The following is a 71,932-nucleotide window of genomic DNA, read 5'->3' as shown; positions in this document are numbered from 1 at the left end:
GGACATCTACATGATTTACTACAATTTATTAAAGTTCAGCTCAAACTAATATTGAATAAACATTCACGAATTTACTGGAAAATGAAAACTGATTTCTATCTCGTGGCCCACGCGAGCGACCCGGCCCAACCCGCGACGCCTGTGCGTACACTCGTGCAGTGCACCGGCGCGACCCAGCGTAGTACGGCCCACGCGCGCCAGCGGCCCACGGAGGGAAAACCCGCGTGCGTGCCTCATTAAGCAAAAGAGCCCTCGAATTCCAATCAAATGGAACCGCAGTCCATTCCACTATTCCCTTCTCTCACTAACTCTAGCACTTAACCCCCTGGTTTACCTTGAATTTACGTTATGACATCCCTGGCCGGACTTAATAAAGACCGTGACCCTCTCGGCCTAACGCCGGCGAGCACGCGCCTCCATGGCCTCGATTCTTACCACTACGACACTCCTCAACCCAAGAGCATCCGATAGAGGTACCAAACAACCCGGTTGGTGACACACAGAGGCACGACCACGCACCACGGTGGTGTTTGGCCACGGTGACGCCGATGTCGGTGAATAAACCTTGCCTAACGCCTCAACCGCTACTCCTTAACCATCTACAGACTACGTTAAACAATGTAGAAGTCCTATTTGAACTGCTACTACATTCAAGCATGTTGGCCATGGAAACGACATCTACCCACGTTCGCTGGGGATGGACACGCACTCTGGCGAACCTCGGCCCTAATTGAGTCAACCAGCTACTCTAGGAGCAAGAGGACCTCACCAGCGATGTGACGGACGGGCTGGGCAAAGTCACGAGGAACGGCAATGGGCTAGCCATGCGTGCGAGGTTGCTCTGGTTCACACTGGCTACGGAGAAGACATTCCTGACGACCTGTTGCACTGTCGGTGGGGCCACTGCACGGACGAGGCAAACGAGTCAAGGAGAGGCAACAGTCGTGCTTGATTGAATCAAAAGAGCAAGGAGCAGTGCCCTGAGCCAAGAACTCGTGTCGTCGGCCATGGTGGATCACCGAGGGGAAAATTCTCCCCATTACCTCACCATAGGAAAGAAACCCATCGAGATGACTCCAATCGGAAGCTAACTACTCTAGCTATTTGGGCGCATGGTGAATTGGAAAGGGATGGACTGCACCTGGCCAAATTAGTGGGTGATGGTGTTCGGCTAAATGGGTTCGACGGTGAGGAAAACTCCAACTGAGGCCCCGGCACCGTATGGCTGCAACAGCAACGGGCTTGGCACAACGCTGGACATCAATGCGACCTCCAGATGTGCGCACAAGTTCAGCACTCCAACGCGTGATCGCAGCTTCACGACACGCAACACGAGGGCAGCACGGCACTGCGCCATAGAGGTCGGCATGTCTGGGAACACTACAGAGTGGTGTGGCGTGAAGCGTGGACAGGACGGCGAAGTTAGGCGGGGCAAAGCCACGCGCATGCAACCGAAGTGTCAACGGCAACAGCGGTCGTGTAGGCTACGACGGATGGCGTGCAGCGCGACTAGGGTGCAGTGCGACGCAATGATGACAGAGCGGTCCATGTGCGGCACAGCAGTGCGGGAGCGTGTGCATGAGGTCGTGGCCAGCAGCGCAGGGACCATGTGCGCGAGCGTCCGTGCACAGGCACGGCAATGGTGACGTGGCTAGCGCGGCCGTGCACGCTGGGCGGCTAGAGCAGCGGTGCCAGGCCGAACGGAGGCGGTGACTACGCCTGGAAGTGGAAAACATGTCGTGCACGTTTTTTGAAGCTGCTACCATGACTAATTCGATGATCCGAAAGCCAAACCAGTCATTCTATCTTCAAGCGGGTACATAGGGCTATCGAACTAAGCCAAGACACCTCTCCACTTCTTAACCCAATCGCTCTACAAAAATTGCCAAACATGGCTTCGTCAACGCATTGTCCGACGTGGGAAATTTTGGCTGTCCTAATGGTTTCGCATCGAATGCGATTTTCAAGTTACCCAATATAGTAGCTAGCGAACCCAGTCCCTGACCGCACATATTTTATCGTTGCCTATGAAGTTCGTACTACAAACTTTATCAAGGTTCGCATAAATGTTCTATAGCATTTTTGTTCGATAAAAAATCACTTAGAACCCTAAACGATAATACGCGACACGAAATAGAACATTCATTTCTTGTTTCAAATGAACGTTTCAAGTTCCGAATATCTATGTATACCCTATATTACACACAAGTTAGATGCTTATGCAGTGTTTTAGCAAAAATCGTATAGTGTAACACCGAGGGTGTTATAATTGCTATGACCTACGTGTTGCCTGTAGTAAGCGGTCTCTACTTCATCTACGGCCTCTAAGGCCTGAGTGAAGAATGCGTTGTCATCCTCCTCCACCTGCAAGCCCGCCTCTGCTAGAGCGATGAGCTCGCTCAGTCTGTCAATGTCATCCTCAGCCTCCTCTGCCTGCAAGCCCGCCTCTACTAGAGCGATAAGCTCATTCAGTCTGTCAGTGTCGTCCTCATCCTCATCTCCCTCATCGGACAACACAATCGGTGATTGAATGGTGCGACCAGCTCGTGATCTGTGCTCATCTAACTTCTTTTTTTCATACCTTGCATGAGCCACCTCTGCGGCATGTTCCTCACTGCATCCAATCCCAGCATGTATAAAATGCAATCAGTTAGTAACGTGATTATATTACATTTAAAATTAGGCAATGAAAAAAAAGGCTTTCAAGCCCTCACTGGCACATAATGCAACAACATGCTCGTTCAAGACCTACATCTGTACTCTTGTCTCCTCCCTTGCCTAATTCCTTGCCCTCTCATCCTCTAACGTCATCCGTCTCTCCAATCCCCATTTGTTAAGCCCAACATCGATCGGGTTATAAATACAGCGTTGTCTAGCAAACTCACGTATCTTTTTTTTGTGATGTTTAACGAATAGGTTGACGTAGTCAGGTCCATATCCCCTCTTCCATGCAATTACTTGCATCTTCTTCAGGTCATCCAAGAACTTAGCTTGATCATCATAATATTTCCACCTGTATTTCCTAGTACTCTGTTCAAACAGAAAATTCTATCATATATGTCTTAGCAAAAGAAACAAAATACGATTTCATGTTTACCATAAAAATAACCAACCTCATCATACTCAACCATATGGCCGCAATAATGGCCTATTTCAAGCTCCGAAGGGACTAGGCCATAGTTGGATTTAACACCACATTCGCACATGACAGGAGGTGCTTTGTAAATTACCCTTTCTTTCTTCTTTTCCTTAGCCTTTCGCGGTTCTTCCGGCCATTGGTTCTTAGGACCATACAACCACTCCTTGAAACGACACTTCGCCATTGAAAACACCTAAATAAGGAGACATTAGTATATGAACACATATAACTCAACATTTCAACACACACACTTACTTCATGCTTGTTTGGACACACAAACTCCAACATATTCTCAGGGTTTATCATAGCTCGATCTCCACAATCGCATAGAGGAGGTTCCTCGAGTCGTCTAACTGCGCCTAGGTGCTTCTCCTTAGCCGTCATTGGTGGCGGGTTAGGGGGTGGAACCTACCGCTTGAAGTGCTCACGTGGATGTCTCTCTCTAAACCAATCGTCGAAAAGGAGGTACCTAGGATCAAACTTGTCTGTACCGTCGATCCACTGAAAGAAAAAGTGCCTCTCATGGCCCTATACAATGAGATTCCAACATAATATTAGTAGCATACTTACACAAATAAAGAAAAAGGATAGTGGAAACAATTTCTTATATTAAAACGACTGTATGTGTAGAAGCAACACACCATTGTGTCCGGATGTTTCGATTAAAAAACATGGGCCAGGATACCACAGTCACAGTTAGGGACAGGGAGGTCGAGAGAGACGGGGACATCTTTGCTAGAAGCGTCGGGGTATAATTCTCGAGGACGATCCTGTTTTCGCCAAAACTCCTCCCGATACATTTCTTACATCTAACAAAACGGATGTAATTTAACAAACAAAAATCAAAACATCACAAATTAATGCAAATGAGAACCATAACTATAATACAACCAATTCTGTTGTAAGAACCAAAACCAATTAACATTAAACCCTAAACCTAGGGTTTCCAATGTTATGCAAAACAATAAACCCATAAAACATAACAACATGCGCTGCGGTTACCTAGGTTTAATACAAATATTAAAAATTACATAAAACCCTAAGTAATGACGATTCTTAGGTTGAAAAATTCAACTAATATATACCGAATCGATGCGAAAAACTATAAGGAAAGCGAGGATACCTTACTCTCAAAGATCTACGGATCAAATCAAAGTTTCCAATGTCCAATATATCGATTCGTGAGGTAGGGCGAAGTGGGAAGAGAAAAAACCCGAGAGGGAGGAGAAAGAAGAGGAAGAAGGCTCGGGTAGGAAGGTTGGGGCCAGGGTTAAAATACAAGCTCGGCGCCAAGATCTACGGCGCCGAGCTCAGCGCCAGGGTGACTGGCACCGAGTTTCCTGACATGTCACCGCCACGTTGGTTTCGAGCCCAAGAGCTCGGCGCCAATGACGCTGGCGCCGAGATGTGTAAGCTCGGCGCCAGCAACGATGACGTCAAGGTAAGGGTCTAGATTTTAAAATCTTTCCTCCGAGGCATATTTATGATTTTTTTTAAAAAAAAAACTAAAGATGAAAAATTCGGACAGGTTGGCGCGGCCCTCGATCACTTGGTCCCGACAGGTCGTATACCAGCCATATCTACATGTTGGACGATTAGAGTAATATACCACTTTCTTGTTAAGAAAGTCCATTTTAGCTGCACAGGTTGGACCTGGACGTGTGTAGGCTAAGCATACACTAGTCATAGTCCGTCCCCGTAGCTTCTCCTGCAATATTTCCTGCAAAAACATTCTACATCCTGTTCATGTTCCAGTACCCGATCCATGAGCAAATGCGGGAGAGTTAGTTACTCGCTTTAACGTAACTTCTCTAATAATGTTAACTCTTAGCACATAGTTTTTATCGTAGATAGCCTCATATAACAATCTCACGTAATCTTGAAGGTGTGCAAGAGCTTCACTCTTAATTAATAGCAAGCTTGTCTCTCTCTTATTAAAATATAAAAAAATGCTTAGAGCCAGCTGAAAAACCAATTGTTGGAGTTGCCTTACTACGTTCCACTTCCACGTACAATACTGATTTTTCCTCACTCACATACGGAGCGTTGAAACCTTACCAGTACCAGCACCAGACAAACAAGTCGCTTTTGTACATAGGTGCGGCCGCGCAACACGCACCACGTATGTTCTCTGCCTATTACGGGGCTCCTTGACACGGATCCTACCGGCTCCAGCTCCCAACTGCAAATCTACTGTTGAGCACTGTTCGCTGAAGCTAAAATTTTTAGCTTTACCAACTCCTACAGGCTCTATGAGAGGAAGAGAAAGGAGAGAAAAATCTGGCTTCAGTGAACAGGGCTCGACGGTGATTTTAGTTACCAAGCTGTGAGAGCTGGAGCCAAAGAGAGCAGACAACATGCGTCCCGAGCCTAGGAGTATAGTATAGCGGGTCCACAAAGCAAGCTGAAACCTCAAAGTCATCGCTAAACCCTGATTGGCGGCAGCAGACACGATCCGACCAAACAATTGGTGGTTGATACCGGCTTGTTTCAGCCAATCCAACGTTTTAGTTACCAAGGCCTTGTTTAGATCCCATCAAAGTTCTAAGTTTTTTTACTCTCTCTTTATTATATCAATTTTTAGTCGCTTGCATGGAGTATTAAATGTAGGTAAAAAATAACTAATTACACAGTTTAGTTGAAAATCACGAGATGAATCTTTTGAGCCTAGTTGGTCCACGATTGGACAATATTTGCCAAATAAGACGAAAGTGGTACTATTCATCAGGTTGAAAAAAGTTTCAATCTAAACAAGGCCTAAGCTGTCATGCTTTAATCCTCTGTTTTATTTATTTATTTATATCGTTGGGTAGTTACTTTCATCGTCGTATCATCGTATGCCATCACGTCCCTCAACTTGAATGTACTCATGAGGTGTATGCATATCCATATTGCTTTTTTTTCAAGAACATGTATAGGCCTCGTTCGCTTCGTTGAAAAATAGTCGAAACACTGTTCCGATTGATTTGTTGTGAGAGAAAAATATTGTTCCGGCTGAAAAAACAAGCTGAAAAGTACGGATTATAAGACAAGCGAACATGGCCTCTCCCAATAGACCGTAACATACACATTTGTTAAATGTCATGTAGGATGTTTTGCTTAAGTGACAACGAAATAAATAGGAGAAAGAATGAAGTTATAAGGGCAACCCGAACCCAGAATTAAATCACGATAGTTTCTAAAATCATTTTAGAATTGATTCTCACCTACTCCCCACATGCTCCTCCACCAGAATTACTCCACCAGAGAATCAAGAAGTGGAGCTTAAGAATCAGCCAGAGAAACTCTACCAAATTTCTCCTTAATTTACCATGAAATCGGCTTGTTCAACATTTTAAATTGTTTGGATGTACTTTTATGGACATGTCATAATAATAATTAACTACTATGATATCATAGAATATAGTCACATGATTGAATATCATATCTTGTAGAGATTTTTTTCAACTTAGGTATTTAATATTTTCTTTGTGACGTAGCAGATGCATATGGGAATATGATACCAAGAACTAACCTAATTACTTTATCTTGTTGGGTTTGAAAGCTAGGTTATTTATGGACCTATTTGGATTACAACCAGGTTATTATAATCTAAATTATGAATTAAATTATTATATTTGTATTATGGATAATAGTTAGAGTGTTTGGATCCCTAGACTATTGTGGTGGTTGTCGTTGGTTAAAGTGAGGAATCACAAAAAGAATGTCTCACCTAGATTATAGAATTAGTGTAATTTGAGGCTTTGATTATAAAATTTCACCATATAATCCGACCAGTTTAGGTCATAATTAAATTATTTTAGTTGATTATTATAATTACAATGGATCTAAATAGGGTCTTATTAAGCTCGTCCAGAACCGTGAATGTAATCGCCATCCATAACTGTGGACGTCTGGGTTAGTACTAATTTGGTAATTTATTAAGCCACCATCCTGATAGGATTGTATAAGCTATATTTGGTGTAAATTGAGTGTTTATATCTGAATTTTTATTAAAAAAAGAACAGTATGTCTGAACTATCCAAATCTGGTCCAGCCAGATCAGTTATCCGGAAAACATGCCCGTGCACATGAACGCACAATTATCCAACATTATCCGATGCTACTGTATCCTTTTTTTTGAGGCAAGATGCTACTGTATCCTTAACTAAGAGTAATACAATAGCAAGGAGTATATATTATATATACGGTCGGCTAGGTCTGCTACCTACCGTATCTCCTTTAAAAGGCACTCCGAAAAATCTCCGTGTCACCTCCCAGCGCGTCCCCGTTCCACTACAACAAAAGATCGTGCTAGGAAGCAATACGCTCTATTTTAGGTCGACTTCTGGAGCATTCGAGTTCTTTTCCAGTAAAAATTTTCAGTTTTTAGCGCGGATTGAGGGCAGAACTGCTGGAGATTTGGAGCATTTGGGGTTCGGTTTTGCGCGCTTTGAGGATCGAATCGGGCTGGTACAGCCGCGCTCACGTGCATACAAGGCGAATTGGCGGTTTGTTGGCTACAATCGTTCGGTTCTTATCTTTCTTGAAGGGCGGTGCAGATTGGAGGATTCTTCCCGAATCAGGAAGGCGTAAGCCAAATTCGCAAGGAAGCTGCAGCTATCTGCGCGAGGAGGCTGCCTCGCACAAATCCGGTTGGTGCCATGCCATCCCGGCGGTGAACTGCTTTGGGGCTTCTTGGAAGGTTCGTATCTTTTGGCTCAGAGAGAAGTGATTCTGAAGGCCTCGGCCTTCTCATCCCCAATTCGATCCCTTTCCCGAGACGGTGATTGGGTCGTAGATGGGGGCGGCGGGGTCGAGCATCCTGGGCGCGGACGGAGAGTGGGGGGAGACGTCCCTCGGCGACATGCCGGAGAGCTGCGTGGCGGCGGTACTCCTCTACCTCGACCCGCCGGAGATCTGCCAGGTGGCCCGCCTCAACCGCGCCTTCCGCGGCGCCGCCTCCGCGGACTGCGTCTGGGCCGCCAAGCTCCCCGCCAACTACCGCTACCTTGCGGCCCTAGCCGCGGCCGCCGATGACGAGGGCCGTGGCGATGGAGATGCCAATGGCAAGCGCTTCTCCCTTGCGGCGACCAAGAAGGAGATTTACGCTCGCCTGTGCCAATCCACCCTCTTTGATGCCGGCGGAAAGGTAACTCATTTGATCATTCCTCCATTCCTCTGGAGGTATTTATGCTTGTTTGTTAGGGTTGATCTGCTATGGATGCGGTGCTGTTATTAGCCTCGTGTTTGCCTGAAATGGTCTATTCTGATCGATAGTCATTCATGCTGCCCATTTCAGGAATTCTGGATTCTAAAGAACAAGGGAGGTCTTTGCATCAGTATATCATCAAAGGCAATGACTATTACCGGGATAGATGATCGGAGGCACTGGAGCCACCTTGCCACAGATGAATCAAGGTACTTTTCTTTGAGGCTGTTGTTTTGTATAGCTTCTCGTTGATGTATGAATCCCATTCCATTATATTGTTAGTGCTGCAACCACTTCGAAGTTTCAATTTTAGTTCAGGTTTTTCAGCACTATTGTCAAGAGTTATTGAGTTTTTTTATTTTTTCATTTAGCTGCCCCAAAAAATCATATTAAAAATCTGTTGAACTCTTGTTACTTCCTTTCATTTGTTTTATGTTCCACTGTTCACAGATTTTGGCCCCTATGTTTATCAAATGTTGCAAATTTTGTTTGCCAATTGACTGAGCTAGTTGTTCTCAGGGATTAGCTTATCATGAACAGTTTTGTAGTTCTTCTGTGATGGTGCAAAACTTTTAACGCAAAAAAAAGGATGGTGCAAAACTTCTAATTGGTCAAAAATCATTCATCAGGCAGTAACTGGTGAAAATGAAAAAAAAAATTGTCACCTAAATTGTCACAAATATGCCTTTTGCAGAAGTCTTAAGCAAATGAACATTTCATTTGATCATTTCAGTGTATCATATTGTCATTCAGTTCTTCTATGCTCATCAATAATAAAAAGAAAGCCATGTTAGTTTTTATAGAAAATTGACTTGTTCTGCACCAATTGTTCTTTAACATGGTTTTGGATCCGTGCAATTTCCTTTTTATAGAGCATGGTATGCTCTAGGCCATTTGAGATGTAGTGAAACCATTCATTATGGTTCATGAATCGCGATCCTTAGTTAAGGATGTGGCAGAGCAGATAATTTCAGTGCCCTAAAAAGGTGTTTGTGCTTTCCTTATTTCTAAAAACTGGCAATTCTTATTTCAGCCTCATTCTTTCTACTATTGATTCCTACCTGATCTCCTACTAAGTACAGTATATTTTTGGTTGAGTGTGCCTGTGTTTTAGAGGATTACCAAGTACTCCCGTGGAAGATACTTTGTTGTTTCTTGTATTTAGGAATTCACATCGCTTTAGCATATGAGGTGGAGACTGGAGAACATGCTCTTAAGAATTGCCTATGAGGTTCTTGCATGTGATTGTTGCTGCATTTCTTATCCACTTATTGATATATCTATGAAAATGAAACACTTTGAATACTGTGTGTACATTCGTTTGTTGGATCATTTTTTGGCACAAACTGTGCATATGCTTTACAGGTTTCTGGTGAATGTCTGATTGATGAGTTGCTTCTTTATGATACCGCAGATTCCATAGTGTTGCCTATCTTCAGCAGATTTGGTGGCTTGAGGTCGATGGGGAGCTTGAGTTCTGCTTTCCTGCTGGTGCCTACAGCCTTTTTTTTCATCTTCACCTAGGCAGACCCTATAGGCGCATGGGTCGTCGGCTTTGTGGAACTGAGCATGTGCACGGGTGGGATGTCACGCCCACACAGTTCCAGCTCACAACCTCTGATGAGCAGCAGGCCACATCTGAATATTATCTGCATCTACACGAACAAGGGGGCTGGAAGCTTTACCATGTTGGTGATTTTGTCGTATCAAACTCTGATGAGCCCATCAACCTCAAGTTCTCGATGATGCAGATCGATTGCACACATACGAAAGGCGGCTTGTGCGTTGACTCAGTATTTATATATCCTAAAGGGTACAAGCCTGAGAAGGAAGGGCGGGCCTGGTGCAAGCGGTAGAGTCTTACCGCCTGTGACCGGAAAGTCCCGGGTTCGAGTCACGGTCTCCTCGCATTGCACAGGCGAGGGTAAGGCTTGCCACTAACACCCTTCCCCAGACCCCGCACAGAGCGGGAGCTCTCTGCACTGGGTACGCCCTTTTTTAAAGGGTACAAGCCTGAGAAGGCGAACATAGTCTGCACGTAGTTCGGCAAAGTTGGCCTTGCACCTCTCCTGCAAGATGAAACAAGAGGCAATTCAAATGTGGATGGCTAGCCTTTTTCCTGGCCATCCTTACCTGAAAGCCCATTGTATATTCTTTTTGTTTTTTCCCTTGCATTCTGATAGTTTTGCATGAATGTAAAGCCTTTCCTGTATTTTTGTAGTGTTAGTTAAACAGGTGGAGAATAGGGGACTTAGAAACAGGTCAAGACTCGAGTCATTGAGTGCAGTATTAGCTCAAAAGAGGCGGTAGATTTGGCATCTGCATCTGTAATTTTCATCACTATAATAATGATGTTCGGCATGCTGGATTGATATTTCTTTGCATTCTCTCATAGTCCTATGGCCATAAAACCTGTAGTATCTGTTAATCATCGGTGTCTTCATCAGGGGTTCAAAGTCCATTTTGTGCAGACTGACGCTTGTGTCCGGTTTCAATTCTGTTTTGAATACGGACCGACGCGCGTCCGGTTTCTATTCTGTTTTGAATACAGGTTTCTATTCTGTTTTGAATTCTTGAGTGTCATTGATACTGTTACAAGGCGATTCCTGCAGCGTGGGCATATGCACGTGGTGGTCTTTCGGTTCGCACTTTGACAGTTACAGCAACAGATTTTGACCTTATTTGATCTCCTAAAAGTCTTTGGCGTATTAACAGTGATTGACTGATTAGTGCTGGTTTTATGGTTTCTCTTCCTCATCCCATCAGGATTCAGGAGGCAGTGGCACCACACTACCACAGGTCTGGAAGTGGATGGATTAGCAGCTGTGCCTGATCAGACATTCAGACCGTGGAGTCTGAAGTCCGCGCTGACAGATCATCCCCTGCAGAACGGAGTCCGCAGCGGTGAACTGGGGATTAGGGCGTGTTTGTTTCTGCTTACAGTATTTTTTTTTTGATAGGTTCTGCTTACACTATTTCACAGCAGCGGCGATACGAATCTAAAAAATCATGCCTAACGTCTTGTGGTGACCGTACTTCTGCTGACCGCTCATGAAGAGAAAACTCCAGGATTGAACTGCACCGCATACCGATACCGTGGTTCTAATTTTCTAAATAGAGCCTAACATTGATTGCGGGGACGAAGATAGATGATCTGGCATCACCGGCAACCGGATCTGCGTCATGTAGAGTGCCGCCTCTCCTGATGCTGCATTGGAGACGGCCGGCGTAATAGGGCCTATTTGCTTAAAAACTGAAAAGCCCCATCCAGACAGTGAGGGCTTGTTTGCTTGAAGGGTTGAAAACCGGTCTAGACAAGATTTCCAGGCGTCAGATTTTGTTACCTAGGCAAGGATAAAGTTCACATTACTTTCTTCAACTTTTGAAGAAAGTCTGTTTTTCTTCCCTGAACTCTAAAACAGGGTAAACCACACCTCTGAACTTTTAAAACCGTTCGTTTTACCTCCCTGGCTAATTGTAAGCAGTTTTCAAATGCGGTTTTGTCTTTTTATTTTTTATTTATTTCGGTTGAATCTTTAAAAAATCATAGTAAATCATAGAAAAATCATAAAATAAAAAATCTAATTTTGTTGGAATTTACATGAGTAGATCTACACAGTGAACATATAATATGGTATGTTTTAGTATAATTTTTTTGCTATAGCTTTAGATCTATGCTTTTCTACAATTAATTCATAGCTGCAGTTTTTATGGTCCAATTGTGGTGAAATTCTTATGATGGGCTAATGATTGTACGCTTGAACTGTAGTAAAAATTTCAGACTCATTAGATCATTTATAACTTAGTTATAGATTTATTTAGATGTATGCTTGTTAAAATAAATCTATAACTAAGTTATACATGATTCAATGAGTATAATTTTTTTACTACAGTTCAAACATGCAATAATTAGGCCACCATAAAAATTTTACCACAATTGGACATAGAAACTGCATCTATGAATTAATTACAGAAAAGTATAGATCTAAAGCTACAGCAAAAAGTTGTATTAAAGCATACCATATTATACTATGTTCACTGCGTAGATCTTATCATGTGGTGTCTAACAAAATTAGATTTTTTATTTTATGATTTTTCTGTGATTTACTATGATTTTTCAAAAAATCAGCCAAAATAAAGAAAAAAGAAAAATATAAAACCGCCTTTGAAAACTGCTTATAACCGGTTAGGGAGGTAAAACGAACGATTTTAAAAGTTCAGGAGGTGGTTTATCCGATTTTAGAGTCGAGGGAGAAAAAACACACTTTCGTAGAAATTGAGGTAGGTAATGTGGACTTTTTGTCTAGGCAACCGGATCTGCGTTATGTGGAGTGCCGCCCCCTATGGGCCTGTTTGCTTCAAAGACTGAAAAGCCCGATCCAGACAGTGAGGGCCTGTTTGCTTGAAGGACTAAAAATTGGCCCAAACAAGATTTCCACGCGTTAGATTTTGTTGGGCTGAGGTTCAGACCTGTACTTGGCATGTTAGCAAGCAATTTGGTTGAGGAGCAGATTGGGATTTTTCTCAGGTACTGTGAGTTTTCTCAGACTCGGTTCAGATTGCCTGGATGGACAGCTGCCTGATCATACACGCCCTAATAACTGCGGAAGTAGGCAGAAGCAAGGAGGGGCTTGGTGCGTCGATCCGTCCACCACCAAAACAGTTTGGTGTATCGGTGGTGTGGGCTGCTGAAGTGCTGAATCTGCTGATGGACTGAGCCTTGGTGCGTCGAGCCGTCGACCACTGTTTTTTAAAAAAGAAATTAAAAAAATTAAGCTTGATTGTTAGTAGTTTAGGTTGTCGAACTACAAAGTATTTGGCTCATTTAGTTTGCGAGCTAGCTTGCGAGCCGGTTTGACCTAGCTTATTAACTTAACGAGCTAAAATACTAGCTCGACCCATTAAGAAAAGTAAATGAACCGAGTCAAATTGAGCCAAGCGAGCAATGAGTTTTTCGTCTAGCCCTAGTCAAAGGCACGCACACGAAAGTCAGGTGGATGAAGTTATTTAACATTATATATATATATATATATATATATATATATATGCTTTTTTATAATGAAGAGATATAAGTCCCGTTCGCTTGTCTTAAAAATGGTTTGTTCGGCTTCTTTTTTTAGTCGGAACAGTGTTTTTCTCTCACAACAATTCAGCGGGAACAGTGTTTTTCAGCCAGTTTCAGCCAAGTTTCAGACCAGCGAACGGGGCCATATACTTGATGTAATTAGTAAGTGATTTTCTTTTCAAAAAGCTTGTCTGCTTATACTCATGGATGATTCATCACAACTGAACATGAGTGCGGCACACTAACCAAGGTAACAAATTATTTTTCCTCATGTGCATCATCGTATACGTTCAGTATGTTTTTTTCTAAGACAAGTGCACGTCGTATATGTACGTACGTGGGCCCTCTGTCGCGCCGGTCGACATAAATGTACCAGCGCACGGAACTTGGCCAACTGGCGGCCTGGCCCATCTGCTGCTCCAACACACGTCTGTGTGGCGCTCCTTGCTCGGCCGGTCGGCCCCGCCGCCACAGTTGTTGGATCGCGCCCTGCCATCCGCCAATCATGATGCTCCGCGGACCTCTCCGCGGGGCCGCGGCACCCCGGGCCGTGCCCACCGCCGCGCGCGCTGCGCTCCGCGGCTCTGGCTCTGCGCGCAGGCGCGGCGCAGTTTTAGAGGTGTTTGGTTTTCTGGACTAAATTTTAGTCCATGTCACATCGGACGTTTAGATGCTATTTAGGAGAACTAAATATGAGTTAATTATAAAACTAATTACACAGATGGAGACTAATTTACGAGATGAATTTATTAAGCCTAATTAATCCGCCATTAGCACATATTTACTGTAGCACAACATTGTCAAATCATGGACTAATTAGGCTTAAAAAATTCGTCTCGCAAATCAGCCACAATCTGTGCAATTAGTTATTTTTTCGTCTATATTTAATACTTCATGCATGTGTCCAAACATCCGATGGGACAGGGACTAAAATTTTCCTGTAGTAACCAAACACCCCCTTAATTGAAGCGCGGCCACGACCGGCGACCGGCCGCGAGTCAAGCTGTTGTGGTTCCAGGTAGGCAGGCGACAGGCGGCCGGTCCGGCATTCAATCGCTCTGCCGCCGGATCCGATCATCCGATCCGCGACGCGAGGGACAAACAACTTGACAAGTGACGAGTCCAGTGTCCTCTCCTGGCGACGAGGCCTTCCATCTAAAGTTGAAAACGGACGGGATAAATCCCGTTTCGTCCGCAACTATGTACAGTATTTTCCTGTCCGTTTTTTTTTTGATAAACGGAAACGGAGCCAAAAACGGGACGGTGTAAAACGAGAGCGGGACCGAAAACGGTGGAACGTTTGTCCGTCTGTATTTACGGAATCCCGTTTTTGACCGGGATATCCCGTTTTTCATCAATCCGGGATAGGCAGCCCAGCAAGCCCAATGTGGTCCAAAATACGCAAATACTATCCTATCGCTATCCAGCTCCAGCCAGCTGCACCCACGCCGCACTCTGCGTCTCCGCCGCCCTCCCCCGTTCCACGCACCGCACCCGCAGAGCGCAGACTCACGAGAGTCGCGACTCGCCTCCCCTCGGCATCGGCGCGGCGACACCGACGCTGCCTCCCCCGTCCGGCCATCCCCACTTCCCCGTCCGCACTCCGCCGCGCCCTCTGACCCTCTGCTGTCCCTGATTCTTTGTCCTGCTGATGTCGCCGGCCGGAGGAGAAGACCGTGGTGGCTCCATGCCACCTGAAAAAGCACCTGGGCCTGTCGAGCTACCTTCGCCTTCCAGAACCGCTAGTGCCACCTCCCTCTATCAAAGGCAGCATGAGCGGATCTATTTCAGTTTCAGGTAAACCTCCTCTCGAACTCTAGGTTCTTGGATTTGTAGTCTTTACTCTAGGTTCTCGGTTGCAGACTTGCAGTAGAAATTAATACAAAGTTGCATTTTAAAAAATTGATAGGGTCCAAGAGGAAAGCAAGTGACGTTGCTAGTAAGGGGGCATTTGTTGTGTTAGGGTCTTCATCTTCAGCAGCAAAGAGTACTCATGAAATTCCACTTAGTGGTAGTGGCACTGGCACATCAGCAGAAACACAGGGACAGCAACCAGGTATTGATGGTAATGATGCGCAGAGACAGGGCCAAGGTGTCGAACGTGCCGCAGATATTGTTGCTGTTGATGATGATGATGATGGAGTGGCAGATGAAGTTACTCCTGGTAAAGGGAAGAGGCAGAAAAAGTGCACATCAGAGGTGTGGAGTTATTTTACCAAAAAAAAGGTGGTAGTCGAGGTGAATGGAAAGAAATATGAGCAGCTATGGGTTTTTTGCAACTTCCCAAATTGCAATACGAAGTGTAGAGCTGAGTGTAGCAATGGCACTATTGGATTCAGGAACCATCTAAAGTCATCACATAGCATTGTAAAGGAGCAGCTACAGCTCAAGGCAGAAAAGGATAATGGAAAAGATGTCACAGCAATACAACCCTACAGGTATGATCAAGAGGCCAGTGTGAAAAAATTATATTTGGCAATAATCATGCATGAGTATCCTTTCAATATTGTTGAGCATGACTATTTTGTTGAATTTGTCAAGTCTTTGTGGACTAGCTTTCCATTGAAGTATAGAGTCGCTGCTAGAAAGGAAATAATGGATATATATCTAGCTGAGAAGAAGAAGTTATATGCATATTTAAAAACAGTCATATGTCGTTTTAGTACTACCATGAACATATGGACATCATGTCAAAACAAGTCTTATATGAGTGTCACCTTAGATTGGATAGATGATAATTGGCATATTCAGAAGAGAATAGCAACTTTCTTTTAAGTAGAGGGACGATATACTGATCACAAGTTGGCTGAGGTTTTTACTGAAGTCATGGTTAAGTGGTTTGTTGAGAAGAAATTATTTGCCTTGACTTTGGACAATGCATCAAACAATTTGGTGGCTGTTACTGATTTAATTGATGACCTTACAGAGAATGGTAATGCGTCTTTGATTTGTGACGACGCGTTTTTTCATATTAGATGTGCATGTTACATTCTCAACTTAGTTGCTAGGGATGGGCTAGCTATTATTAACAAAGCTCTTGAGAAGATGAAATCATTGCAACTAACTATAAAGGGATCTCCCTTGCAATGAGAGGAACTCATAAAGTGTGCAAGAGAGCGTGGGTTGGATACTTCAAAGGGCATTCAGCATGATGTTACAACCAGGTGGAACTCAACATATTTGATGCTAATGGATGTCTTGCATTACAAGCCTACTTTCTTAAGGCTAAAGACAGCAAATCGCAGTAAGTATAAGCAAATTTCTCCTACTGATGATGAATGGAAGATGGCTGTAACAGTTTCTCAGTGATCTTACTGTACTGTTATTTGGTACTTCATATCCAACTGCAAATCTGTTATATAAAGGTTTTTGTGAGATAAAAGAGCTGCTAGATAAATTATAGTCCAGATTTGATTATTAGGGAAATGGCCAAATATATGAGTGAAAAAATTTGAGAAATATTGGACTTCTTCCGATACTGCTCTTGCTGTAGCATGCTTCCTTGATCCAAGATATAAGCACAAACTTGAAGAGTATTACATGAGAAAGTTCTATGGTGACTACTTTCAAATTAAATTTGATGAATTTATTAGTGTTCTCAAGAACTTGTATAAGTCTTATGCTACCTCTACACCTGAATCCTCAAAGGCAAAGGGTGCTACGAGTGCAAATGAATTGGTCAGCCCAACAGATCATGAGAGTCAAGATGCTGAACTTGAGAGTTTCTTATATGATGATTGTGGGCCTGATAGAAATGAAGTAAATGAGTTAGACAAATACATGGCAGAGCCACTGTTGAAGCAAAATCCATTTGAAATTTTAGCTTACTGGAAGAACAATACAGATAAATATTCAATCATTGCACAAATTGCTCGGGATATGATGGTAATACAAGTGTCAACGGTAGCTTATGAATCTGCATTTAGTGGGGCTAGGCGAGTTGTTGATCCCTATCGTAATCGTCTATATCCTGAGATGGTACAAGCACTGATTTGCGCCAAGGACCGGTACATGCAGCGTGCAAAGGTAATATTTTTCTTAGTTCTTCAATCTAATTGTCACATATTATTTTCATAGCTGATCAATCTGAAGTACAATATTGCGTGGTCTTTATTTTGATTTTTTAGATCCCAAATACATTCCTACAATTGTGGTTGAACTGTCACCTCCGGAGACGGAATTTGTTAGTATTAGTCCCCCACCGCTGATGATGATGAGGTATTTAGCTTGGCTTCTGAAACAGTTACGTAATAGCTAAAGACAATAGCATATACTTATATTTTCAATTAATCATGAATATATGTGCTGAAAATTATAGAGACAAGGGCAAAGTGCTCCGGGTGCAATGAATGAAGATGGTGAGCTGTGAAAAACTGATGTGCCGTGGTGCTGTGTGTGCTCTCTGCTGTTGGTGAACCATTAAATAAACATGTTGTATGGGTGCTGCTGGACTACTGCATATTTGATATTTGGTATTACACTTTGGTCTCTGTATTTGAGCTATCATATGCGGCATACATGTTCTGGCTTAAGTTTTCACTTACTGTTCGTTTTCGTCTATTTTCCGATCGTATTTATCTGTTTTTGTATTTCTATTTATCGCGCTACCATTTTGAATCCCGGCTGTCCGTCTCCCGCTCCTGTTTCCGTCTAAAAATATAAAAACAAAACGATAGAGCGATTCTCGGTTTGTTTCCGTCCGTTTTCAGCTTTACTTCCATCCAGCGCCGTGTTTCCTGCGCGCTCGGATCCTAGGCTAGGACGGCACGGCAGGCACTGTTCACGTGAGATTCTAGATACGCCCCTCCGAATCTCGCAAAATTCGCGCACTTCTTCCATCGGTTCTTCCCTGACGGAGAGGATCGGCGGAAGCGATCCTTTCTTCATGGACACGTCCGGATTTCAGATGTTGAAAGCAACTACTAGCTGATCGTTGCCCTACTTCGTTTGCTGTTGTTACACGGATAGCATTTGGCACTTGCGGGTTACAACGGTCGTGGCAGCGATACACGACCTACCGGATCGCGTCGATGTTCCCGATGACCCGTACGTTTCATTTATCCGTCGTGACGTCCCGAGCTATAAAAAACTAAACAGGCATGTCGTTGCTACTGTTCTTGATTGTGATGTGATCCACAAACCCCAACGATTTGGCAGATGAATGAACGCACATCACGTGACTCTGTCTTCGGACCACGTAGGCCCGGGGGACGGAGCTAAGGTTTGAATATCGTGAGGGCCAGTCCAGCAACACGTACGATAAACGTACACGATATATTTTTGTACATATATACTTATCTTTTTTTTAGAAAACACACTATATATAGAAACACTGACATATATACATACACACTCATTCTGATTAGGTATTACCTAATAAAGGGACGGAGTGGGGCACAACGGAACAACACTCCTGTTTTTTTTTAGCGATGTTTGGTTCTCAGAGAAGTGAGATGGTCATCACTCTAAAGGAGTATACCTGTTAGATGTAGGGTGAACTCATCCCCAGGGAAAAACACGAATGAGTTCCACGAAGGAAGGACAGAGACTCATGTGGTGCGTGCGACGCTGTGTTGGTGTTCGTAGCAATGGCCCACGTGGTTGGGCGGGGGCGGGGCCGGGGCCAGCAATGGCGTTCCTAGGGGCCGGGTAGCACAAAGTTAGCTGCGACCAAGAGGGGGTACATGGCAATGCAGATGAACGGGGCCGAACAAGGCACCACCGACTTGGTGGCGTGGCCGGGTAGGGCTAGGCGGAGCGTGCATGGTCGGATGAGGTCTATATGAAGTGGCAGCGACCTTTGGGTTTTACTTTTGCTGCATCTATGTGCCGCTCCGTGCGAACCACTAAGAAGATAGAAAAAAAGACTGACAGGTGGGGCATATACTGACAGTGGCTGATGAATAAAAATTGTCATCCATCTTGTCCCTTCTCGTCCCTCCTACCAAACATAAAATAAGGATATATGTGGAATCATCATATTTCAGAAAACTCGAAGAACCATAAAAAGAGGAAAAGTTACGTACATTAATTAAGACAAACCATAAAGGTCGTTAGAGCCTCTCCAATGTGGGCTCCTTGGTTGGTGTTGGGTTTTTGTGGAGGTGAATTCATAAAGGTGTAGCTCCCATTCTTGGAGGTTTCTTGGTTGGTACTATGTTTTTGTTGGGTGGGGAGGGGGGTTTGAGTTCATAAAGTTACAGCTCCCATCTATGGAGTCAGCTTCCATTCAATTGGAAAATGCACTACCAATGCATTATCTCACATACACGCAAATCTTTTGTTTCTTATGTATGGATCCGCCTATGGATGCAATCTACCGTTATATGTGTAGGAGATACAACATGTGACATCAAATTATTGACATTAAGGCCAGTGCCAGTATAAATTCTAGATTTACACTGATGGTGCACTTAAGACAAACGTCAACTTAAATTGAAGCTATATCGGTGGTTGGTGTTGTTTAATTTCTTAGGAGCATCTATGATTAACTATTCCCTCAATCCATGAATAAATTAATTTTTAGAATTGTCTTAAGTCAAGTTTTTTTTTATATTTGACATAATTTATAGAAGAGAGTACAAATATTTATAGCACTAAATAAATATATTGTAAACATATATTTTATGGTGTATCTGATGATACCAATTTGATTTCATAAATCTTGATACTTTTTTTTATAAAATTCAGTCATACTTTAAAAAGTTCGTTTTAAAACAACTCTATGAATTGATTCATTTAGAGACTGAAGGTAGTATTGTATATATGTTTTTATCTATGACAATGGGCGTAAGGATTGTGCACACTTTTCTAATCTTGGATACTGTGCCTAAGTTGTATCTATATACTACGTGACATATATATAATTAATAAGTATGCTATTGTCGATAAAAGATGCTCGGCAGTCCACCGAGGGGTATCCCACGATGGTAGATTTGTCGTAGAGGTGAGTGAGATCATGAGCGAGATAATAATACAAGCACCAAGACACAAGATTTAGACAGGTTCAGCCGTCAGTATGACGTAATACCTACATCATGTGTTCTGATGTATTGCATTGAGATGTATGGATCGTGTCCACTAGGGGACCCATGCCTCTCCTTATATACTCTAGATGGGTAGGGTTACAAGGAAAGTAGCCTATTTGGTACTATACAATATCTTACGGTGCACGTCGAGTAGCGCCGTGCACGCCTTGATCCTGTGGGCTAGGCCACCTTTGATGGTGCGGCCCATGTCTTATCTTGTGGATACCGGGGGCCATACCCCCACAGCTAGTCCCCGAGCCTGATAGTAGATGACATAGTCACGTGGTGCCAGAGTCAGAAAGTAGAAGACCAGCCGAGCAGGTAGCCAGTCCCCGGGCGTAGCCTCGAGATGAGAACAAGCACATTCACCGTAAGGTGAAGTGTGCCCACTTAGTCCCCGAGCCTGCTGGAAGATGAAGAATGAATCTTGTAGCAGGGTCAAAGAAAAAGAAGTCTGAAAGCTTTGCCGATGTCGTATGACATGCGCGTATCAAGACCCTAGACGTGCTGCCCAAGATCAGCACCCTGATCCGAACAGCATGGAGCAACTTGATAGCACACCGATGAGACGTAGCAAGATCCGACCACCAAGGGAGCATCGAGGAGTCCCTAGCGTCGCTGGCGATGTTTGAGCACCGAGGAGCGAGGAGTCCCTGGCGTCGCTGGCGATGTCCGAGCACCGAGGAGTCCCTGGCGTCGCTGGCGACGACCGAGCATCGAGGAGCGAGGATTTCCCGGTGTCGCTGGCGATGTCCGAGCACCGAGGAGCGATGAGTCCCGACGACGCTAGCGATTTCCTAGCACTGAGGAGCGAGGAGTCCTCGGCATCGCTGGCGATGACCGAGCACCGAGGAGTGAGGAGTCCCCGGCGTCGCTGGCGATATCCTAGCACCGAGCAGCGAGGAGTCCCCGACGTCGCTGACGATGACCGAGCGCCGAGGAGTGAACAGTCCCCGGTGTCGCCGACGATGACCGAGCACCGAGGAGCGAGGAGTGTCCGACGTCGCTTACGATGTCCGAACACCGAGGAGTGAGGAGTCCTGAGATCGCTGGCGATGTCCGAGCACCAAGGAGCGAGGAGTGCCCGGCGTCGCTTGCGATGTTCGAACACCAAGGAGCGAGGAGTCCCCGATGTCGCTGGCGATGACCGAGCACCAAGGAGCAAGGAGTCCTCGACGTTGCTGGCGATGTCCGAGCACCAAGGAGCGAGGAGTCTCCGGTGTTGCTGGCGATGACCGAGCACCTAGGAGCGAGGAGTCCCTGACATCCCTAGCAATAACCGAGCACCGAGGAGCGAGGAGTCCCTGGCATCGTTGGCGAAGACCAAGCACCTTGGAGTGAGGAGTCCCCAGCGTCGCTGGCGATGTCCGAGCACCTTGGAGCGAGGAGTCCCCGACGTCGCTGGCGATGTCCGAGCACCGAGGAGCGAGGAGTCCCCGATGTCGCTGGCGATGACCGAGCACCGAGGAGCAAGGAGTCCCCGACGTCACTGGCGATGTTCGAGCACCGAGGAGCGAGGAGTTCCAGCGTCGTAGGTGATGTTCGAGCACCGAGGACCGAGGAGTCCCGACGTGGCTGGCGATATCCGAGCACCGAGGAGCGAGGAGTCCCTAACATCACTGGCGATATCCGAACACCGAGGAGCGAGGAGTCCTCGGCGTCACTGGCGATGTTCGAGCACCGAGGAGCGAGGAGTCCTCGGCGTCGCTGGCGATGACCGAGCACCAAAGAGCGAGAAGTTCCTAGCGTCGCTGGCGATGTCCGAGCACCGAGCAGCGAGGAGTCCCGATGTCGCTGGCGATGTCCGAGCACCGAGGAGTCCGCGGCGTCGCTGGCGATGACCGAGCACCGAGGAGCGAGGAGTCCCCGGCGTCGCTGGTGATATCCGAGCACCGAGGAGCGAGGAGTCCCCGACGTCGCTGGCGATGACCAAGCACCGAGGAGCGAAGAGTCCCCGGCGTTGCTGGCGATGACCAAGCACCGAGGAGCGAGGAGTGCCTGGCGTCGCTTACGATGTCCGAGCACCGAGGAGCGAGGAGTCCCCGATGTTGCTGGCAATGAACAAGCACCGAGGAGCGAGGAGTCCCCGACATCACTGGCGATGTCTGAGCACCGAGGAGCGAGGAGTCCCCGACGTCGCTGGCGATGATCGAGCACCGAGGAGCGAGGAGTCCCTAGCGATAACCGAGCACTGAGGAGTCCTCGGCGTCGCCGGCGAAGACCGAGAACCTTGGAGCGAGGAGTCCCCAGCGTCGCTGGCGATGTCCAAGCACCGAGGAGTCCCCGACGTCGCTAGCGATGACCGAGCACCAAGGACCGAGGAGTCCCCGGCGTCGCTGGCGATGACCGAGCACCGAGGAGCGAGGAGTTCCTGGCGTCGTAGGCGATGTCCGAGCACCGAGGAGGGAGGAGTCCCGACGTCGCTGGCGATGTCCGAGTACCGAGGAGTCCCCGGCGTCGCTGGCGATATCCGAGCACCGAGGAGTCGCTGGCGATATCCGAGCACCGAGGAGCAAGAAGTCCCCGACATCGCTGGCGATATCTGAGCACCGAGGAGCGAGGAGTCACCGACGTCATTGGCGATGTCCGAGCATCGAGTAGCGAGGAGTCCCCGGCATCGCTGGCGATGACCGAGTACCGAGGAACGAGGAGTCCCCGTTGTTGCTGGCGATGACCGAGCACCGAGGAGCGAGGAGTCCTCGGCATCGCTGGCGATGTCCGAGCACCAAGGAGTAAGGAGTCCCCGACGTCGCTGGCAATGTTCGAGCACCGAGGAACGAGGAGTCTCCAGTGTCGCTGGCGACGACCGAGCACCGAGGAGCGAGGAGTCCCCGGCGTCGCTAGCGATGTCCGAGCACCGAGGAGCGAGGAGTCGCAACGTCGCTAGCGATGTCCGCAAGGTGAAGTGTGCCCACTTAGTCTTCGAGCACGAAGAATCCGAGCACCGAGGAGTACCCGGCGTAGCTGATGACGAAGCACGAGCGACGAACAGTCTAGTCAACTGGTCGGCGGCGAAGTGAGCATTGAGTAGGAGCGACAGGCGAACAGTCCGATCAACTAGTCGGTGATGAAGTCGATGAACCTAGCGGTTCGACCAGTTGATCGGTGAAGAAGTCCGCGCACCAGGTGATCCGATCACCTGGACGATGATCCTGCAATACAAATATGTAGAACGGGTAGTACATGATGTAAAAATATATGAACTCCGGAGAAAAAATAGCGTATATAGCTTGGCGATCAGTTGGAGCGAAGATGTATTTATATTTAATATAAACCACCTGACTAGTTAGTGTGTAGCTGAGTCTCCAGCCCTAACTAGCACATTAACCATAACATCGAGCGCGGAGCCCGTACATGTGTAGGAGGAACAGGCGTCGCTAAGGAGCCGCTGCCGACCACCCATAATGCAGAGGGCAGACGCTCGTGCACATGTAGGGAGGAGTCGGAGACAGGGCTGTCTCTGGAGGCGTTCGAGCATCAACATGACTGTTCGAGGGTTTGAAAAATCATTTGGAGACCAAATATGGAGAAAACAGCTCGAAGAAATATTATGTCGATTAACGAAGATTAGAGAATATTAAAGAGTGACTTAGTTTTAGACAGAATGTCTGGTCGACGACGTATGTCGTTATCTGGTCGGCGTTGATGGCGAGCACCTGGCGGGCGGTGAGTTGTTGGTGAAGACGACCTCGGAGGTGGTTCCGAGATCGGATCTAGTATCACGGGGGCTGATGTAGCCAGTGATAAATCATCATCGTGGACCGACATGGATCTCCACAAGATTGATGACGAGAACGCGCTGTTGATTTGAGGTCCATCTGGCTCGCCATGGATCAAGCGCACACCCCTACATAGCGTGCCAACTATCGACAAAAGATACTCGGCAGTCCACCGAAGGGTATCCCACGATGATAGATTTGTCGTAGAGGTGAGCGAGATCAGGAGCGAGATGGTAATACAAGCACCAAGACATAAGATTTAGACATGTTTGATCGTCAGTATGACGTAATACCTATATCCTGTGTTCTGATGTATTGCATTAAGATGTATGGATCGTGTCCACTAGGGGACCCCTGTCTTTCTTTATATACTCTGGAGGGGTAGGGTTACAAGGAAAGTAGCTTATTTGGTATTATACAATATCTTGCGGTGCACGCCGAGCAGCGCCGTACACATCTTAATCTTATGGGCTGGACCACCTCTGATGATGCGGTCTATGTCTTATCTTGTGGATATCGGGGACCATACCCCCACGGCTATTTTCCGCCGGAGGTCTTTTTCTTTACCCGGGGTATACTTTATTGCTGATGATGGCTAGGCATTATTATATTCTCTACGTTCTACGCACTCAACACATACTGTACATGCTAAGATTGACAACTAGATTTCGAATCTAGAAGTCTAGGAGCGTGGAATCGTGCAACTTAACTCCATCAAGATATCATGACATAGCTGCTAGTAATCTTGCTATACAAGTTAGACTGATGATCACGTATTACTCCCTCTATCCTAAATTATAGCCCAAATTAGAAGTCATTTTTACTTTTTTTAAAGTTAAAGTATATTAAATTTGACCAATTTTATATAACAAAATAATAACATTTATGATATCAAATATATATTATTAGATTTTTTTATTAATTATATTTTTATAGTATATCTATTTGATATCATAATTTTTTATAATTTTCTATATAATATTAGTTAAACTTAAAATGTTTTAATTTGACTCTCAAGAAATTACAATGACTTATAATTTAAAATAGAGGGTACCTATTACGCAACTCCACTACTCCACGGATCAAATGTCACTCGAGCACGGTGGTAAAACCAACACATAAAAAATCTTTTTTTTTCTATTTTTTTGGAAAGAATATGTCGAAAAACACTTGAGCCGTCGGAAAAGAGCCCACCGTACTACTTCTGTACGTAATGAAGGCACTCATTCCACCCCGTCAAAAGAAAGGCCGTGCATGGTAAATTCAAATTTCTTTTTTTTGTGACTTGCTCAATTCAAATTTCATGGGTGTAGAGCTGTACAGCCGTACAGGTGGTGTGGACACACCGGGATAAATCCAAAATTCAAAAGTAATGGGCTATTTTGACCATTTATTTTCCCTGCAGACAAAAAGCTATTCGCTAGTATTGTGCACCGTTATTGTTTTTTTCGCTAGCTCAGCGTAATTCAAGCAGAATATTCTTTTTAGTGCTAGCGTAAAACAATAAGTTAGAATAAACCCATGCATATATACCATGAGGTTCCCCTTCAATTTTTTCACGAGAGGGTCATTTAGCAAACGTATGAAGCAATGCTTGGGACTTGGGATACGCGGAAATTCACTTGTAACCAGCGAAAAGGACAAGATTGCCTCCAGGACTCCTGGTTGGACCAGCTTTTAAGTCAAGCATTCATCAAGGGCAAACTTGAGTGGGTTTCCCTATTTTTGCAAAATTTGATTAACCGAAAATAGAATGGGGTTTTCTACAAAACTGTCCCCAACATGTCTGCCGCTGCCGCACCGCATCCATAACACACACGCCGCTCGGAATCGGAGCTCGCATCCGACCGCGAGCAAGCGGACCAAATCCTCCTCTATATTCTATCGCGCGCACGCATCTGGCCGCCTCGACGGCTCGACCCCCGGCGGCGGCGGCGGCGGCGGCGATGGGACTGGAGATGGAGGCGATGGCGGCGTCGATCGGCGTATCGGTGCCCGTGCTCCGGTTCCTGCTCTGCTTCGCGGCCACCATCCCGACGGGCCTCCTGTGGCGCGCGGTGCCCGGCGCCACGGGGCGCCACCTCTACGCGGGGCTCACGGGTGCCGCGCTCTCCTACGTCTCCTTCGGGGCCACGTCCAACCTCCTCTTCGTCGTGCCCATGACGCTCGGTTACCTCGCCATGCTTCTTTTCCGTCGCCACGCCGGGCTCATCACTTTCCTCGGCGCCTTCGGCTTCCTCATCGCATGGTGAAACTCTCCCTTCCATCCTCTGTCTACAATCTCTAGCGGGCTAATACCAGGGCCTAGTTTCTGGCGATTAAGAACAGTGGACCCATACTTGTATGTTGAAATCTGAGTAGAACCGAACACGAAAATTACACTGACTGCAGTTTATTCGGATGAGAACTTAGTAATTGTGGACGAAGCACGGGCGCGTGGTGGCGCCAGCAGTGGTGCTCGAATTGATTGAGCGTTTTTGGCCTTTGTTCTGGGGTCTTGTGGTCCTGCTCGAAGTAAGATTCTGAAGGGGGCAAACTGTGGCCTTGCATTAACTCCACACCAATTCGCCTCTATGCCTGCAAACTTTTCGATAGTGGAACTCTTATTGTTCCCAGTGAATAGGTTCAAATAGTTTAGTCATTTTCCCTTGTGGTCTAGTTAACCACAAAATGTGGCAGTGGCTTAGAATAGAAGTTCATAATGTATGGATTGCATGGTCCAATTCAATCCTATCCTCCTAGACCCTGGGTTAAAAGATTTTTGGCAGTGGCCTACACTTGGAGTTCATAACTGCTGCATGGATTGTATCTTACGTTCGAAATTCGATTGCTTATTCGTAGCATCCCAAACCTGTTAAGATTTGACCTGTAACCCGTCATCTGTTGTTTTGTTTTATACACAGCCAAATGTTAGAATTCTAGGTCCTCTACTGTGGATTGTAGAACCCTATGTATCGCTGGTGGTACTGTATTGATTTTAACATTAAGGTGACTGTTTCGAGACTTTGAGTTGTAGTGTCCTACTCCTACCAGAAAATTGTGGAGCTCCTTTATTCATATCTTCTCTCTTTTTCTTTTACAGTTGTGTGTGATTTACGCTGTATATGACCGCTGGCAGTTCTTGAGCTATCCAACCAAACAATTGTCTTTTCATGTCTCACTTGTATGGTTTCCTTTGCAGCAAGTCTTGGTTAGTTGTCATTTGGGTCTGCGTCGCTCTAATCTATCAGTTGTTGTGAGTTATGCCCTGGGCATTAGGTCATGTATATGCCTCTGTATCCTTCGGTTTACTCAATGGAACGTGTGCGTGGATGACTGGAAGTAAAGTGGGACCTTATCAGCTACACTTTTTTTAACTATTTGTTCAAACCTTAAGTCACCAGGTCCAGTGTTTTGTTCTGTGTGTGAGGTTGATTTTGGTTTGTATGGTAAGTAAATAGTAATACCTGTATTTATGATTCATTGCAATGAGTAGTTGAGTTTCTACGAACTTTGTTTGGCTAACCATGGGAAATAGACTAAAGAGTAAAGCTCTCATCAAATTGTAAAGCTACATCTTCTGAGTGTTTCCTTTATTCTCAAATACACCCCACTCCAATGAATAAGCAAGCACACTGTGTATTTGAATGGTTCAATGCTGTAGTGCCTATTTGGGTGTAATAGCTAGAAATATTGTGAACACGCAAGCAACCTTGATAGGCACTGAGGTGATATTACTTTAACTTATTGTGTGCGTGCGTGTGTGTAAGATGAGATTGTGCATGGTAGCTGCAAGAAAATGCAACATTGCAAAAAGGTGAAGGTGCCATGACCATGAAAAATGAAGGAGCATGATGCATCAGCGTGAGAGAACCGCTACCCTACTGCTAGCCATATTTCAGTTTGAAGTAATTCAAAAATTTTAGATTATCATCCAAATATCCAGAAAAAAGAGTGGTCTTTTTTTTGGTATGCTTTAATGAGATTTTCATTTTTTTTATCTGCGTATAATCCAAAGACGCTGCCAAATTATTCTGTTTATTAGGATTGGACACATTAATTCAACACAAACTTTTTCATAACTAAAAACTATCTTAGAATTATACTGTTGCTGTTTTATACATTGAATGAATTACTTTTTGTAACCTGATTAATCCAAACCCACCTGTAGTATACTGTAGGTCTCTTCACCACCTACATCCAATGAAGCCAGAGTATGTGACCACAGGTGAATCCTAGTTCCATTCTCATCAATTGGCACTCCCTTGTCCTCTAATGTAACCTCTTGTGAAAATTGCTGTACACCAACATATTAGATTAACTTGGATCATCAATTTGATATTTAGGCTGATATCTGGTTAGAAATGTAAACCAGGAGAGGGTATAAAATCAGATCAAAACTGCTGACAGACCATTCTGAGAAATCAGGCATTTTTAGGTCCTTTTTATGGTAATATCGAAGGTTTCAACATATGTAATAATAGGTTGCATCTAATACAGACTTCTTTTTCTTTGGGTGATGTTATACTGGTTCAATTATTTTTCCACATGGTGGTGAATACTATGGTAGCCTATTAGTGGGCCAACTTTTGCAATAAGTTTCGTATTATCCTAGTACACTCCAAAACAATGGCAAGGCAATTTGGCAGGTCCGCATACCTCATGCATTCTAGCCACATTAACCTTTACGTAAATAAGACACAATTCCTGTTTATATGGCAACAACAGCTCTAATGGCTTAACTTGTGTCAAACTGGGACCATATAGTGATTATCTGTAACTGAAATTGGGACCTTTCATATGCCAATTGAACACTTTTATGCTTTCCCTGAAATGATGTAGCTGTCCTCTTTTTGATCTCTGTATAGGAATTAGGTCAACCCATCCTGAGTATCTGTCTCTAGAATTGAGAGCATGGGTATGAATATATTCTATTTGTTGTCCAACCTTTGCATTGACATGTTTTACTTGCATGGGTGTAGTACATAGTAATATTGTATAATATTGATTAGTCTAAGCTTTTTCCCATATTGTGTTTGCTACTGTGCCTTAAATTCCATGTGTCATGCGAAGTTTTGAAAAGCGAAGCAAATCATTCAGCTGTTGTTGGAGATATAAGAAAGTGTGACCTTGAGTTCAAAAGGGCTTCTTGTTTGGGCACATTTGGTTTAAAGCTTAGATCTTACTAAGTAATCTTGACCATGATATAGAATGTTGGGACTCTATTCTAATATAGATAGTGTTTGAAACAAAAGTGTTGACCATACTTTTTTTTTTCGATGGTCAGTATTGACCATATTGCATAATAATAATTAATTTAAAATATTCTAAGGCCTTACATCTTTTGCTCTTATTACTAGTCATGTGTACTACATGAGCGGGGATGCATGGAAGGAGGGAGGCATTGATGCAACTGGTATGTCTATTGCTGTTTGTACATCAAATAGTTAAGTTAGCGTTTGCTGTGCAGTTTTCTGGAGCATTGCTGATACACATATGAAATAATGCATAAAAAAAGTTTTCATGGTTTTCAAACCCCCATAGTTATATGAGAAAATTCCTTATTTAACACTGAAAGAAAATATTTCCTAAATGACACAGTTTATTTTTGGTGCCCAATTTGACACTCTGTTCACTTCTGTAGTGCTTGCTGTTAGATTAATCACAGAAGGACGAAAATGCCCTTGCCCAAAAACATGGATGGAACATATCCCAGTTCGGTTTCCTGAGGAAACACTCGTTTGACTTCTCCCTCGTTCTCTATCTCATCCCCTTCCATGTCTCTCAAGCTCCCCAAACCCTAGACCGGATCTAGTGCTTGAAGGCAGCTGGCAGGGACATCGGAGGGGCTTCGGCGGCGGCAGCCCTTGTGGCATGGCCGGCCAGGGCGGGGGGAGCCCCATGGCTGGCTGTGCCCATGGCGAGCTGCGCCCCATGGCCGGCGGCGAGTAGAGCGGCTCGGACAGGGATTTCTTGGCCAAACTGATAATCAGGGAAGGAAGCGTGCTGCGAAGCAACTATGCGAGTACTCTGGGAAATAAATTAAAGCCTGTACATGCTGGTATGTGTGTGTTGTTTAATTGTCCAACACATTTTGCTAATAAGGCACACACAAATGCAAGGATGTGAGAGTTAATTGATATATGGCGTGGCGTGGCGTGCCATTGAACAGTTCCGTTCCATGGTCAATTATGCAGGCGGCAGATGAGAAAATCGTCTCCTAGACTACAGGTAACAAGGACGAAAATTAGTGGGTAGTATCGTGTACTTTGGAACCACTTTATTCGAAGACATCACAAAATTAATTGATTACAAAAACGATGCTGCCCCAAAAAATCATCATAAAAAAATATAGAACACAACAAATCTACCGTAACCTGCTGCTGTGAAAGCTCATGATCTGCCGCTGTGAAATCTCAAGGTGCTGCACAACCACATCAAGGGCTAAATGGTAATTTCCGCTGTCTGTTAACAGTGTTAGAAGCCAAAACTAATGGCAGTGTCGAATTGGGCACCAAAAATAAAGTTAGTGTCATATAGGGTGTAGAGAATTAGGAAACACCTCACACCCTTTTTTTTTTGGGGGGGGGAGGGGGGTGGCTTTCATATGTGTAGTCAAGTACAACTTGGAATACAAGTAACATGATATACATGTGTTAGACTATGCATATCTCTAATACCCGTCCGCAGTCATAGCGGGAGGAAACTGGACACAGAGACTAGACCTAAAGTCATTGAACAACTGTACAGGCGGTCCCTCTAATGTCCGCGAACTGATGAGCTCAGGAACATGGAGTACTCTGAAGTCTGAACTCCCCCAAAGCCACCTTCGCACGAACAAAGCAAATGTCAATCTCAGTATGCTTTGTGCGACGATGATGAATCGGATTGGCAGTCACATAGAGTGCACCGACATTGTCGCAATAGACAATGGTCGCCGAAGGGATCGAGATATGAAGCTCCTCAAGCAACTGGCGCAGCCAGCAACAATCAGCAACTGCGTGGGCAACAGCTCGGTACTCTGCCTCCGCACTGGACCGAGACATCGTGGTCTGCCATTTTGGAGACCAGGAAACCAGGTTGTCCTCGAGGAAGAAGCAGTAGCTTGATGTAGAGCGCCGAGAGTCTAGACATCTAGCCCAATCGGCGTCGGAGTATGCTGTGATGGATGAGACACTGCCAATGCCGAGGTGCAGACCGGCGTTGAGGGCAGTGGCGGAGCCTCATAGAGGCGATACTGGGCTGCTGCCTCCCCTTGATTTTTGAACACCATGTTTACCAGCTGCTAATTTGTTTCAGTTACTGACTTACAGCTTTAAAAGAGACTTGCAGTTGCAGCATTCGCAGAGAAGTACTAATCACCCAATTCAAACGAAACAAGCTTCTTAGAGCAACTCCAAGAGAGTTGCTATTCCTAATATGGAGTTCGGTTTAACCTATTTGCAACATAAAATGGCCTCCAACAGATATTCTATTCAACAACAACAACAACATAGCCTTTCAGTCCCAAGCAAGTTGGGGTAGGCTAGAGTTGAAATCCACCAAGAGCCCCAAGTCACGGTTTAGGCACTTTAATAGCTGCTTTCCAAGTACTCCTATTCAAACATAGATCGCTAGGTATATCCCAAGCTTTCAAATCTCTTTTTATTGCCACCCCTCATGTCAATTTCGGTCTTCCTCTACCTCTCCTTATATTATTAGCTTGGCTTAGGACTCCACAATGCACTGGTGCCTCTAGAGGTCTCTTTTGGATATGGCCAAACCACCTCAACCGATGTTGGACAAGCTTTTCTTCAATTGGTGCTACCTCTAGGCGATCACGTATATTATCGTTCCGAACTCGGTCCATTCTTGTGTGACCGTAAATCCATCGCAACATACGTATTTCTACAACACTCAGTTGTTAAACATGTCGAATCTTTGTAGGCCAACATTCTGCTCCATACAACATAGCCGGTCTAATCGCCGTTCTATAGAACTTGCCTTTTAGCTTTTGTGGTATCCTCTTGTCACATAGAATGCCAGAAGCTTATCGCCACTTGATCCACCCTGCTTTGATTCTATGGCTAACGTCCGTATCAATATCTCCATCCCTTTGTAGCATCGATCCCAGATACCGAAAGGTATCCTTCTTAGCCACTACTTGACCTTCCAAACTCACATCTCCCTCCTCCTGTACAACTCCGCCAAAGTCGCATCTCATGTATTCGGTTTTAGTTCTGCTCAATCTAAAACCTTTAGACTCAAGGGTCTGCCGCCATAACTCTAGTTTCCTATTTACTCCCGCTTGGCTTTTGTCCATTAACACTACATCATCAGCGAACAACATACACCAAGGAATATCTCTTTGTATGTTCCTGGTAACCTCATTCATTACCAAGGCAAAGAGATACGGGCTTAAGGCTGACCCTTGACGAAGTCCAATTTTAATCGGGAAGTAATCTGTGTTACCATCGTTTGTTCGAACACTAGTCACAACATTGTTGTACATGTCCTTGATGAGGGTCACGTACTTTGATGAGACTTTATGTTTGTCCAAAGACCACCACATAACATTTCTTGGTATCTTGTCATAAGCCTTCTCCAAGTCAATGAAAACCAAGTGAAGGTCCTTCTTCTGCTCTCTAAACCGCTCCAAAACATGTCTTATTAAGAAGATTGCTTCTATGGTTGACCTTCCAGGCATGAAACCAAATTGGTTTGTTGATATCTGCGTCGTTCCTCGCAGGCGTTGCTCGATGACTCTCTCCCATAACTTCATAGTGTGGCTCATCAACTTAATTCCCCGATATTCTATTCGAGATTGTAAAATACCCAGCCATGTATCCCGGCTTTCTCGGTGGGTAAATAAATCTAGTTGGCGCCGCTTGCCATCACGCTCGCTAGCGCCGATTCCCGTGCGCTGATTGGCCAGGAGCCCATGATGAGCCTAGGTGCCGTGCATGGCCAGATGGGCCTCGGTGCCATGCAAGAGGTCAACCTGATATTGTGATGACGTGGCGATTACAAATATAGAAAAGGGCAAATTTTAGATAGGCTGTTGTAGTACTCTATTGTTTTGGCGAGTTTTCTATTTTAGATATTGGCTAAATCATAGAATCGACTCTTGGAGTTGCTCTTATATAACTGTAGCTAGCTAGTCATTATCCGCCCCTCCTTTATTTTACTTCATGCTCCGCCGCTGGTCGAGGGTGCCCTTCACATAGCGCAGAACGCGCTTGATCAGAGCAAGATGTGGCTCCTGCGGGTTGTGCATGAAGAGGCATACTTAGAGAATTATTAGGAAACACCTCACACCCATTTTTTTTTTTGGGGGGGGGGGGGGGGGGGGCGCTTTCATATATATATATATAGTCAGGTACAACTTGGAATACAAGTAACATGATATACATGTGTTAGACTCTACATATCTCTAATATAGGGGAAGATTTATATTTTAGGGTCAAATAAGGAACCAAGTCATCTTTCAGTGTCAAATAAGGAACCAGGTTAATCATGGATGGATTTCTATTCATTTCCTTGTATTATCCTGCTGATAGTTAACAATGTTGCATAAGGATTTTTGTTATCACCAGATAGTTGAGAGCAGTGCTCATTTTTGTAAGAGGCAAAGCCAAGGAATATTTCATACTGCTCATTTTCTAGAAGCGTAGGCATAGTGCTAAAATGATGGCTATATAGAGGCAAAGGCAAGGATAGTTGTAACAACATAACTGAATGGAAGCAAAGCACATGTTCCTTCATTTTGGCTTTAGTCAACTTGTTCTTTATGTTTGTATCTACAAAGTTTTCTTTCTTCCAAGGAAAAATAGCATACCCTGTTACATTATAGTGACCTTCCAGAATTTAATTTGTTTGTGCAATGCAGGCGCTTTAATGGTTTTAACGCTGAAAGTCATTTCGAGCGCAATAAACTACAGTGATGGTATCTTGAAGGAAGAGGGTTTACGCGATGCTCAGAAAAAATACCGACTGACTAAGCTTCCTTCTCTAATTGAATATTTTGGGTATTGTCTCTGTTGTGGGAGCCACTTTGCTGGACCGGTATATGAGATGAAAGATTATCTTGATTGGACTGAAAAGAAAGGAGTAAGTGTCCTTCAACTACTATGTGTGGGTTATGGTATCCTTTTCCTCTTTCTGATATTCGTTAATCTTTTGCAGATATGGGCTAGCCCAACTCCTTCGCCATTGTTACCTACTTTGCGTGCTCTAGTTCAGGCTGGTATATGCATGGGGTTATATTTATACCTGTCACCTAAATTTCCACTCACACGGTTTAGTGAGCCCCTATATTATGAATGGGGTTTCTGGCACCGACTCTTCTATCAGTACATGTCAGGCTTTACTGCTCGTTGGAAATATTACTTTATATGGTCAATTTCTGAAGCCTCAATTATCATATCTGGTCTGGGCTTTACTGGTTGGTGGGAATCTTCTCCAAAAGCCAAATGGGATCGTGCAAAAAATGTTGATGTATTAGGTGTTGAATTAGCTGGAAGTGCAGTTCAATTGCCCCTTGTGTGGAATATTCAAGTGAGCACATGGCTACGGTACTGTAAGTTCTGTCTCTTGATAAAGTACATTACATCACCGCTTTGTTGAATGATAGAATGATTAAACATGATAGAATGATCTTTTTAAACTGAATTAAATCTGTCTGTATGGAAGTGCTTTAATCCCTATCCCCCACCTAAGATTAAAAAGCATAATCTCAAAGGAATTGAGAGTTTGATTTGCATCAAACTGGTATACATGATTGCCTGTACTATCTATGAACAATGATTTGTGCAGCTTTGTTTGGGAGATAATATAAAAACTACTTGTTTATTGAAATTCTGTACACCTGGAAGAATTGTGCTACACGAGAGCCACTACTGAAACAGTGGATTTTCCTTAAATTTATTCAGACTACAGTTTATTATTCATTACATAAGACTGACTACTTCTATGGTTCCACGACTGTTTCAGATGTCTATGAGAGGCTAATTCAGAAAGGAAAGAAACCAGGTTTCCTTCAGTTGTTGGGTACACAGACAGTCAGTGCCATCTGGCATGTGAGTTATATAAAATATATTTCTAACTTCTGATTTATTTATTCTTGGTGATTGTAGCTTGTACTTTTTGTCATGTTCTAGAGCAACCTGATGTTAGTTGGACCCGTAGTTCCTAGTTAAGCTGGAAGATTACTCTAGGAAATTAGTACTGCTATTGTTCTGGTGCCTTAAGCAAGGTTATCAATTCGTCTGACTAATTGCGACTAGTCACTATTAGTCTGGCTTATCGGTGCCATGGCGATCAATTGTGCACTATGATTAGTCCCAATTAGTTGCAATTAGTCAGGCTAATCGGTGCCATGGTGTCTAGGGCAGATTAGACGATTTGAAAACATAGGCCTTAAGTGCCTTAGTATCCACCTTCCCAAGTAGAGTTCACATGTGAAAATTGTAAATTGCTCGTTACTCATTGGTCATGAACTTGTTTGACTCCTAGGGGGTGTTTGGTCTGAGGAACTACCCCCATTCCTGATGAGATGGTTCATCATGAGTTCATCCCATGAATTTTGGTGGAATGAGTATGACTCATGCTTAACTCCCTCTATTGTAGTTCATTTACTTTGTCCTAATAATGTCAGCTATTGTTGACTGGAGGGAGTACTAATTATATCGAGGGAGTACTAATTGTATCGTGTGAGGGATGAGGTGGTGCCGCGGTGGTGGATGTGGACCAACCCATTCCATTTCACAAACCAAACAGAAAAAATAAGGAGTGAGAAGATGATGGACCTCCCCATTCCTTTTACCAGACACCCCTTAGTGTATTAACATCCTCTCTTAATGGCATTCTTATTCCATCAGCTTGTCTTGTGATTGACACTTTGCATAAATTTACCCACACTGATTTGTCCTTTCATCTGATCTTTTCATTCTGCAGGGACTGTATCCTGGATATATCTTTTTCTTTGTTCAGTCAGCATTGATGATAAATGGTTCACGAGGTACCTCTATCGATCATGGTTTTCTTTTAATGAACTGCTACCCTCTTACTGTTAGGTTTGCTGCGTCCAGTGGCGGAGTGCGTTAAAGTGTATGTATGGTGGGGGGTGGGGTGGGGGTGCATTTCATGCTAATTAACAGCTACAAGTCTAGAGTGCTGCATTATCTAAGGCTAAATCTAACTGTATTGAACAAACAATCAGCGTGAGAAGCAGACTACCTTGCATACATGCTAGCAGTCCACCCAGCAACCATGGGCTGCTGAAGTGGTGAGCTACCATGCTGAGATGGTGAACAATTGAGATGGTGGACGTTCATGTCTGCTAGCCCTTGTAGCCATGCAAATTTCAGCAGCTTTTAGGTAGGCATGCAGTAGCAAGTGCCATGAGCTCTTACCTTTCTCACGATCAGGGGGGAGGGGCAGGTTGGCCTTAAGGCAGCTCTGCCAGTGGCTGCGGCTAAGCTATTTTTTCTGAGCTTGTTTGGATAAAATGGCTTTTTAACTTGTAATTTGTTTTTTTTCCTTTTCTTCCAATACAGTTATATACAGATGGCAGCAAGCAGTGAGCAGTTCATTCCTCCGTGGTATCCTGGCTTTTCTAAATTTTGCTTATACATTGCTGGTGCTTAACTACTCCTGCATCGGGTTCCAGGTCAGTGTCAAGCCTGTGTCAGGCTCTTCTTTATTTTGTATCATGTTGGAAGTCACGGAACGCGATGGTGCTTCTCTATATGAGTTTTGAGCAAAAGGTTCTTGCATAAAATTTGACCTGATGTCCTCAAGGTCCTTTTCTCTGAAACAATGAAGTTCCCAGAGCATCTATAGTTCCACGTATACTTTGCCTTTATAGATGATGGGATGGTCGTTACCACAGGGAGGGTCATGTTAAGAAATATGGATACCACTGTTAAATAATGCTGTGTTTAATGTAGTTTTAGTTTCACGTGTCTTAATGAAAAAACTTTACCTACTGCCTCCACTAGAATGAGGAATACATGTCTCAATTCCTTTCCATAACACTGTGATACTTAATATGAACTCATTTTTGTTCTCTGAAGGTACTGAGCTTCAAAGAAACCCTGGCATCCTACCAGAGCGTATATTATGTTGGCACAATTGTTCCCATTGTGTGTATCCTGCTGGGCAATGTTATCAAGCCAGCAAGGAAGGCGAAGGCTCGGAAGACCGAGTGAGGAAATATACACTCAAGTGACAATTACATAGAAGAAAGATGGAGAAGCTTCAACGAAGATAACGACATTCTAATTTTCAGTTTATTTATCTGTCTTTTCGTACCGTATCAAAGTTAGCATAAGGATAATGTGGTGACCCCAGTTCTCCTACCACGGAACTCAGATTGCGATTGACCAATCATTAAAACGTGGCATAACTACTGGGTTTTCCTTCTACTTAATGGCTACTCATACGTGTGTGCGAATGATTTTGTCCTAACGAGCCTTTTGCTATTGTGTTCCCATCTGCATGCTGAGTGTCTTCTGGACGCCTTCCCACCTGGAGCTTTATTCTTTTGACTGGCAAGATCTGTTCACAGTAAGGGCTCGTTCGGTTTAGCTCAAACCAGGCCAGGAATAATTCTGGTTGACAAAACTTATTCAAATTAGACAACGAATCCGAGCTGGAATATTTCCAGGGAGTCGTTCCCCTTCAACCGAACGTGGCCTAAGTGATATCCATGAACAAATGGATGCAGACAGGACTGAGGATATAAAATCATCGAATTGCTCAGGCACATCGCACATGCTGTGTTTTGTTTTTTCCTCTCCAAATTGAGCATGCTGAAAGTCAAATTTTGCTGGGAATCTCAGTTTCCACTCCAGGATTCACTTCATCACGCCAGCTTCTTATTCTTCTTATATGTGCTCCTTTTGCGGCGTGGTTTATGAGCATCAGAATTTGAACTCAGATTGCTGTTACGATCCACCAGGAACTCGACGGAGGTGTGAATGCCCATGATCCTCTACCACCTTCACTTTCCATCGTGGTAGTAGACTAGTAGTTTTTTTCGCAAGAAAGTAGACTAGTACAGTAGTTGTTAAACAGTTGAGCTCCCAGAACTGAGCATCCGTGTTCTGACTCCGACATCGCACCACAGCTCGCTTTGAATTTCAATGCAGTTTTGGTGCGGTGGTAGCTGAAGTTTGAAGTCGTGGGCATCGAGATGAAGATGATGCGCGCTTGGTCATAAGACTAGGAACCAACGAGCCCGACGTCCAGCGTTTATTTATGGGTCATAAAAATGGTGCTTCTGCTGGACTGCCGCTGCAGCGGTGTTACGCCTGTGTGGCCCGGTCCAACCCAACGTGCGGCACAGGCGGTGGCGTGGTGAGGTGCTGGACTGGTCGCTTCGTTCTGGGCCATGGCCTATACCAATGCAATACGTGGACGCTGACTCGTCTGAGATGCTCCGTCGGTGATCGGGCGCACCAGAACGACTTGTAAAAGGAACGTGGCATGGCCTACACAGTGTTATTATGGGTAAATGGCGACGCCACGCGACGGGTTGTGGCTTTGACCTTGTCACGACCGTGACAGGCTTCTCCACTGATGAATCACTGATCCATATATCATGCGCTAGCCGCTAGGTACCACTCGGCGAGACGGCGACAAGGACTCCAACAAAGATCACCAAAGAACGCCGAGCCTGAGCAGCAGCTACTCCAGTCAACCTTTTCTTTCCAGATAGAGAATGTGCGGGTCAAACAGCCCAGCCGACGACGCCTTTCTCCGCACGGCCGGGTTGGACTTGGAATGGCCACTTCCAACTCCCGAGACAACTCAACTCTAGTGCCACCGCTGTCTTTTCAGTTTTCACTGTTCCTGTCGGGCTGCGCTCACTAGCGCACGCCCGTGTGATTGTCAAGTGTCAACGTTTGCAGCCAGCCACGGGCATGGCCGGGCTCGGAAGAGAAGACCGGCCATACTGGTCGCTTTCGCTGGTCTCTGATTGCAACGCGGCTAGCTTGTTCGCACCATCGCCGCCCGCGCCCGCGCCCGGCCGTCCGTCTCGCGCTCCGTGCCGCGCACGCGCCTCCACCCCGGCGGCGGCGGTCTTTCCACTCCCCTCGGTGACCCGTCCAGGCCGCTGCACTGCACGGGGATGGGCGTGCCAGCGAACAGAGCGCGGCAGCCACATCCACATGAGAGGCGAGGCGGCCGTGGGGCCGTGTCCGCGCGCCCATGCCCTGGGCGCGACACGTGCAGCCTTGATCGCTGCAGGACTGGTGGCTCCGTTCGAAATCACACTATTGCTGGTCAGCGCAGAGAACAGTTTTATGGACGCACCAGCACCACTGAACGTCTGAACCAGCGAGACAGCGACCGGACAACCTGAACTTTTGCCACGACACGCGCCCAGCCGTCGATGATCAAGCGATCGACTTGCGCCCAGCCCTTCGGACACGACGATAAAACGGACAATAGGCAAAGGGACCAGGCACAGCCTTATCACTTATCAGCCTTTATCACTTACTCCTGCATGCAAACGCAATGCGGCGGCAGAGGTCCGCAGCTTTCCCAGGCTCATCAGGCGTCATCACTGGAGAGACTGTCTGGAGTACATCAGGGCAAGGGCAGAGAGTTTACCCAATTGCCCGCAGCCGCAGGCGGCCTCGTCTGCCCGTCTGACGCTACCGCCTGCTCCCCACAGACGCATCAACAGGCAACAGGGCTACTAGCGAGCGAGAGGCGCTGCAGGATGCTCCACTGTTCCACTCCCACGCCCACGGGAGCACAGGTGGTCCGTGCCTCCGTGGTCAGGCAAACGCTGCACGCGAGCAACCGAGAGGCGTCCGCGTGCGCTATTGTTACGATACGAACTAGAGAGGTCCCCCAGCTAGCTAGCACTGCAGGCCGCGCGCGTGGCGTAGCCCGGTTAGCCGTACACGGTACACGTTTGCAGCCTGCAGCAGGAGCAGGGGCGGCTTTCACGGCGGGCTTTTGCCTTTTGCGCCGTGTGCAATGCACCGCCGCGGCGCAAGCGTCCCACTGGCAGCTAGTGGCGCTGAATCGCTGATCGATCGAGAGCTGCTGCCTGCTGGTCCTTTGCGTGAGCACCTGGGAGACGCGCTCGACGATCGGAAAGTCCTCGTCGTCGCGCTTTTGATTCGGCCGGGTTCTTAGCTGGCCAGCCTGGCGGTGGCGGGCGGCCTGCAGACTGCAGCAGCTAGCCCGCTTGGGTCTCTCTCAAGCCACAGGCTCCAGCCAGTGATCTGGTTTCTACTTTCTACAGCCCACCGATCGATCTGTGAATATGGGTCCGTTTGGTTCAAGCTCCTACAACTGGTTTTAGGCAGCCATCTAAAAACTCATATTTTTTTTTATTTCATCTTCTAAAACTGACTAAAGGCAATAAATGCTATGGCAAAAGGACCATGATGCCCTCCCCCTTGCCTATGCTCCTTCTCTGCATGCCCCTGCTCCTTCTTCTCTGTATGGCGCCACTTCTCCCATGCGCAAGCTGGCGCCACACCGTGCGCCTAGGTACTTTCAGGCGCTAGATTTTTTTTTTGTTGCTGGCGTCAACACAATGAGCTACCTCTAGGCGCCAAATATATTTGTTTGCCACATGTTTATTCCATTCAATAAAAAAAGTCCATACAAATGTTTGTACACTCATACAATCGGAAAGAAGTGTCCATAAATTATCCATACAACAATTCAACACATCAATAAAATCACCATTACAAGTTGACATCTATGATCTACTAAACAAACCATCGGCTATCCAATCACGAAACTCGTTCATATTTCGATCTTCATCTCCATGACATACATTTGACACATTACCGTCTGAAGAGGATCCTTTGGCGAATGAAACATAGTTCTCATCATGGTCAACCAAATCAAAGTCCGCATCTCTCAAAAAACTCTCCCTAATAAAATTGTGTAGTGTCATGCACATAATAATTATATGGCTTTGCTTTTGCATTGGATAGCTAGGAAGGTCAAGCAATATCCTCCACTTCATCTTTAGAACTCCAAACAACCGTTCAATGACATTACGGAGTGAAGAATGTGAGTAATTAAACAGTTCTTTTTTACCTCTTGGCATTGTTCCTTGTCTAAACTCCGGCAGGTGGTACTTGATTCCTTTGTACGGTGCAAGATATCCCGGTCGGTTTGGGTAACCCGAGTCAACAAGGTAGAACTTGCCTGCACATTCATAAAACATGGATTATTTAAGTCATAGACCAAGTGTTGTAATAATGAGAAAATGCATACAAACAGTTGTCATTACCTTCAGGTGGATGCGGAAACTTGTCTCCAAACTTGTCAATTGCATCTTTGAACACCCTCATATCATGAACTGACCTAGGCCAACCAGCCACCACAAAAGTAAATCTCATATCGAAATCACATATGGCCATGACATTCTGACTCGTATATCCATGTCTTTCCATATGTTGTACTACCTTGGTAGTTGGCACTACTACAGGAATATGAGTACCGCTTATAGCTCCAATGCAATTGTCAAAGAATGGTGTGAACCGAGGGCTTTGCAACCTAGGATGCACATTCCTAAACTCAGGGTCCTTTGGCTTAATGATGTCAACTGCTAGCTTGTTCACACTCTCTAGAACTTTATCAAACTTTCTACATATTGTTTCTAGTGATCTTATGAAACGATCTTCAACTTGTCTAAGAGATTGAGGTGCACCACATATCCATAGAAACAGCCCTAAAGCCTCCATAGATGACATCCTCCTAGTTGATTTTAATCCATATGATTCAACTAGCAAACTATGCAGCCTCAGAAACAAATCTTGACTCATTCTAAACATATTGTAACAAGAACTGCTATTTCCTAGTGTCTTCATGACCCATTCAAATCCACTTTCTGTTGCTATTCTATATTCTACTTTGTTCATATAGGTGTCGAAGTGATACATACCCATCATGGCAACAACAATACTTAAGATTTTCCTCCTCTTCTTCCTACACTGCAATTTATAGGATTGTACTCTTTGATCAAATTCATCCCTATCATCGTCCTCTTCATCCCATTGCTCATCCTGAGACTCATCTTCTTCCTGTAATAAGCAAAAGAAACAAATCAGTACATTTCACTATCATAAAGCAACAAATCCACACTAGTATATCATAAAGCATGAGATAAATCAGCAATAAAAGGTCATAACATAATTACACACAACAGCTAATCCACACATTCATGAAACACCTCAATACATGTCTTCCTCAAATGAAATAACACAATTCGGTCATAATAAAAGGTCTTGACATAAGAAGACAACTAAAATTCTTAACATAATAAAAGGTCCTGACATAAGAAGACAACTAAAGTTCTTAACACAATATCAGATCGTGACGACAGGGACTACAGTCATTCCATGTCTTCCTCAACCAAATCAATTTCTCCTCATTATTGTCGATCATGTCGAAGACATCTCTATAGTACTCATGCTGAAATAATCTAGTTGCTATGCCAAATTCATCAGAAGTAGGTCCAGCTCTAGCCTGTTTTACCAATAACAGACACCTCTTTATGTCCTCCTTTTCCTTTTGCTTCTTCTCCAACTCCTTTTGTTTATGCATCTGTTTCTCCATCTCCCTCAAATGGTACCTCTTTTCTAACTCCATCTTCCTAAATTGGTGCCTCTTTTCCAACTCGTCTTCCCTTTGCTTTACCATTTCAGCTAGTGCTGCTTCTTCCTTACTCCTAGATACTTGCAACTCAACAAGCAGCCCCTGGAACACCTTGACCATTGGGCTCTTACTCTTCTTGCTTGGGCTTGTGGCTGTGCTTGCAATGCTATTTGTTCACTTGCGACTGCTACTGCTCAAAGGACTTGCTAGGAACTCCTCTCTTCCTCTTGTTCCTCACCCTCCTGATCACCCAAGTCTCCCTCCTCATCTCCCTTGTCTTGAGTTGATGATCCTAGTATGACAGCAGCTTGACCGTCCACTATAATTCCTTTAAACATCTCTTTAAGATATCCAACATATGTAGGCACACCAAGCATGAATTTCTTACATTCAGTTTTTTCTGTAAAACAACAAACAAATTATCAGGACCAACTACTGATGAATGTAGACATACCATGATGTGATAACATTACAAGCAAATTGCCTTTAACTCCCTTTTCCACCATGCGGCTGATGCTATGATAGTGCCATCAGGTCTTCGCCCTAGACCGCTATCATTTTGCAACTTATTCCAAAAAGTGTACAAAGCCTTGCACTATGGCCATCTGTTCTTCAATTGCTTGATAGAAAGATTGATTCCAGTCTTTAATTGAAATCCTTTTTGAATGTTATTCCAACCTCTACGTGCCATTGTTCCTTTAACACAATTCCCTGCCCTTATTTCCTCAACAGCAAGTTCACAGTAATAATGTGTGTTTTCCTCGGACCAATCAGCCCTGGCATGAGGATTCTATAGCAGAAAACAAATTATCACACTAAGCATTGCAATGTCAAACAGTTGGAAAATAAATGGCAAGCATACAATTCACAACTCACTAGCCATATCACAAGTCCCCTAGCATACATTTCACTACCATATCAGAGACAACATTTCATACATGGCAAGGCAACCATACATTTCACTACCATATCACAGACAACATTTCATACATGAGAAGGCAAGCATTGACCATGTATAGGCAATTACCTGAGACTGTGTTTCAGAGGGCACATCGTCTTCTTCGTCACCGGCATCAACATCCACTAGATTGTAAAAGCCATGGCCTGCAGAGGAAGTTGCACCACGTCCTCCTCCCAAATTTCCTACACCACGGCTGCCACTACTCCCTCCAAGCAAACCTTTGCCTCATCCACTTCCAAAACCAACTTTACCTCCAAGCAAACCTTTGCCTCTACCACGACCTCCGCCAGCGGGTGCTCGCACCCTCCCTCCAGGGCCCGAGGAGGTAGTGGCTGCTCCAAACCGACGTCACCACCTTGTAGAAACTCTTGGTAGGACTCAATATTGGGGAAGACATCCGCCTGTGAGTTGAGATCCAAATGCTCCATGTGGCGGCGGGGAGCGGACAGGGAGGGGGCCGGCTGCGAAACGAACGGCCCGAAGTCGTCTTCGTCCACATCTTCTGGGGATGTGCGGAAGCTACCTGCACCGGAGGAAGAGCCTTGAAATAGGAAGTCCCTATAATTGTACTTGTCCATGGGCGGGGTGATGTGCTTGGACGCGCGCGTGGCCGGGTTGGGGGAGGGCACGGGGAAGGAAGAAACTGCTAACAATCCACCTGCGCACAAAAATAGATCAGCACCTCGGATGCCGGCGAGGTGGGCGGATCTAGTGTCGGCGGGGATGGGGGCGGCGGGGTTGTTAGTGGAAGTGAACGGGGTAAGGCGCGGGGGCGACGCGTGCAGTCGGGACGGGGGTAGTGGCGGTCCATGATGGGCTTTAAGAGGTTTTAGGAGGGGATGAAGGTCCTAAAAGAATTGAAGCCTCCTAAAACTTTTTAGTCACTTTGTAGCTCCTAAAGATTTTAGGAGGCAGAACCAAGGGCCTATATATACTAGGAGTACTTTTATCCCCGTCAGCAATCACGTACTGAAAACGGCAGCCACAGGCTTGTGGCGTTGTCGATTTTCCTATGGTAGTATGATGCTGATGCTGTCGTCGGCTCGTCTTGTTCGGTTGTCATGTTGTGTTTAGCGTGAAGTAGTGTTAGTAGTAATAAGTTTGGATCAGAACGTAATGGCAGCATCGTTTCACCTTCACGATAGAAATCGCATAATTGCACGAGGAGGCCGGGAAGTGCTCAACTGCCCACTGTACCGCTGCCACTAGTGACAAATTAAAACAAAGCGTATTCTGTGTGACGGTTTATTTGAACCATTTTTTTTAGACGAGTTTTAGCTCAGCTTTTAAGAAAGCACAGTATACAGAGGGTTTTTTTTTCCACCCATGACCAGAGAAAAGTCGTAGGCAATGGAGCTAGCGCTACTAGTACAACACAATATAATAGAGTTAGAGCACGTAGCTCATATATATGCTTCCACGTGCCTCCATTTAATTTCATATATAGCTGCTCTTGATAAGTAAAATTAAACCAGGTTGAATTGTAGTAGTACGCATGTGAGACCAAGTGACTGACCGCGGCACTTGTTCCTAGTTTGTAGCCCTAGCTCAGCGTACGTGCGTGCAAATCTGTTGAAGCTATCGTTTTCGTTTCCCACTTTCCCTTGTCATTTGCCGACATGTAATCGTCGTCTGTCTCTACATGCAAAGACTTCCTACCACGTGGAGGAAAAACATGCATTGAACGGTTTTTTTATTTGACCGGCCGTGAGTCAATAATTTTCAGGCGCAATCTGCAGCTCTGGGGGCATCGCATTCGCATACATGGGACGCCAAGATTTTCTTGCATTGCGCGTGCATGCATGCATAAGCATAATAGCATATAACATAGGACGCACATTCACACATTTGTGCCCATTTTCTGTCTCTGTCCTCTAATAATCTGTATCGACGACGGCACGTAAAACAAAATGTAACTATCACACACACACACACACACACACACACACACACACACACACACACACACACACACATATCACACTAAAAGGGCTCAGATATTGCTTCGAGTGGACGTCCATCGACTCCGTTGCCACATGTAATCTTGAAAGGCCAGCCGGCCGAAACGAACCTAGCTGACACTGCAAAATCTTACTTGGCCGGCTGTAAGCTCTATCAAACTACTCCTAAGTCCTCATGCCGCCATGCCGGTTGCCGGCCCGGCCAGTCCAGATAACAAAAGCGACATGGATGCAGTGCATATCAAGTATATGTAGTGTCAAAAAGGAAGCGAAAAAGACACCCTAGCGCCGATACGATAAGCTCATGCGTGCTAATTTAGCAGCATCTGCGTCATTTATGATGCGTGAATCATTATTATCCGAGCTAGAAGAATCGAACTCGCATTTTCGGTCTGCCAAATGCCAGGCTTTCCTGGCCGTTCGTATCAAAACACGGTCTCACGGGGGAATCAGACAAACTAGGATGAAGAGAAGTCAAAAGGCACAAATATAAATTTCAAATGTAAATGGCCGGCCGGCAACGCCCCCATCTGACTACTGGTACAAAATAAAGACTAACGCTAATGGAGACTCCATTTTAATCTCACAAGACACGTTCCGAGAAGAAGAAAAAAATATATAATTCAAAGAAATAAAAAAGATTATCTTCGTCTAATAAAATTCACGGCAAAGCTTTTGCCGTCCTTAAAAAATAAATCAGAAAGATTTGACCAATCAGTTTGATACATTATAATTACTTTGCTATAATGAAAACAAGCATGAAATAACCATATAAATTTATATTAAAATTACACACCTCGGCCATTATTAAACATAATATAATCTAAAACAATCTTTGAAATTTGTATCTAAATTACCTACCTGACATTATGATAGATAGTCTAAGTTGTATCTAATTTACCCACTTATGCCATTATTAAAACTAAGGCTAATTGCACCCAACATATAACAAATAAGCGTATGTGGTTGCAGATTACCCTAGCAACCTGTAAAGCACTCAAATATGTACAACAACTTGATAAATCTGTGCATATAATTAAGGTCCAAAGATTGTTAAAATACACATGCTACACTATGGCAGAAAGAAACAACGGAGACGCAGTATATCGGAGATGGTAATTCAGCAAGCATTACATAACGTAATAGAGATGTGTCTACTTAAAACCCGTCTCTATTTCCTTTGTTGAGAGCCACGCAACAAACATACCCATCTCTAATGAACTATATCAGAGACATGTCTATCCATAAGCCGATACAAGTGTGTAAGGATCTTGAAGTGTCCAACAACAGAGTCCTTGATAGAAGTGTTCTGTGTGAAATCCAGGAAACTATTGCCTCTTTCTTGATATCCCAACTCCGAAGCCATCAATGAGACAGGGGAGTCCCATTCTACTGATTAATCATGCGGTTTGTAGCATGGACCTGTGAGCCGCTGTGTGCTACAGTTGATTAATTAGCCAGTACATCGAATATACTGCATTTGAACTTTTCAACGTCTCTCTAAACACACACATATATATATATATATGGTGTGCAATGAGATATTATGCTATTGTACCAATGATTATGACTTAATGGCTGTTGTGTGAACTAATTATAAATGAATGTGAGATACAAATTGCATTTAACACGTCTGTGATAAGGAACGTCGAAGGCGCGTTCTAAAAGAACCTCGTCTATGATGCAAGGATATTGCAGACACTGAACCGTCAACTACATATCTAATCTGAGGCAAACTCCTTAAATGTGTACATTTCTGGTTAAACACATTAGAAACGATGCTTTTTAACATCACGTCTGTGATATTGACATATTGAAGATAGATTTTTCCTAGTATCTGTCGCTACTGTATGTATCAGAGACAATATTTACTAGTGTCCGTCTCTATTATGTTCAAACTAGAGACGTTTTTTCATTAACAACCGTCGCTATTGTGAACATATAGAGACGGTTTTATTTAGTAACCGTCTGCATTGTACATAGCAGAGAAGGTTTTTTCCTAGTAACCACTGTTGTGCGTACATCAGAGACGGGGTTTTCTCAGTAACCATCACTATTATGCATATATCGAAGACAGTGAATAATCTGTCACTAATGTTGGCCACATCAATCATATATGTAAATTTCAGAGACGCTTCTTTTTCTCGTCACTAATGTACATCTTGAACCGTTACTAATTTGCTTTTCTGTCTTAGTGGAAAAAAAATTATGCGACACCGTCCCACGGTGCTCCCTGTGAGAGGAACTTCCATCTTACGACCTGGCTGGAGCATATGCGACCGACCAATATCAGAGTTTTGGCCGCATGCAGAGCATAGCCCGCGGTAATGGGGCCGGCAACCGCGCCATCAACAGCACAAGCAGAGGCGCTTTTGGTGCATGGCACAACGCACACAGGAACGGCGCATGCAAGTCCGGCCCTGTGCTTCAGTCGTCCGCATCGCAGAAGGCTGAAGCTAGCACTCCCCTCTCTCCGTGAAAGAATGCAATTTCTCATATCTTGAGGAGTCAAAGAGTTCAAACTTTGACTAAAATTATATGAAAAAGTACTAACACCATGAGACAAAATAAATACTATTATATTAGTCATAGAATATATTTTTATAATAAATTTATTTGGAGACATAAATGTTAATACTATTTACTATAAACTTGGTTATACTTGAGCCACTTTGACTGGCACGGTTCCCGTAATTGTATTTTTTCCTAGACTGAGGGAATATATCTATATTAAACGTCATTAAGCTGGCCGGGAATTCGATACCGACAAATGCATAGCCAAGAAACAACAAGAACTCCATTGTGTATCCTTGTTGCCACGTACAAATTCGTCTTGTTTGAGCCAAAAATCCATCGCCGGTGCTCCAAGAAAGTCCACTCGTAGACTCCCCATGGGCGTTTGTAAGCTAGCTTGTGTGCCATTGTGTTAGCTTTTTTTAATGCAAAGTGCGTAGATGCCGTGGTGATGCCCTACTATGTGGTAGTATACTACGTAGAAGCATGGGCCATCGCTCGACCTCTAGCTCGATCAAACATGTGAAATTGTGATTAGATGAGTATATATATATATATATGTCTGTTAATTAACTCTAGTGGGGACAAACGACGCCTGCATGGATCGCGCAGAGAATCCGTTTCTGACAGAAGAGGACGAAACACTCTCCGCGTAGCCCAAAAAATTCTCGGCTGATGCTCATCTATAATACGGCCACACTTGCTCCAGTGACCCATTACTCCATTAGCTAGATGCACGGCCGAGGCGTGCATATGCTCACGAAGAGCATCTGGTAGACCGGGTGGAAACCAGTGCAGGGATTCTAATTTTCTCTTCTAATATCATTTTGCTTGTTTATCGATGCTATTCTGGAGAAATTCCTTTGCTTAAAGCTATTTGGCCTCCCTCACACGTCTTCCTTTTTCCCCACCCCTATCCCAGGGTTATTACAAAATTTCTATCGAGCCCAAATCAAAGGTACCTTTTAGTTTTCTCTTGGTGAGCTACTGAGCTCCATTGTTTGATAAAACCATTGTGCAAGTGTCTCACAAATTGTTCATTTCCATGATCCACTTGTAACTTTAGTTATGGAGCATCTTGTAAATTCTCTTGTGGATTTGTAGTTAATTCTTTTTGCTCTAAAACAAACCTGGATTTAACCCATGCATGCTAAAGCCATTGCTGCCTCAAGCAGTGTTGGTCGGTTTTGTCATCATGACAATATCCATAAGTGCTTCAAGCCTTCTTAAAAATACTAGCAAACCATCACTTACTGAGTTGCGCTAGTGAGTTCCCATCCAATGCAACTCTACCACATTGTTGTCAGCTATGTTATAACCACATTTGTTTTCTCTTGTGACTTGCTTTTCGTGAAGGAAAAGATGAACAATATGCAATGCTTGGGAGATTGTCATGTATGCAATCGAAGAATCGATGGACTAATTATTGTACAAGGTATCAAAAGTTAACATATTTGTCACGAGTTCCTCATAATGTCGGACCTATTTCTTGTCCCCTGTGTCATCATTATGAAACCATTTGAAATTGACACATTGTGTTTGGTTTGTTTCTCCTGCAGCAAGGTATATGGCGATGACAAAACTTTCTAGCCAAGAACACAGGAAAAGAGCTATTCGGCGAGTTTTGAGTTTTGGAGAGAGGGCAGGCTAAGATGGCAAGACATAGAGCACAGGAGAAGGAGAGGTATGAGGATTGGGAGTGCTTCGATAATTTTATATGGTGTCTAGTTTGTATATCTCTTGTGCATGCATGTGATCTCTATTCTCTGTCATTGGCATTTTTTTCCTTTTTCTTAATTACTTTTCGTTACCATAGCAAACTATATTAATGATATTAATTGAATTTTACACAATTATCTATTTCCATACTCATTCTATTTATGCTGGTCTATTTTCTTTCCCTATACCTTGCTATAGGCTTATAGATTTGGGCAGTTACATTTTGGATCTATAAGATCAAGGTTGTAGTTTTTAACCCTTATGAGGGCTAGAGATTATTTTTGTTCAACTTTACTTATTGTATTATTACACTAACCTTTAGTTATATATTTTTAAAACATATGGAAATTGAAACAATCTTTTTTTTGTAATTTTAAATTTTGAATGTAGCTATTTAGTAACAATCTATTTAGTGTAGATACTATTTATTTATTTATTCTCAATTCACTTGGATATCAACTATTTTTTTCATACTTTTACACTGACTCTTCATTGATATTTTTCGTCCGAACTCGTATGAAAATCAATCTTCTATTTTTTCTTTAATTTATTATGCCATTACTATTTATTGATTATTAGCCATGGACCTTCTGGTTTAATGTAAGTTGTTATTATCATAAATCGAACAATGAAGGTTATTTTTGTTTTTTTATTATTGTGGTAATTATTAATTGTATTTGGCATGATCTCTTTGACTTATTGGCAGTTGTTAGATCGTCATAAAATCCAACGTTGTAGTTTCTTAATTTATTTTTTCAATTATAAGGTAAATATTGTAGCTCAATTTAACACTATTTTATACTTCCCTATTCTAAACTATAACACGTTTAACTTTTCTATAAATACATAGACTTTGCTATATATTTGGATATACACTATATTTACATATATAGTAAAAATAATATATTTAGTAGAAAAGATAAAACGTTTTATAATTTAGAAATGGCTTGAGTAGCAAGATAATAATATATAAGGTATCCCGGTGCTCGAGCCACCCACATCACATCTGACGGATCGAGCAGGCGGGGTCAAAAAAAAATTTGCTACCCATGTGAACCAAGCACAAAGAGCATGCACACTGCCGTGCTTGGAAAAGAGGTACTTAGTAGAATTTTTTTTTCTTATTTATGCTATGTCATTTGAGAATGTGCTTATAAAAGAGGCTGAAAGGCTTAAATTTACTCCTTGCGCTGATAAGGTAGTTAAACCACTGTTTACATTGGATGAATTAATTTTCGTGTATATGCTTATGCTTAATGATGTACATGCCCTAATCAAAACTGCTCACCTCGGCACGCACCAACCACTACCAAGCGACTAATGAGTAACGACTAACGACCGCAGGTCCACACACCCTACCCCGAGCCACAGTGCTTACGAGCATGCTTTGTTAGTTTTCATCCTGATAAAATAATTCAATAGATTGAACAATTGCATCGTGGTTTTTTTTTAACTCATCGTGGGGAATCGTTGGAAGTGAAAAGAAAGAGAGAGACGAGCCGAGCCTGCTGTTGTTGAACGCTGAACCTGAATTTTCGAGGTCGTCGTCCTGCGTATAGCAGCCAAAAAGGCGCCACAGCCCACAGGAGCGTTCCAAAAAAAAAAACCCACCGGCGCCGGAGCCCAGCCTTCCTTCTCCTTTTCCTATATAAACCCTCCTCTCCCACCTATCCCCCCTGCAGCACCGGCGGCACTCCCTCTCGCCAACCACGCATAAATTATTCGCTTCTCTTTGTCACTACCGTCGCCTCCGCGCCGGAGACAGCGCGCTAGCCTGCACGTTTCGGGACTCGCGCAGCGGCAGTACTTGGCTGGCTCCCGGGACGTCCCTCTCTCCACCGAGACGCACATAGAGCGGAGCGTTCCTCTGTTTCGGGCATGTCGTCTTGCGCCGGCGCCACGGTGGCGTTCCGGGATGCCGCCGGTGCCGGCGAGGAGGCCCTCGCCGCCTCTCTGCTCTCCAAAGCCGAGGTCCGGCTACCGGTGGAGGACCTGCCGCCGGTGCTCACGAGCAAACCGCCAGGCCGGTTCGCGAGGGCGGTGAAGGAAGCCTGGTCCGTCTCGCTGTCCGTCACATTCCCCATGATGCCGTCGATGTCGGCCGGCGCGGCGGGCGCGGAGGCGCGGTACATCCTGGGCCTCTCGCTGCCGATGATCCTCACGGGCCTGCTCCTGTACCTCCGCTCCATGATCTCGATGCTCTTCCTCGGTCGCCTCGGCGGGCTGGCGCTCGCCGGCGGCTCCCTCGCCATCGGCTTCGCCAACATCACGGGATACTCTGTGCTGTCCGGCCTCGCCATGGGCATGGAGCCAATCTGCGGGCAGGCCTTCGGCGCGGGCCATTACAAGCTGCTCGGCGTCACCACGCAGCGCGCCGTGCTGATGCTGCTCGCGGCCGCCGTGCCCATCGGCGGTCTGTGGGTGCACATCCGGCCTCTGCTCCTGCTCTGCGGCCAGGACGCCGGCATCGCCACGGTCGCCGAGACATACATTCTTGCCTCCCTACCGGACCTACTCCTCCAGGCGTTCCTCCACCCCGTCCGCATCTACCTGCGGACGCAGTCCATCAACCTGCCGCTCACCCTGTGCGCCACGCTCGCCATTGCCCTCCACCTCCCCATCAACTACGTGCTCGTCTCCGTCCTCGGCCTCGGCATCAGCGGGGTGGCATTGGCCTCCGTACTCGCCAACCTGAACCTCCTCCTCTTTCTCATGGCTTACATCCTCTTCAAGGGCGTCCACAAGCGCACCGGCGGCTTCGCGCTCTCGGCCGAGAGCTTCCGCGGCTGGGGCGAGCTCGTCAGCCTCGCGCTGCCGAGCTGCGTCAGCGTCTGCCTCGAGTGGTGGTGGTACGAGATCATGATCCTCCTGTGCGGCCTGCTCGCGAACCCGCAGGCAAACGTGGCCAGCATGGGCATCCTCATCCAGACCACGTCACTCATCTACATCTTCCCTTCCTCGCTCGGCTTCGGCGTCTCGACGCGCGTCAGCAACGAGCTCGGCGCGAACCGGCCCGACCACGCGGGCCGCGCGGCCACGGTCGGCCTCATGCTCGGGTTCGCGTTCGGTGGCGTGGCGTCCGCGTTCGCGTACCTCGTGCGCGGCGCGTGGGCGACCATGTTCACGGCCGACCCGGCGATCGTCGCGCTCACCGCGTCCGTGCTGCCGATCCTGGGCGCTTGCGAGCTCGGTAACTGCCCGCAGACAACCGGCTGCGGCGTGCTGCGGGGCAGCGCGCGGCCCAAGGACGCCGCCAGCATCAACCTCCGGTCCTTCTACCTGGTGGGCACGCCCGTGGCGCTCGTCCTCGCCTTCTGGTACCACTACGACTTCCAGGGCCTGTGGCTGGGCCTCCTCGCGGCACAGGCGACCTGCGTGGTGCGCATGCTGCTGGTGATCGGGCGGACGGATTGGGCCGCCGAGGCCAAGCGCGCGCAGCAGCTCACCGGAGCAGGCACGGAAGGGGAGACCAAAGAGAGCAGCGGCAAGGGCAGTCGTGTCATTGAAGTCGCAGCAGCCGGCCAAGACGAGGAGCTGGGCTTGCCTATTGGCGTTGTGATCGAGAGGCCAGAGGATCAGCGCTGACATCCAACGCAACCGTCTGCGTGCCGTTCGACAATTCGAGCGATTTTTTGTCATATAATTTTTGGCGGGAGGGAGAGGAACCAGCGGCTGACAGAGTGACTATTTTATTTCGAATTGGTTATTCGTAAATGATTTCTTTCTGATGGTTATTATAGGAAATGAGAATATTGACAAGAAATATGAAACCTATACTTCTTATTCAGATATCCTTAAGACCTTGTTCGGTTTTTAGGGAATAATTCCCATCCACAGGTTTTCTGGAATGGCCCGGAACGACGCTAACCAAACGGTGCCTAAGGCTAGTTTGGAAACTCAAATCCCATTGGAATTTTAGACTTCTACATGGGCAGCCAATTCATGAAAATATCATTTTACTTAACCACTTAGTTCTTCATAGATTTTTTTTCATATCTGTGTTTGCCCCCTTACTTCCAAATTAAGCCTTATATACATATTCAGAAAACATGAGCCTCACTAGTTGGCACACGGTCTAGGATTTTGGTTCGACCCAAGCATGGCACGACCTGCTTGTACTCATGCTAGTGCAAGATGAGCCATACCATGTGCCTTGCCTAGGTTCGTTGGGCGGCACAACAAGACCCAATTAAGTGGCAACCGGTGAGCAGTAAGTTAGCCTCGCCCCATACATAACCTCTGGTCCCATAAACTGAAACCTAACTTATCCTTCTCAACTACCGACATCGCCTCCTCTTCATATCAACTCTATCTTTCCCTTCTCCTCCTCCAACACCCACCACTTTAGGGGCTGCTCCTCCATCCCCTCCTACTTCGTTGACAGTTAGGCCCTAGCCAACATGTGAAGGCGGAGGCAACGTGGTTCCAACCGGTGCGCGGAGGCACCAGCGGTGTAGAAATTCGATTCGATTTGATTTGTCTGAATGTGAGCATTGAATATATGGATGGATGATGTACTTGTAAGATATTGAGAATGACTTCTTGATCGATAGTTTGTTCTTCTTGTTTTTGTTCTTTGTTGGACAAGTCAGCAACACGGCACGGCTAACGCAGCCTAGTGTCGTGCATGGGCCACTTGCCAAACCTATGGACTGGCACGACATGATTAATAACTAGGCCACAACAACCCAATCTTAGGCGGGTTGTGCCACATCAACCCTGGACGTGCCAGGTCAGACAGTCCATTTGGCGATCTACATCTCCTATACATAAGCACCTGAAATGATGTGATAAAAAATCAAGATATTAATGGTCAAAATTGGATTTTTTATATATTTAGGATAAACCTAGATGGATTTATATATAAGATTGTAGAAGGTATCGTGCTACCATGGATAAGATATTATCATATTAGGACAATGCCATCATAGGCCAACAAGAGTGTTAGGTTCAAACAAAGGTATCAGATCATGTCAATAGCACAGTGTGAGACCATCACATTTCTCTCTCTCTCTCTAACTCTCTCTCTCTCTCTCTCTCTCTCTCTCTCTCTCTCTCTCTCTCTCCCTCCCTCCCTCCCCCCCCCCCCCTTTGCCCTCTGCGCCTAGTAGAGAAGTAACCTCAGTTTTTGTTGCGGGTCAGACAAGTTTTGTGTATGCGAGGGTTTATGAGAAAAACATGTCATAGCGTCTCGCACAGGCTCCAACACATGCCCTAGCATTTTCGTCAACCAAAGTTCACATGATTTCTGAATGATCCTTTGGCCACCCGGAAAGCCACTAGTCATATTGTCCTATTGGGAGCACCCTTTTGAACGATCTAGAAAGTACCTTTTCAATCACTAGATATAGATGACATTCACATACACACATCCTCTCCCACACATACCAAAATCAACTAGCCAAAGTGTGTTAGGATAGCATGGCTAGCAGATAGGGACGCCATTGACTCATCTCTGACATGGAGGTGAGAAGAGTCAAAAAGTAAAACGCTAGCGAGTATCTTATCGGTGGCCTTTCACATTTCAAAGGCCTATCATACATAGGCTAGGAGGGAGGGAGAGTAACGAGCAGGCCCCACAGGGGGAGAAGAGAGAAAACACTAAACGAAAACAATTCTTACATGTGAAACCCATGATGTGAATTCGTACTAAATAGCAGTAATTGGCTTTATTTCAAGGCTGCTCATATAAATAATTTATTGAAAGCATTTATGTGTGTTTATTAACCCTGTGCATCAGGATTTGAGATCCTAAGTGCAGCTATATCCTTTCACTTTCACCACCATAGTAATATGCTGTTAAAGAAAGAGTGAGTATTCAGTGATGCATTAGATAAAGAGCCTTTTTACTTAATTCAAAGGCCTATATCTTGGATTTTTGTGGTATCCAAGCATAGTAAAATGATAAGTTATATACCGAATTTAGGTATTTTCAAGTTATAACTAGTGGTTTCTCGTTCCTAAATAAAGTGATATGTGCCCAGTTCAGTTGGTTATGTTTCTTATGGAGAAACCTAACCATCTGATTCAAGTTCTCGATTTAAAGGAATAATTACATTTTCAAGATGCATGTATGTGATGACTTCATTAATTTTTATTAGAGGTTCTTGTCTAAAAAGTCCTTAGATTTGGTAAAACTTCCTATTGGAAAGGGAATGGTATAGTTTCATGTGAAAATCTATATTTAGAAAAAATGTTCTAATGCTAATGTTTGGTGTCACACTCTTACATATCCAAAGAGCGTCTCCAACCGTTTTTCTTAAACTCATTCTCTAAATTCTTATTTGTAGAGTACTTGAATAAAAATCGCATTATATATCTTTCCAGCCTCCAATAGCTTCTCTTTATCTTTTGCGCACTTTGGAGAGATATCCTGATCTTCACCTTTAGCTCGCGAGAAACCAGCAATGGAAGATGACAATTTTTAGAAATCTAATTGAAGAATCTATTAGACAAATTTTTTCACTAAATTAAATCTCTATTTCTATCATTACATAAGGAGCATATCTCCGGGAGCTTTTCTAAATCTCTCTCTCTAAATCATCATTTGGAGAGCCATTTACATAAAAATCGCTTTCTATATCTTTTCACTCTCCAACCGTTTTTTATATCTCATGCGCACTCTAGAGAGTCATTCTCGTCTTCTATTTTTTTTGGCTATCGAAAAATTTAAAATAGAAGATGGCTATATTTGAATAACCATTTAGATAAACTGTTGGATGGTAGTTTTTTACCAAAATTTCTATTCCTATCGTTTATGCCTCTTGCACTTTCTCTAAATCCAGTACCAGTACATCGGCATCGAAAATTCCGATGTAATGGACCAATCACGACTCACGACTTGCTTGATCGCTGATAGGCCAAGTTTGTGATCAATAGGAGCTAAGAATTAACAAACGAAGATTCCATCGCGTACGTAGCGAGGTAGGTACTCCTATACCTATACCTCTACGAATCAACCATGACGGTCTGAGGCCAGCGCCCATGCATGCTAACAAACCTCCAGATGCAGACCCGTGCTAACAAACCTCGACGAGTTCTAGTTTAGTTGAAGTTTTGAACTACGCTGACAGCTGGCATATTAAAACAAACTAACACTAGTATTCTACAGTGTCGCTAGTCTTAAACAAGAACCGCAGAACACAGGGGTACTTGTACAGGTAGCCTTTCATGTATCCGGCGAGCAGCCGGACAACTTGCACGGGTCCCGGTCCCGGTCCCAGTCCCAGTCTCCCGCATCCCGGCGAAGTCCGGGCGCAGGGCGCAGGGCGCAGACCAACCGAGCCAGCCCCGGGCGCCCGGCGCCACGAGGTCGAGGTGGATCCGCTTGTGCCGCGGGCATAATTATACGCCGGGTTCGTACGATGGCGGCAGTGGCTAACTGGCCGCCAGCTCGTGGGCGTGACGGCTACGGGCACCGGCACGGCATGCCGATCAAGGGTGGCGCAGTTTTTTTTTTCCAAGAAAATCAAAATGGTCAGCCAGTGGCAGTGTGGCTCTCTCACTGTCACTGGCCTTCTCTTCGGACTCCGAGAAGATAACATTATTGTTTGGATGGCCCCAAGAGCCAGTGCAAGGCGTATTACACTCCTGATATGCATTAGTCAGTAAAAGTATAGTATGGTGCTCATCATCATGCTTGCCCTGGATCTGGGGATTCTGCGTAGTATTACTTGTCGTAGAAAAGATGCACTCGTATGTTATGTAAAAATGTACTAATAGGCTATGGGTGGTGTAGGTTAGCCGTAGCGGTAGACGTAGATTTTGGGGTTGGTATACGTTGCGATTCGGCGTGGTAACATCTGGCGCTTGCGTGGAAGCAATCGCCACTTGTTGCTTGAATCAACAGCCTAAGCTCGTCGCCGATGGGATAATGAGCAGTAATAATGGATGTCCGTGAGTTGTGCACTCGAAGTCAATAGTCATTAATTTCTCTTGATGATTGCAAACTAACGGATTGGAATTCGATTACGGCTATCTGATCTGAGAGGGGTCAACTGGATAATTAGTTGGAGGTTAACAAGCAACTAGCGCCTTTTCAATGAAAGCGATCGCATAGGTTGCTTTGAGCCATCGACTTAGGGCATGTACAGCCCACAGACGGGGGGCGTCTGCAACACCCTCGAATCTAACAAACAGACAGCTAAAAAGACAGGTCGTACAATGGAGAGTCTGAGCTGTTTAATGCTTTGCATGTAGCTAGATCAACCGTGAATACTATTTTGTATAGCATTCTGTTGTTATTTGATAGAAACGGATCAAAAATAAATTAGATGAACATGATTACAATATTAATTTTAAAACCATCAATATAAATTAATATAAGTCATATATTTTTTTAAAAAAATAGAACACTATGTAAGCCTACACACTAGTTTCAGAAATCAACATGACAGCTCCATACATCAACTTAGCTCCATACATCATGAGAGGAAACAAAATCATATGGCAACTCAGCTAATTTAAAAGAAAAAAATGATAGCATGCAACAGGCTGATATGATCTATGTCCTTGTCTAATTTCACAAAAGTAGCTCGCGACACTAAATAGTATATAGCACTCAGATGACAGCATCAGGTTGATCACACCATGTCCTGCAAAAATGAGAGGTTCAGGTTGCTCAAATTCTTCATGGCAGGTGTAGAGGTGTACAGGTTGCTCAAGTTACCTGTTCAGTCACTTTCAGGAAAAAGGGTCTTCCTAAGACACTTCATGGCAGCAACTCGCTCTGCCTTTTCCACATCGGACATTGAACTTGTATCTTGTAAGATGAGGCTGTTATAAGCCCCCATCATCTTTGATTCTTTCTCAAGCATCTTTCCCTTTTTGGTCTCTTGTGCAGTAAGGTGGGCAAGTTTTGTGGTCTCAAGCTTCTCAGATGATAGCTTCTGCTGCAGTTCCAATATCTTCATACGGTTTGCATTTGTTTCCTCTTGGAATTTGCCTAATTTGTCTAGATCAATAGCAGATTCCTTTGAGTTACCATTATCTTCACTGCTGGAGCCTTTTGACTTGCCTTTTGCAGCTAGAGCTGCCTTTTTAGCTGCCTTCTGACCCATTGGTCGATTTGGCATCTCTTCCAAACTTTCATCATTTTCCTGATCCATTTCTTCTTCAAGATGAAATGATTTCCTTTTACGTGCATTCCTCAGCTCTTCATTGTATGTTTTCCACTTTGACACTTCTCGACAAATTTTCCAAACCTCAATCCCAACAAAGGGTCCTAGTTTTGCATCTTTGTTGTCCTCCACATAGAACTTGTGGGCTGCATCAATCCACATTTGATCAGAATATCCACTTGTAAATACTCTACGAGCCTTTACATAAGCACATTCAAAGAGGTCCGTCCACCTATTAATCTTGTGCCATCTATCCATGCATTGCTTCAGATTTCTCTTTCGAAGTGGTGGGGTAGTCTTGTTGTAGGATTCAACAACCTCACCCTAATACTGGTTACCACCCTTATCGGCTCCACAGGTAGAGTCTGTTGAATGTTCTATCCAAGCGCTCATCAATCTAAGATCCTCTTCCTCTGTCCATAGGATCCTCTTCTCAGTCCTAACATTGTCATTGTCAAGTAATATTTCTACTTCAGGCTGTGAACTTGCATCATTGTTGGTGGACATTGGTCTATTCAAAGGGCTGTTGTGAATAGGTGCACCAACCAAATGAAAGTTGTGTGGCTGATTTCCGAAGTAGCTCATGAAACCACCAGATGGACGTGGATCTTTGTCCCTGCAGGAAACAAACAATAACCACTATGGCTTTGAGTTGCAGAATATAGCACAACACAATCATCTATCCAATATGTTGCAGAATATAGCAGAATCATCTATCCAAAAAGTTGCAGAATATAAAACAATCATCTATCCAATATATGTTATTCTTCTACTGGATCTTAAACAATGATTGTAAAATGAAAAAACACAAACCAGGAGAAGAGGGATTACCATGATACAGGAGAAGAGGGATCACTGCCGGCCGCATCAAACCAGGCTTGAGACGGTGAATGAGGGAACAGAAATCCATCTATGCTGGGGAAGCCACCAACGCTGGATCCATCAATGGAGGATGGCGCCGTCGCCACGCCCTTGCCGACACCACCGGTGGTTGGGCGGGTCCCTGCTGCTGTTGAGCTGCCGCCATGTCCGAGAGAGCGGGGCGTCAGCGCCGAGCCGCCACCACGACCGAGAGAGAGAGCCGTCGGCGCCGAGAAGCCGTCTGCACAAAGAAGCTCTTTCAGTCTAACACATTCAGTTGGGTATAATACAGAATTCAGAAAATCATGCAACAATCATGTAAGAGCTAATTCATTAGATGGACGTGGGTCTTCATCGGCATCGGCTAGAAAAGAGCAAGCTAGTTGGCGAAAATTGTGTGGTTGATTACCAAAATACTATAACTCCCCAAACCTTGAAACTAATAATACAAGAGTGTTTTCTAGCAATGCATGAATAACCATCAAGACTAAGTATGCTACAGGGCATAGTTAGTTTCATTATCAATGCATATATGAAGTCCAAATTACCTAAACATTACATTCAAGCTATTGATTTTGTAAATGCAGAGATTCAGATAAATGAGACCACCACGCAACAAAGATTCAGATAACTGAAACACTCACTCCATCACACTATAAATGAAACAAAATGAACACTGGGCAGCTATATAAAACTCTGAAATCTGAAATCTGAACTATGAGCTGACACTAAAATTATTTGTGAAACTTTGAAAATATGAACTCTGAAATCTGAACTGTAAATTTTTTCATGTGAACTCTGAAATCTCAACTATGAGCTGACACTAAAATTATTTGTGGAGCTATGAAATCTGAACTCTAAAATTATTTATGTGAACTCTGAACTATGAGCTGACACTAAATTTTTTTGTGAAACTCTGAAATCTGAACTATGAGCTGACACTAATCCAAATAGCATAAAAGATAGATATTACCATGATGGATCCCAACCTGCTGAACGCCCAAACGATGGAGAAATCGGATCAACGATGCCTAATTCCGACCAAGCAGTAGATGATGAAGGGGGGAATGGAAACCCACCATCCAATGATGGAGCTATCGCCGGGTCGAGGAAGGCAGCTCCGCCAGATCCATCAATGGAGGATGGAGCCATCGTTGCGCTGTACCCGAGACCACCAAAGATAGGGCGGGACGCTGCTGCCGCCGACGCTGATCTGCTTCCACGACCTAGGGTTCGGCCCGCAGAATCCGCGCCTGAGGCCGAGCCGCAACCACGATCGAGGTTGTGGGCCGCTGCCATCGAGCCACTTCCATGACCGGATGTGTGCGTTGGGGCCGCGGCCGTCACCGTAGCAGCAGCCGAGGCGCCCTTGCTCTTCTTACTTGCGCCAACTAGCTTGCTCTTCCTAGCCGATGCGCTCAACATAGCGGTCGCCGAAGGTTGGCGGTGAACGGCGAGGAAGAAGAAAGGACCTGGCAATGCTTCACCTTCACTAGGTACATATGGAGAAGATTTGGGCACGAGAGCACCTTCCCCCGTGCGCGCAAATCACACCTGCGCGCGCGAGCGCCCCCGATCCGCGCAACGACGAGTCGAGGAGGTGGCCCGTACATCGCTGCTGGAGCCATCTTTTTCTCCTTGGAGCACGGGACGTTCCTGTCGCCTCGCGAGGCGACGCCGGCTCCGTCTCTACGCTCTCACGGGGTGTTTTCTATAAAAACTACGCCGAAGGGACGGGGTGAAGGGACCTGTTGTACATGCCCTTAAAAGCAAAGCGAATTCATTACCGTGTAATTTTTTAATAAAGAAAATAGCATTCGGCTTCATCCTCTTATTAGAGGACTCAGACCAAACTTATTACAACGTTTACTATACAAAATGAGTAAATGACATATAGTTCTCAAACATCTTTAATTAAAACCAAGCCTAAAAGTAAAAGGCCATCCATGAAAAGAAAAGAAGGCCATCGTTGCAAGCTCTAGTTTGCCACATGCAAGTATGAAATTATGCCCAAAAAAGAAAGTTAAGAACTAAAAAACCACTTTGATAGTTTTAGAATAAAATTGAGTCCAAAAGTAAATTCTAAGGACCGTAACAACCATTTTAAAGTTCAAGGACAAAATTAAGCCTCGAACAATAATTAAGGGACAAAAAATTAAGCCTCGAATGATAATTAAGGGACCACAATTAAGCCTCGAACGATAATTTAGGGCACAACTATCACACACTTACTCTGATCCTATCATAGCCCGGTAGTTGTGCCCTAAATATGACCTAGCGTGTCCGCAAATCATCTCATTCAAAAACGATTTTTTGAGTTGTCAAAGTCATATAATTCTATTATAAGGTAAATTTTTTGACGGCATCTATTATAAGGTAAATTGACCAACAAAGAACTCTTGCGGTCTAGACCCAATCAGAATTCATGTATTTGTAGGTTGCACTTCGAGACATCATTTTGTATCAGTGATGTGTACTTTGAATTAAGTGGAATTTTTAGACTCCTTTGTTAATATTTTGTGAGGTATATATAGATCGACCGTCGTAATCACGTAAAAAATCATGGTGGATAATCTCAAATTGTAGCCTTTGTGGTGGATATTGTTTGTAATACTTAGTACCAGCCCTCATTATGACGCATGATTGGGCTCTTCTTTCCTCCGGTATGTCAGATTCCACAAAGTTTATGCTTCATTTACTAACTTATGTTACTTTTAGTTTTACTATAAGCTAGACTTGATCTAACATTTTTTTGGAAATATCTAATACTAATTACTAAAGTTGGGCTAACTAAAATCTAAAGTGTTTTGGTTTGTCCTAATTAAACTTCATCAATTATGACTAGGCTATTAAAAAAAACATGGCAATATCTACAACACCAAATTAGTTTCATTAACCACCACTGAATATATTTCTATAATATTCTTTATATTGAAAATGATGTAGCTACATTTTTCTATGAATTTGGTTAAACTTGAACGTAGCTATGTTTTGAAAACCTCCATGGTAGCTCTCTCCACTAAACCCTTTAACTAGTCCCCTTGGACCAGTTAAAAAATGAAGTTATGCCTCGATGGGAGCAAACGAGAATCACTTCTTCATTTATACCGAGGCCTAGGAGCTAAAAAACCTACTCCTCACTGCTCCCTATTCAATCCACATCATAATCTCTCTAGAATCAATTCTCGCTTAATCCCCACCATGCTCCCCGCTAGAATCAGGTAGAGTTACTCCATTAGAGAATCAAGGAGCAGAGCTGGATAATCTAGGAGTGGAGTTCAACCAAACAGGACCTTAATTGTATTTCGTCCTTAAACTCCACTGCTAAGTCTTTTGAACTACCTCTAGAAATTAGAAAGAGGCCAACTTAAAGACACTTTTAAATGACTAGCTCTAAGCTAGTATAAGATGCCACGTAGAGGGGAGAGAGGCCAAAAACTTTGAATGTATCAGATACATAACTTCTTTGGAGAGAGAATATATAGATAAAAAGCACCTTATACGTGGGCATTATAGAATATAAATTAATATCTTACTTTTCTTGTTGGACGTGTGCTAAACAGCTAGTTACTCCCTCGTCCAGGAAAGAATGCAAATCTAGCACAGTGTCATGGTTTTATCTTAAGTTCAATTAATTATAGATAAAAAGTATCAATATTTATTTATGATATCAAATAAATATTATTAGATTAATTACCAAATGTATTTTTATAATAAATTACTTTGGTGCCGTAAATATGAATAGTATTTACTAGAAATTTGGTTAAACATGAACTACTTTTGCTACGTAACACGTAGTTGCATTCTTTTCTGGACGGAGGGATTACCAGTGAGAGTGATTTTGCGAGCACCTTTGGCTCCGCGTCAGACAAGTTCAGAAGTTTACTATACGTTTGTACTCCGGACCAAACAGAGTGTAAAGAGCATAGGAGTATGTGGAATGGAACGACAAACAGAGTGTAAAGAGCATACGTGGAATGGAACAAGTGAAATTGTGCCATAGGCCCAAGTGCGTGGAACGAAACGATGCAAGTAGCCTGCAATGGCAGGCAATCCGTCGGCCTTCCTGTGACGTACGTATCAGTGGACAGTGGTTCCGGTGGGCGATCGACTGGCGTGTCAACCCGAAGACGGCCTAAACGTCCTGCTCGCCCACCAACTGTTCACCGAAAGCACGCTCGTACGTCCTGAATCCTGATCCGCCGCGTTCGCAAGCAGCCGGGGAGCCGTGCAGGCAACGGGGCACAGCGCCGCTGATCGCGACGTCGCCTCGTGGCCTCGTGGCGAGCTGGGCGGCTGGGCCTGGGCGCGTGTCTAGTGGTGGGGGAGCAGCGCCACCGGTGGGGCGGCGCGGGGGTTCAAAGGCCTCCACCTGCGCTGGCTGGCGCTGCGGTTGCGGGCCGGTGGAATGGAATGGATGCATGCATGCATGCGCGATGCGTCGCATCACGGTGCACCGGCCGGCCGGCCGGCGCACGCGCGGACCCGGCCAGCCAGACGTGCGCGGGACGTCTCGGGTGAAAGAGGCACGCGCGCGCGCGGGGCGCCGGTTGGCTTGGCTGGCTAGTGAGGGGCGGTGCCCGGTGCCCGGTGGGTGGTGGCGGCGTCGGGCTGGCGGTCGTCGACGATGGGGGCGGCCAGCCGTGACGGCTCAGTGCGGCGTCATGGACCAATTGGGACTTGGAGGTCGTCGCCGCGATGCACCGATCCTGGCTCAGTGCCGACGTGGCTACCTGCTGGAGATCATCAAATGCGCATAGCAGATGTGCTTAGCTTGTACTCCTAAATAACAAATATTTTTGAAAGGGGTGATAAGAAAAAGAAATATTAAAGTGCATTTCAATGTGCAGTACACATGCATGCCTCTCTATATAAATATGAGCACGGTACAATAATGAAGCTCAAACAGTTCATAGCATGTTGACAGGGTGGACTCTAATGTCAGCGGAATTGTTTAAAAACAAAACTCTAATGTCAGCGGACAGCCAAAGCACTTAGCAATGCAGCTGACATAGTGCATTTTTCTATACAAGCTGACGTTCCGCATGTCAACTCGAAACGGTTATCTTACACTTAACAGTTCAGAGCATGTTGACAGGGTGGGCTCTATAGCCTGTCAGCGGATAGACAAAGGACCTATAGCAATGCAGTTGACATACGACCTGCATTTTTCTGTACAAGCTGACGTTCCCCGTGTCAACTCCATACGGCCATTTTACTTAACAGTTGACACAAATAAAAACCATACACAAAGTACCCGACTGAGACCTCATTTACTTCACGACGCATGCTTTGTTAGATCATGCCTTGAGACACGGAGGGTTTTCTTCTTGTTTTTCATTTGATTCTCATCTTTTCTTTCTCGGTAATGCTTCCATCGGAGGCCACTTCTCAAACATAAGTATACTAGTCCATTACGCGCGCCCTTGCGCGCACCGACAAATCACTTGGTTAAGGCATAAGTAAAGAACATGTTTAATCTTTGCATAGAAACAATACTAGGAGTTTACTGTAGATATAAACTACATTTGATCACAGGCAGTGCCAACAAAAAATATGCAGGTCCATCACAAGCAAAGGCAATGCAAAGGAAAAAGTGCAACACAAAGATGTTTTAACTATGTAGCTGCAATTTGGATATGTGTACAAAAGACTGCAAGGCAAAGGCAGTAATCATGAAATGATTAGATGATCGTGTCCATATTAAAATTTGCTTATCACTAAAACAGCAGGTTCTAACTCCACGAATCATGAAATGGTCGTGCCCATACTTAAATTTGTTATGTTTTCTTCATTTCATAACTTATCCACAACATGCAGAAGGGAAAGCTTAGAAATCAAAATTACCTTTGTCATTCTGCGGCAGACCTCACCTGAATAAAACAGAAAGTGTGATAAAATATTAAAGGAATTAAACTGAACTGATGAAATGACAAGATAGGTAGAGAGCTATCTAACCTTGACAAAATCACACACACATGATGTGGTAGAGTATAAGGAAGAACCCAGGCACGAACACCATTCTGCAGATCCTTGCAAAACAAATACGAAGAGGTCAAGACAAGGGTTGTACTGAGACCCAAAAATAATATGCTGCCATAACAAAATGTCAGTCAGTCACAAAGGGCGAAGCAGGTGGAGCATGTAAACAAAACAAAATTGTGTTAGTAAAAAAAAAGAGAATCATACGTAAAAGTAAAGCTGATAAAGAAAGGCAAGACTGAGAACCAAGAACACCTGACATGGCATCATGTCGTTCCCCATCCACACCTCTCTAGACCCATTCGCCAGCTTGAGCTTCATATCCTATACCCACGGCTTCATTTCGTTCCTCATCCATCAACAAACACAATTCAGATACCTAGCCACGTCTTCATCACAGCATAGGTTCAGATATATTGATTCACCAAAAAAAACCTTAAAAATCCGACACAAAAAAATCCAAAGAAATTTGCACAGCAGGGGCAGGCCAACAACTGCAGGCCGAAGGGGCCCTCCTTCCCCCACCTCCCGACGTGCAGCCCGGCCCCAGTGCCACCTCAACCCGCATGCCGGCAACCGCACGTCCACGAGGGAGAAGAGAGAAAGGGGTGACGTACCGGCAGATCGAGCTGACGAGCTGAGACGACGCAGTCGCCGTTGGCAGCGATGAAGGAGCAGCTAGGGTTTCGTCGAGCACGCGTGGACCGACGGGAGGAGGCAGCGAGGGGGAGGAGGAGGAGGCGAACCAGGGGGACACGTGCTGGCGACCAAGGGCGCCAGGGGGAGGAGGAGGAAGCGGAGGGCGGCCGCAGCCACCGCTTCCTGCTGGGGCCAGCCGCCGTCGCTCTTACCCGCGTCAGTACTCAGGAGAGAGGAGAAGAATGTGGAAGGAGAAGTAGAAGCTCGAGTATATATTCGTGTCTCTGGATTCTGAGGAGAAGCTAGAGAAGCGAATGGGAAGCAGATGAGAAGTCGGACAAGGCAACCGGAAGCACGAGAAGCAGCTTCAGACGAAAGCGGGTCCATCAAATCTGAGCCACACGAGACAAGATCGGACGGAGGAGACAATTTCGGGTGACGTGGCTCCACCGGCTCCTCCTCTTCTCAGTTCATTTTCTACCTCTAAATCCAAAACGGCTCTGTGCTACGGTACAAAATCTAAAACGGCTCTGTGCTACAGTGGTTTCGTCTGCTCCTTTAGGTTGCCGGTGATTTCGCGGAGGAGCCGGAGCCCCTGGGAGCTATGCCAAACACAGCCTAAGATATCGTGTGCTCCTTTAAGTTGAATCAAACATGCACTTTTCTGTATTCTATGGTGCCGATTTCCTTGAGAATTTATGTCTAGAGCCTGCGTTAACCAGATCTGGTTAAAGCAGAAAAGGATCAAACTAGTACAGAGATAATACTACAACTTAATAGTTTAATTAATATAATGCATTTCCTCCAAATACTTGATGGGATATAAAGAAGAAGTAGTTTCAGCATTTACATATGCAACTACAAGCATGATGAAGCAGTTCGCAACAGACAACTTCAGTTCCTATAATTTAGGAAAGGAAAAGGAACTTCAGTTGCAACAGAATACTTTGGATGATAACGGCCTTATACCTGCTGAAATGAACCTCAATGATGTTTTTGTCTGCACAATGAACTTCAAAGGCAAGGTACAGGGGTACAGCGATTATGCAATATAACAATCTGTTGACTTCATTTTTCTTGCATTCCACATAAGCTAGTAGTTTAAATAACACTTATAATAGATGGGTTAGAAAGTCAACCCAGAGAGTATAAATAGAAACACTATAAAGTCAAATCATGACATAGCCAGTCACAGCATGCGATCTGCAACTCCAACAGCGGTTGACGACATATAAATTAGAACAAGGGAGTGCAAAAAAGTCTAAACTATCACTAGAAGGGATTGGAAGGCATTAAGTTGAGCTCTACTTGTTTAAGTTTATATCACGTTGACTACCCATGAGGAAGGCAGCCCACACTAGCTAATGTTATTCTGGTCTTAAATATCAGTTTCTTAGCTGAGGTTCCTTGATTAATTAAATTATCATAATATTGTTTCCAAAAAGATCCAAAATCAAAAGAAAAATAGACATACCACTCAGTGCTGTTAAAACTAGCGAGATGGCCCATACAAATAGTGCGGAGAGCTAGCCTTTTCTCTCTGTAATAATTAGTTTGTATTACTTGAAAATATCTTTTATACATAATTTCTGTTTCTTTGATTGTATTGGTTCCCTCGTCATGCACCTCCTCCGAATCCATACGTGCGAACTCCATATAGCTATCGTTGATGATTTTTTTTTCTTAAAGCTCTCTCTCTCTCTCTCTCTCATCTTCTTTTATCCCACTGTTACTCATTGCTATATAATTTCTACCAGTGCCGAATCAAGGTAGGTTTGAGTTTTAGCTCCATTCTTAATAAAACTATTGTCCAAATCTCTCACAAATTATTTAATTCCTTAGCCATCTTCTGAATTTATTTATTTTTATCACATTGTACCACGAGTGATGTGTTGATTTCAGGTCTGCTGACATACCACTGTACTAAATTGTTTGTCATCCATGATATGACCACATTTATTTCTGCTTGTGATAACCTTCTTTGCAAAGAAAAACCGAATAATATAATGCTAGGCGTCTACTGTGAGCTTCTCATGCATGCGCATCAGATAACCGATGGAACAATTACACGAAGCTAGGTATCAAAAGGTAATATGTCTTTCGTGACTTGGTCACAAACTCATAATATTGGTCACATGAATATGTTTCTCTCCTAGGTTGCCATGAAAGTCGTGAGATTTGAGCCACAATCGTTGAAATCAACACATTTTGTTTGGTCATTTCCCATTCATCTATGTCACTGGAGATAGAAAACTAGGAAAAAAATGAATTGCCGAGCTTAGACTCACGGGGAGAGGACATATCAAAATGGCAAGGCACGGAGCATGGGGGAGGAGAAAGAAGTGGCGTGTACAGATCCAAAGTGCTTTGATGAAAAGACAGTTTTGTCTAGATTGCATACCCAGACATTTGTGTCTAGTTTGGGTAGCTGTTGTGCATGCTTGTAATCCCTCCCAAAACGTTCTTGTGATTTCGTTGTTTTTATTAGTACATGGAAAAATCTAGTTGGAACGGTGATTGCATTCTACACTACTACTATCTCTTCCATATTTACTCTATTTATATTGGAGTTTTTATTTGCCTTTTTCTATATCTTTTGATAAATCTAGATCACTGTAATATGAATTTATAAGATCACTATGGTAGTTTTACTTATTAAAACATTATTTTTAAGGTACCTTTTTTGATCTATCAAAATTATTTTTATTTTTATCTAAATTTTTGTTTTTCATTTAACTATTTACTAACTATAATTTATATGGTTCATAATTTATACAAGTTTTGCCTTTCGCAATTGTGTTTTACATGGAATCTATATTTAGGTATATTTATTTTAACTTGTATGAAAATAAAGTGTTGTTTTTCATAATTTATTTATTATTTTTAATTTACTTTATCTTAAGTATATTAGAAATGGACATATAAAAGTGGGATCCAGACATACTAAAAAAATCATCTTTCTAGCTTTCCCCAAACAGATGCTCGTATTTGTGTCCTTTAATTGTTTTTTATTCTCTGCACCTATACTCAAATAAGCAATAGGCTCCAGCAATGCTAAGCTGCACCTGCACCTCTACTCTATTGTTTGTACCTCTCTTAGTTATTTCTCTCTTCTTTGCACCTCCTTAAGTCATTCTCAGTGGCAAGTTTCATTCTAAAATGTCTAAAACTGCCATATCACCTAAACAGATTGTAACTGTTGAATGACATAGTCTCTCGGTGCACAAATTCATTTAAAGGCACGATCAGAGAAATGATCGAAACACTATATTCAATACCGGCTTCAACATGTTCCATAGACTTGAAAATAGTGTATATCTAGTTTTAACCTGATGAAAACCCATCTTTTCCCTCTTTTTAATTATAAATTTCTTATTACGTTATTATTTTTATCTATGTGGCATCTCATTTGATGAGTTTGAAACTCACTAAGACCTCCACTAAAAATGGTCGTAGCATAGACATTGGAGCTGCCTAAAGCTTGAGGTATATATATCTGGGCCGGAACAAACCAATTCTAGGTCCAAAAGTTGTCTTTATATTAGCCAGTCCGCTGAGCACCAAGTAGTCGCGGCCCACCAAACCCAACAGCCAATGCAAGGAGCAGCGGACCCGAACTTGCAGCGCTAGAGGCTCTCAGCCCACAACGTGTTGGTTTGCTCTTCCGTTATTCTTTTCATCTAATAATCACATGATTCACATCATGTAAGTTTATAATTTATTACACCTCCAAATTGTCGAAAGAAAACTTTAATATTTTAAAATATAATTGAGTACTCGAATGTCTAAACTAGTTCATTCAAAGTTGGAGCTTTGAATCTAATATGAGAATGTAGAAAGTTCTGATATCAAAATTCGAATTCTTATTAGTGCAGAAACAGTTTTTAGTGACGCTTATGTTTTTTTTCACCGACAGTTCCAAAGAGCAGGCACCACTACAAAAGAAAAGTGTCGATCCATGTAAAAAAAACACTAGTGTAGATCTATTTTCGCTGACGCTTCTCTTAAGCTAGCCACCAATATAAATAGATGTATCTGTATTGGTGATTATCTTTTTTTTACAGCAAAATACTGTGGGGGAGATCCCCACAGTGAGATTTTAATATTAATTTTAGAGAAAGAACGTAGTTACATACAAGGGATTAACTAAAAGCATCTAACCATACACAGAAAGATGACCTCAAGTCATCCTTAAAACGAACACACTGCAGTAAACATTGATTTTTAAAATTAGCTAGCCAGGCACTCGGACTCGGTTGTCGCCTTTGAAAGACCTTATCATTCCGCATCTTCCACAATTTCCATGCCGCAATCAACGTAGCTTCTGTGAAGAAGGGTAGGTTGTGAGCCAAACTTCCCTTCACCAATCTATCCAAGAGTTGCAATGATCCATCCCAAGCGAAGTTCATAGTAGCCCAGCATTCCTGTGCAAAAGGACAGTCAAAAAATAAATGTTCGATGGTCTCCTCTTCCCCATCATCACACATGACGCAGAAGATACTGTCTTGAATGTTCAGGTGCCTTCTCAACATTGACTTGGTGTTCAAATGGTCCACTAGAATTAGCCAAGCAAAGAACTTGATGCGCGGGGTGCATTTGGATTTCCAGACCGCTTGCACATTGCTGAAAATGTGGGAGTAAAAGCGTCTCGAAGTGTACTTGTTACCCCAGATGGGCACCCACTGATCGATAGCAGTGTCATCATATGGGATCAACTGCAGGCGGGCTTGCAGATCCTCAAACTCCTGAAAAGCTTGTTGCGATAGTGGGAGAAAAAATAGACTATCAAGATCCTCAGCCTGCATGGCTTCCATCACTGAAATGGCACCGTTCGTTGCGAAGGAGACCAATCTTGGACAGTCTTAGGATAGCACTAATTCAGACCACAGATCCTCCCAGAAACAAGCTGATGAGCCATCCCCTAGTTCACACTTAGCAATTCTTTTGAAGATGACGTTGAGGCGCAATACATCCTTCCACCAAAAGAGCCCATTTCCCTTGCACCATGGGGCACCTTGGGATCATAATATTTGCTCCAAATAAGCTGTACCCATGGGATATCCGCCTTATTATAAAACTTGTTCAACTGCTTTAGGAGAAGAGCGTCATTCTGTAACCGAAGGTTAATCACACCTAAACCTCCCTTCTCTTTGGGTTTCATCACAGTTGGCCATGCCACAAGGTTTCCACCTTTCTTCTCAGGGTCATTGCCTCTCTAGAGGCACTATTTCCTTGCCCTATCAATGTTGTCAATGACTCCCTTTGGTAACTTGATGGTACACATATCATACGTGGTGATAGGAGTTATTGCAGAGTTGACCATCTCCAGTCTGCCGGAGTATGAGAGCCAAGTCGAGCACACAGATAATCTCCTTTCAACTCTATCCATCATCGGAGTGAAATCCTCTTGGTCGTACCCATGGGTAAACCCAAG

At 44.4% G+C, this 71,932-nt stretch overlaps 4 protein-coding genes and 1 pseudogene across 5 annotated transcripts; 3 read left to right on the top strand and 2 right to left on the bottom strand.

The window, feature by feature from the left end:
- The first annotated feature begins 7,369 nt into the window (after positions 1-7,369).
- Positions 7,370-10,704, top strand: LOC136477390 (F-box protein PP2-A13-like). 2 transcript variants are annotated; one of them, XM_066475544.1, is made up of 4 exons: positions 7,370-7,823; positions 7,920-8,270; positions 8,421-8,539; positions 9,745-10,704. In XM_066475544.1, exons 2-4 carry the CDS (start codon positions 7,920-7,922, stop codon positions 10,184-10,186), a joined length of 912 nt encoding a protein of 303 aa, XP_066331641.1. In that variant the 5' UTR covers positions 7,370-7,823; the 3' UTR covers positions 10,187-10,704. The 2 variants fall into 2 exon arrangements, with proteins under 2 accessions (XP_066331641.1, XP_066331640.1); XM_066475543.1 differs by having other exon boundaries at positions 7,370-8,270.
- A 15,250-nt stretch (positions 10,705-25,954) lies between these two features.
- Positions 25,955-37,556, top strand: LOC136477389 (lysophospholipid acyltransferase 1-like). Its single transcript, XM_066475542.1, has 8 exons — positions 25,955-26,390; positions 29,482-29,537; positions 33,990-34,210; positions 34,286-34,679; positions 35,093-35,178; positions 36,056-36,119; positions 36,658-36,770; positions 37,177-37,556. The coding sequence occupies exons 1-8, from the start codon at positions 26,089-26,091 to the stop codon at positions 37,309-37,311; spliced, it is 1,371 nt and encodes a 456-aa protein (XP_066331639.1). The 5' UTR covers positions 25,955-26,088; the 3' UTR covers positions 37,312-37,556.
- A 3,276-nt stretch (positions 37,557-40,832) lies between these two features.
- LOC136470031 (protein ALP1-like) lies at positions 40,833-42,042 on the bottom strand. Its single transcript, XM_066468005.1, has 2 exons — positions 41,376-42,042; positions 40,833-41,290 (listed from the first exon to the last, which is right to left on the bottom strand). Exons 1-2 carry the CDS (start codon positions 42,034-42,036, stop codon positions 40,833-40,835), a joined length of 1,119 nt encoding a protein of 372 aa, XP_066324102.1. The 5' UTR covers positions 42,037-42,042.
- A 9,733-nt stretch (positions 42,043-51,775) lies between these two features.
- Positions 51,776-53,482, top strand: LOC136473753 (protein DETOXIFICATION 49-like). The gene has a single exon (XM_066471394.1). It carries the CDS (start codon positions 51,776-51,778, stop codon positions 53,480-53,482), a length of 1,707 nt encoding a protein of 568 aa, XP_066327491.1.
- A 5,087-nt stretch (positions 53,483-58,569) lies between these two features.
- Positions 58,570-61,029, bottom strand: LOC136470029 (glutathione S-transferase T3-like; annotated as a pseudogene).
- Positions 61,030-71,932: the final 10,903 nt, after the last annotated feature.

The sequence above is a fragment of the Miscanthus floridulus genome, chromosome 8 (assembly GCF_019320115.1).
Source record: "Miscanthus floridulus cultivar M001 chromosome 8, ASM1932011v1, whole genome shotgun sequence".
Taxonomy (NCBI): Eukaryota; Viridiplantae; Streptophyta; class Magnoliopsida; order Poales; family Poaceae; genus Miscanthus; species Miscanthus floridulus.
This window is presented reverse-complemented; position numbering and strand designations above follow the sequence as displayed.

Bases quoted from the DNA above. Each gene is read 5' to 3' on its own strand.
- LOC136477390 (XM_066475544.1), top strand. From the start codon at position 7,920: ATGGGGGCGGCGGGGTCGAGCATCCTGGGCGCGGACGGAGAGTGGGGG. The intron at 8,271-8,420 runs GTAACTCATTTG...TGCCCATTTCAG, and splicing joins TCTTTGATGCCGGCGGAAAG to GAATTCTGGATTCTAAAGAA. The intron at 8,540-9,744 runs GTACTTTTCTTT...ATGATACCGCAG, and splicing joins CTTGCCACAGATGAATCAAG to ATTCCATAGTGTTGCCTATC.
- LOC136473753 (XM_066471394.1), top strand. From the start codon at position 51,776: ATGTCGTCTTGCGCCGGCGCCACGGTGGCGTTCCGGGATGCCGCCGGT.
- LOC136477389 (XM_066475542.1), top strand. From the start codon at position 26,089: ATGGGACTGGAGATGGAGGCGATGGCGGCGTCGATCGGCGTATCGGTG. The intron at 26,391-29,481 runs GTGAAACTCTCC...TCTTATTACTAG, and splicing joins TTCGGCTTCCTCATCGCATG to TCATGTGTACTACATGAGCG. The intron at 34,211-34,285 runs GTAAGTGTCCTT...AATCTTTTGCAG, and splicing joins ATTGGACTGAAAAGAAAGGA to ATATGGGCTAGCCCAACTCC.
- LOC136470031 (XM_066468005.1), bottom strand. From the start codon at position 42,036: ATGATGGGTATGTATCACTTCGACACCTATATGAACAAAGTAGAATAT. The intron at 41,291-41,375 runs GTAATGACAACT...ATGAATGTGCAG, and splicing joins GTTTCCGCATCCACCTGAAG to GCAAGTTCTACCTTGTTGAC.